The 60,948-nt window shown below is 40.9% G+C and overlaps 4 protein-coding genes across 4 annotated transcripts in view; 3 read left to right on the top strand and 1 right to left on the bottom strand.

Annotated features, from left to right (window-relative positions):
- Positions 1-3,396: 3,396 nt before the first annotated feature.
- Positions 3,397-34,419, top strand: LOC134497198 (vomeronasal type-2 receptor 26-like). The gene is made up of 5 exons (XM_063302873.1): positions 3,397-4,197; positions 4,803-5,030; positions 5,399-5,525; positions 6,358-7,249; positions 34,086-34,419. Exons 1-5 carry the CDS (start codon positions 3,397-3,399, stop codon positions 34,417-34,419), a joined length of 2,382 nt encoding a protein of 793 aa, XP_063158943.1.
- Positions 34,420-38,960: 4,541 nt separating this feature from the next.
- On the top strand, positions 38,961-39,857 carry LOC134497197 (vomeronasal type-2 receptor 26-like). Its single transcript, XM_063302872.1, has one exon. It carries the CDS (start codon positions 38,961-38,963, stop codon positions 39,855-39,857), a length of 897 nt encoding a protein of 298 aa, XP_063158942.1.
- Positions 39,858-48,782: 8,925 nt separating this feature from the next.
- On the top strand, positions 48,783-52,627 carry LOC134497196 (vomeronasal type-2 receptor 26-like). Its single transcript, XM_063302871.1, has 4 exons — positions 48,783-49,583; positions 50,188-50,415; positions 50,772-50,898; positions 51,729-52,627. Exons 1-4 carry the CDS (start codon positions 48,783-48,785, stop codon positions 52,625-52,627), a joined length of 2,055 nt encoding a protein of 684 aa, XP_063158941.1.
- A 7,442-nt stretch (positions 52,628-60,069) lies between these two features.
- LOC134497194 (vomeronasal type-2 receptor 26-like) overlaps positions 60,070-60,948 on the bottom strand; it is a 7,789-nt gene continuing 6,910 nt past the window's right edge. Inside the window, 2 exon segments of the mRNA XM_063302870.1 lie at positions 60,070-60,458; positions 60,461-60,948. The exon segment at positions 60,461-60,948 is cut by the window's right edge and continues 22 nt beyond it. Of these exon segments, the coding sequence (XP_063158940.1) occupies positions 60,070-60,458; positions 60,461-60,948 (877 nt within the window).

Below are 60,948 nucleotides of genomic sequence, written 5' to 3'. Positions count from 1 at the left end.
CAAAGGAAATTCTGGCAGGATTTCAAGATTCTCTTATTAAACCTTGCAACAATAAAATAGAGTTCTAAAAGTCTCCTTCCTGGCTAAGCCTACCCTGAAAGGCTGACATCCATCTGTCTCTCTCTTGCATGTCAGTTCTCTATCTACCATCTATCTATCTATCTATCTATCTATCTATCTATCTATCTATCTATCTATCTATCTATCTATCTATCTATCCATTGACATATTTAGAGACTCTTTTAACCACTTGATACTTAATATTCCCACAAAGCTTGGGAGACTGATAGTTAGGTGGACCAACTTTAATTCTAATTATAAAGTTATAAACAGACTAACGGTCCAGATGGATTTGAAGTAAGATATTGGAATTAATTAAAACAATCCTTTCATGGGAAATGACTGTTGTTTTGAATTCTGGATTAAAAAAAATAGAATGGACAATTTAGACTTCCTGGAATTGGGCAAATCACTATAATTTGTTCACCTACTCAAGCCTCTGAAGGCTTTACAGAAAGATGTGAAAAACAGAAAGCAAGTCTGGAATGAGTCAAAATCTAAACCCAGTTCTGTGGAGATCTGGGATAGTAAGGAGAGACCAACACTGCTATTCAGGTTTGTTTCTTCTGCTGTCTTTTGCTGCTCTTAATCAGAAAACACTTCAGATTTCAGATTTTCTTAGTCAGCATTGAAACATGCCATTGTTTCCCTGTTGAAGTTCAGTTTAGATAGATGCTTTTATCTCAAAAGGTGCATCTGGAATCATCCATTTTTGAAATCCAGTAGGCTGTCTCGACTTTTCCACTTTGTGCTGCAGATATGTTCTTCCTTCTGATGTTTCCCGTGATCAAAGTGAATACGCTGAATTGCTTGGTGGCTAATCCTTTTCCAGTTCTGCATGAATGGCACCAGCCAGCGGATCTCTTAATTGGAGGGATGGTTTCGCAGATTACACATGTTTCCAATGAACTCTGGTTTGATGAATACCCATCACATAGGATATTTGAGATTACAAAGTAAGCAAATATCCAGATTCATCTAATTGGACTTTGCCCCTCCTTGGCTCTTACAAATCACAACCCTTGTTTCTGTGAGTAACCAAATGATCCAAGCAGATGAGAAGCTTCTTAGCCACTCTTTTTCCTCAGTTTCTGCATTAGTTCTAATGCTCTACCAAGTGTGAATGCTGCTCTCCCACTATAAATGATCATTCTACTTTGAAAAGATGTCATGAAACTGAGGAGCAATTTAGAAACCTGTTTTAGCTTTGCTAATAAATACAGTAGCTAGATTATGAAGACATTGTTGAAGATTTCAGATGAACAGATGACAAAGGCTGTAGGCTACAGAAAGGGCATCTGGAATTCCTGTGGGTTCTATACTGATCCCTTTTATCCTCTGATTTTTAATACATTTTCATGAGCAGTCTTAGGCTCATCCTTTCTGTCTTTGTCCCACAAGCATATACTCTCTTCTTGGTTTACCTCCTAGTAGGATGCATCTTGCTAGGTGCTAGGATTTTCTTCCTACCTCATAGATTTCTCTCAATACTGCTTCTTTTCTGCTAAAGTTACAACCCTGCTTCAATTTTCTTTGCAGAATTTTAGCCCACTCATCATGAACACAAGAAATAACTGGAAAAAAATAAGCAAGAATTGCTTCTCTGTCTCCACTAGATAAAATTAAATATGAAACTTCTTTAGAATTCCTAAAGATTAGTTGGATCATGAAGAAAGCACAGACAGGGATGGATGGATAGATGTGAAAATGTTCAACCATGATGTTCTTCTACTATATAAAATAAGAATGATACAGTGAAAATCCATTTAACCAATCCCATTTTTTATGGAAGATTGAGAAGCATCTGCAGGAAACAGCACAAAAATGCAATTTTAAATCATCCTCTATTGAGACACCCAAAATCAAGACTATCCAATTGTGCATTCAGAACAGAATGGGTCAGGACTGAGCAAAGCTGAAAGAAAAATAATCTCCAAGGAAACATTAGGTTCCACTCAGTAGAAACAGGGCAATATCTGGTCCGTTCATTTTTGCCTTAAAACCCAACCATTTATGAAGTTGTATGTTTTATGAGGAAATTTTCAGATCTCATGGAAGGAATAATAGAATGGCTACTTCCCAAAACAGACTTACCATTTAGTGTTGTGTTATGCTATGTAATTCTCAAATATCAGCATGACACAAGAAGTAGACCTTCCATTCACAGGGAGAAAGTATCATTATGTTTTATATGACACCACTTCATTCACTGTAGACTTGCTTTCTCAAAGGCTTTCTTTATTTGCAGCATGATCACAAAATTCTACCAGCATGTCCTCTCCTTAGAATTTGCCCTAAAGGAGATCAATGGGAATCCACAACTCCTGGCCAATGTCACACTTGGTCTCCATGTATCAGACAGCTACTATGATCCAAGAATGACCTATCGAACCACCCTGGACCTGCTTTTCAAATCGAATAGATTTCTCCCCAACTATGAATGTGGCATCGCTAAGAACCTCATGGCCATCATTGGAGGACTTGGATGTGATACCTCTTCCCATATTGCAGGCATTATAGATGTCTACAAGATTCCTCAGGTTGGTCTGTGGGTGGGGAAAGTTAACCCACTCTTCTGTTTATACTTAAAGCCCAAAGAATATAGATGAAGTTCTTTTTTTTATCCCCCATTACTATTGCCAAAGGGAGAGCCAGTTTCGTGTAGTGGTTAAGGCATCAGGCTAGAAAGTGGGAGACCATGAGTTCTAGTTCCATCTTAGGCAGAAGACCAGTTGGGTGGCCTTGGGTCAGTCCCTCTCTCTCAGCCCTGGGAAGAAGAAGGCAATGGCAAACCACTTCTGCAATCTTGCCAGGAAACCTTCACAGACTGGTCCAGGCAGTCTTCAGCAGTAAACACTGACTCAAAAGCACACACATGCGCTCGCACACTATCACCAAAAGAAGACTTAGGGAGTACCTGAAAACCACTCAACCAGCATAAGGATCATGCATTTCAATCCTACCTTGAAGCTGGCTGAACTTGGGCCAGTCCCTCTGTCAGTCCTAGGAAGAAGATTTATTGAGTAACTGTAAATAATGATTGGATAAGCGATGATGGATCTGAATCCTACTTTCCCTGCTTCAAATCAGACGTCTTTCCTGATAGATTCTCTAAATGAGTGAGTACCCCAGTAATTGCATTATCTTCTGATAAACAGAGGAACTGGGAGTACAGGAGCAATCTTCTTTTTTTTCAACTGTACCCTAAAGAGGTACAGAGAGAAGGGCACTTAGCCTAACTTATCACTTTAACATATTTTAATTTTCTCTCAGCTTACATATGGTTCATATCCACCAGAAGAATTTTATACCAGTCACTTCTCATCACTTTACTCCATGGCCCCAAATGAGGCTCCTCTGTATGTTGGGATTCTCCAATTGTTACAGCATTTTGGATGGAAGTGGGTTGGGCTGTTGGCTTCTGAGAGTGAGAGCGGAAAACAATTTTTGCAGAAAATGCAGCTTTTGATTTCAGAGAATGGAATCTGTTCAGCTTTCCTACAACAAGTCCCAGGAATACCCAATATTGATGAGTTGGATAAATTTAGTGGTATACTGTTTACTCTTTATAGACATTACGAAGACAGCAGGACAAACACATTTGTCATCTATGGAGAATCTCTGTTGCTTGTATGGCTCTCATTTGTCATTTATTTGTTGGATCCTGTATTGAGAGCAAATATATCCTTTAAAAAGGTTTGGATCATGACTAGTCAATTTGATTTTATCCTAACAGGATTTCAAAAGTCATGGAACCTCCAGTTGTTCAATGGGGCCATTTCCTTTCAAATTCCATCAAATGAAGTTCTGGGATTCAAGGCGTTTGTTCAGTCCATAAAACCTTCTTTGAGGCCCAGAGATGGATTTATAAAGGAATTTTGGGAGCAAGCATTTGACTGTTTCTTTCCTGATTCAGGATTGCCAACAATGGATCTTGGACAGTGCACTGGGGAGGAGAAGCTGGAGAGTCTTCCTGGGCCTCTCTTTGAAATGCAAATGACTGGTCATAGCTACAGTATCTACAATGGTGTCTTCGCTGTGGCTCATTCTTTGCAGGCCTTACTATCAAAGGGACCAAACCAGGGCAAAAGGGTGGTGGGAAACATGGTTCGAGTCACAGATCTCCAGCCTTGGCAGGTAACCTCTCTACACTTTCCTCTCTGTGAAGGAGTTAGTACAAATTGTTGTTTGTTGTTTGTTTGTTTTTAATCCATTCAATTGTGTCCGATTCTCGGAGACTCCCTGGAGAAGTCCCTGCAATATTCTTGGCAAAGTTTTTGGAAGTTGTTTGCAATTTCGTCCTTCCTATGGCTGAGAGAAAGTGAATGGCTCAAGGTCACCCTGCCGGCTTTGTGCCAAAGGTGGGACTAGAACTCGGTCTCCTGGTTTCTAACTTGATGCACCAAACTGGCTCTCACAACTTAATTAGGATGGCAAAATAGGCTAGGATTAAACACTAGATATGTATGCGCCAGATATCTCCAGGCTTGGCAGGTAACCTCTCTACACTTTACTTTCCATGAAGAATTTAGTACAACTTGATTAGGATGGCAAAATTGGCTAAGATATTTCAGCACTAGGTAGGTATGCTTCAAGGAGCTAGGGTGAAAACTTTGCTCTTACCCAAATTGTACACCCAGCCAAATGAATTCAGAGTAACCGGTACTGAACTCTTTTCTCCAAGTATGACCATGTTATTTTCTTCTCTGTCTCCCCCCACCTCACGTTCTTTTTCCAAGCAGCTCCACCCATTTCTTCAAGGCATTTCTTTTAACAACTCAGCTGGAGAGAGAGTCTTCTTTAATGACAAAAGGGAAGTGACCGGAGGATTTGATGTTATCAACATGATCACTTTTCCTAACAGGTCCTTTCAGAGAGTTAAAGTTGGAAGGCTAGATCCTAATGCTGCAAAAGGCAAAAAAATGGTCATTGATGAAAATAGGCTTCTCTGGCACCCCGGTTTCAACCAGGTATGGTCAAGAAAATCTCAAGAAATCCTCTTTTGGGAGGGACCAACTCAGAGTTGTCTTTTTTAAAAACAAAAACAACACTTTCCAAATGATCATGCCAACATTCATTTCTCTAAAAACTGGGGTCATTCTGTAACACTGTATTAATGTTTTGAAAAACTATGATACATAATTATACTTGAACATATGTCTTTGTTATATGTTCCTTTAAAACTATAATTCGTTTTTTGCCCAAACATTCCTACTTGTCTTATCACTTTTTATGGAATAAATAGTTAAAATGGTTTAAAGGTTTAACCTAGTTCTCATGTACATAAAAACAACAAACTTGGGATCTCCTTCTGAGCTCTGTTTCATGTTGTCAGCAGGTTCTTCCCATTTCTCTCTGTAATGAGTACTGTTACCCAGGAACCTGGAAGAGAAGGATGGAAGGGAAACCATTCTGCTGCTATGACTGTGTTCCATGTCCAGAAGGAAAGATTTCAGATAAGATGGGTCAGTTGTGAAGTTCTCCCTCTGATCATGACATGGGCTTAAAAGAAATATTTCCCACAGAGCTAAGGAAAGTCATTATATGATGAGCATATAACTACAGTATTGTATTAGTAAGGACATGTTTCCTCAGATGAATTTCCAGGGAGCCATGTGAATCTCCCTGACAAATGATCTGAAAAATATATAAAGGCTATGTTAAGTTGCAAAATTTTGGTATTCTCACAGGTATTCCTGATGAGTTGGCATTTGTGCCCAACATTTCAGAAGAAGCCTTCTGGAAGCCTAGTTTAGGATTCAGAGATGGGCCTACTCCATGAGTTTTCCAAAAATGATACGTTTAGGTCTAAGATGAGCAAAACACTGGAAAATGAACATGAGGGGGGAATGTTCTTTGAATAGTAATATATTTTTTTACCAAGAATTTATAAATTTAAGGCTTTATGCTAACTTACTCTTCCACAAGTAGAAAATTCAAAGGGTTTGGATGAAGGATACTAGTTTATCCCCTCACAGTCAATACTATCAACATCTGCTGCTGCTGCTCCTAAAATCCACAGTTCAATCTGCCAATTCCGTTTTTTCCCCCATTTCTGCACATTCAGAGTACTGTTAAAATTTTGAAATCTCAAAAGTCAGCATTGTGAATACTCACTGTCCTTATCAGTTCAAATCCACTTTCCCCCTTTGGTCCTATATGATGATATTGTGTAAATATTATATTTCAGTATCATATTGCAATATGGAGATAGATTTAAGACAGAATGAACACCAAAGATACTACAGTTTGACTTGGTTGGTCAATGACTGAGATTTCTTTTGATTTCTAATGTAGAGATGGAAGATTGTTTCAAATGTCCTGAAGATCAGTATCCCAGCAAGGAGCAAGATCATTGCATCACCAAAAAATCAAGTTTCCTGTCTTTTGAAGAACCTTTAGGGATCTCCTTGGCATCAGCTGCTGTTGCTTTTTGCTTGATAACAGCCTGGATACTTGGAACATTTATTAAGCACAAGGACACCCCCATAGTGAAAGCCAACAACCGGGACCTCACTTACACCCTCCTGGTGTCCCTTTTGCTCTGCTTTCTCTCTCCCTTTTTCTTCCTCAGCCAACCTGGGAAAGTCACCTGCCTCCTCCAGCAACCAACTTTTGGCCTCATCTTCTCAGTGGCTGTTTCTTGTGTCCTGGCCAAAACCATCACTGTGGTTGTGGCTTTCATGGCCACCAAGCCAGGATCTCAGATGAGGAAATGGGTAGGGAAAAGACTGGCCCTTTTGATTCTTCTTTCCTGCTCTCTTTTCCAAGCCATCCTTTGTTCTGTCTGGTTGGCGACCTCTCCTCCATTCCCTGAGTTAGACATGCACTCCTTTATGGAAACCATGCTTTTGCAATGCAATGAAGGCTCCATCCTCATGTTCTATTTTGTCCTGGGCTACCTTGGCTTCTTGGCTCTTGCCAGCTTCATTGTGTCATACTTTGCACGTAATTTGCCTGACAGCTTTAATGAAGCCAAGTTTATTACATTCAGTATGTTGGCTTTTTGCAGCGTGTGGGTGTCCTTTGTGCCAAGCTACCTGAGCACAACAGGGAAAGCCATGGTGGCTGTGGAGATCTTCTCCATCTTGTCTTCCAGTGCTGCCTTACTGGGATGTATCTTTTTCCCCAAATGCTACATCATAGTGCTGAGGCCTGAACTGAACAACAGGGAACAATTAATAAAAAGGTATTAAATCGTGTAAATATCTTTTTCTGTTCAAATTAAGAAGATGAGTAAATAAGTAATTTATTTTTATTTATTTTTATTTCTTTAGCAGATTTTTCCACCGCCCATCTCAAACACGACTCTGGTTGCCTTACAATACATTAAAATAACAATGGTTCATATCAATTTTAAAAAATATAAGATATAAATATACAAGATAGACTCTAAAAATATATAAGTATTATAAAATATATAATGTAGAAAGCTAAAGCCCAAGATGGAAGATATTCAAATTCCCCAGGGCCATATTATGGTGCCAGCCACCCCCTACATGTAATACATGTAGGATTATTTCAATTTAATCCAACTTTAAATATATGCAGTTAAATATGATTCTTCATGTACAGGATTGTTCATTCTTCTGTTTCCAAGAAGTAGACATGATTTTAATGAAATTTATTTACATACATAATCCAAAATGAAACTAGTGTATAATTTTTAATTGAAATCAATCCACATTTAGTTTCTGTCTTAGCTCCACCCGTTATTTGGAATCTATCTTCCAGCATTAAACTAAGTTGCCAAAGCTATAAGACAGAGCACAAAATTAAATGAATCATTTCTATATTCTCCTTCTCCTTTTCCTTCTTCCAATGATACCCACAAGAGTATATTGGAAGGTATTAACAGAGAAGAGATAACTATAGAATCAGCCCATCCTATGGAGTAATCGAAAGTTAAAAACAGATGTTCCAAATGGGTGTCTATATACTGCATGCATTCTAGGTGGTGAGTTAGATTCTTCAGATTGGCTGCCCAGATGTGGCTGCCCATTAGGAATGGGGTGAGCCGTAGCTTCCTCATGCCACGCCTATCAACTTCCGTAATTTACCCAGAATTCTGTAGGTGAAGTACAGGTGAAGAGGTGGCTACAGTTATGTTGTTTTGACAACTTGCTGAACTGGATAACCGTATAGGAACCAAAATGGTACAACTTCTTTATGAATGTACATAGATGAAAGGCTTTTTAGAGTATATGTGTGTGTGTATGTTCACACGTGTACTCTACAAAGCTAGGTACACACATGCACAAACAGATGTTTATACTATAAATACACACACACACACACACAGAAGCATATAGACATACATAGACAGAGATATTTTGGAGGTTAAATTTATAAATGTATATGTGTGTGTGTGTGTGTGTGTTATCTTTAAAACTGTGCATTTCTTCACACTGGCAAGGTTTAATACTTCCACTTAAATCTTTGAACACCTCAGAAAATGGTGTTCAAAGATTTAACCCTTAAATCTTTGAACACCATTTCATTATTATTATTATTATTATTTCATCCCACTTTCTATTATGCAATGCTGGGAGTGCCAGTCCTAGCTACAGATACACATTTTCAGCAGCAGGAAAAAGTCAGTTGTGATTCCAGAGATATAAATCAAATGTTTGTGTGTATTTGTGTTTGTGTGTGTGTTTGTTGATTTCTATGAGCCACTCTAATGTTATTGAAGCAATTCTGTTAACATGGCAGGAAGTGCAGGAGAAGGTTCAGACTTTCACAGCTGTGAAAAGAGGACTTTGTGAGAAGGTCTCTTGGGGAGTCCAACTGTCAAAGCCTGGAAGCGTTCTTGCTTTCAAAGCTGAGGCTGAGGAAACATCTAAAGCCAGATTACAGGGCCATTCTCCTGGGAAAGAGACAACAGCGTCTTAAGATGTCTGTAGCATTGTGCGTCAGTTATACTCCTGTGTTTACCCTTCCAGCCAGCAGACCTGAAGAGTCCTATTTCTAGGCCTATCAACCAAACAACTGGCACACGTCCTAGCAGAATTGCCGCCAGCCAGACCGGCTTTCCGTGTTGAAATTACACACCGTAACCTGACTTAATGATAGAGTTATTAGCATTCCCAGAGGAATGGCTGACGAAGAAAGGCTGGAAGGCCCCCTTGGTAGTTCTCCCAATCTCCCCCTTCCTCACATGTAGCATTTCTGTTGAGGCAATTATCGATCTTTGCTCCTGATTCTGTTCTTTTCTTTTTTTTCTTTTCTTTTTAAAGAATCCTCTCTATGACTACATTGCAAGGATTTGAATTTCACCCCTGTATTTTTGGAGTGCATGTCCCAAGATGAAAAACAGACATGTCAAAACGCAAAGCATGGAGAAAATTCAAACCAATTCACACATGCTAGATGAATTCAAACCGAAACCATGTGGAATGTTTTCTTAAAACAGGTTCCTGGATCATTTAATGCTATTTTGTGAACCTGAGACTGACAAATTGACACAGCTCCCCTCCACTCTATATTAGGCAAAGGTGTTGTATGTTGGAACATTTATTATAAAATAGAAATAGAAATAGAAATAGAAATAGAAATAGAAATAGAAATAGAAATAGAAATAGAAATAGAAATAGAAATAGAAATAGAAATAGAAATAGAAATAGAAATAGAAATAGAAATAGAAATAGTGAAGTGAAGTGAAATCTGGAATGGAATGGAATGAAAAAAGAATAAGATAAGATAAAACGCAAAGCCCCAGCATTTAGCATTAGCTTTATTTCGGAGAATGCCACGTAGGTCCTCTATTTGCTCTAAGGCCAATGTGTGATAAAGCCGTGAATAAAACAATAAAACTGCAGGGACTTCTCCAGGCAGTTACAGGAGTTAATAGTATTTTGAAGGTCCTGATCAATAATTTTTCGTTTTAAAAAAATCAGAAATTAGATTGCAAAGGACATGGCGGAAAAGTGAGTTTCATGTGCAGACTGAAATCACGAGATACCTGAGAAGCAAGTAGGGACGCAAATTAACAACCTTGCAGCGAGATTTGCAGTATCTGCAAATAAAGTACTTTAAAGTACTGAGGGAAGCTCTTCGGAAGCCTCCAGGTCTCGTCAGGGAAAACGGTTTGGCCCCTGCGTCCCTGGATGGCCCTGTCTCCTGCAGCTGCAAGAGTTGCACATGGCACAACTCTGGACTCTCCCACCATCTTGAAGAAGAATCAGAGTTTTCACCCCCAACATTTCACTGACCTCCAAAGGGACCTACAGTGATTGTCTTTATCATGCATTATGCAGGCATCAGGCATAACACTGAAGGCACAAGTCCTGTAACGGTTGCAGGCTGACAGGAAAAAATGCAGGTATGTTTGTTCTACCATCAGAGGCCGGAGAAAGAGGAGGAAATGCAGGCAGAGAAGAAATGTTGCACGAAGTGGAGGGTTTCCTCAGGACTGATTTAGCAAGTCTTCTCGTGTCTCCCACCCACAGGGATGATATTTTGGAACATGCAATGTTTGGATGACGCTAGCAGATGGTCGAAAATGACTGGTGATTCTCACATTTTGCCATACCGTGACCCCTCCATTAATTCATGATAAGTAAGGTGACACCACCCTCCCCAAACAAGAAAAAAAATAGATTTACATAACATGGCTGTGATTGGCAGATGGTTCTGACAGATGACTAGATCCATCTCTCCAAACTCACTGCAGGCTTTGCTCATGGGTTTTTATTAAGCCAGTTTGGACTTGCATATGCAAAGAATTGTGACACCATAAAAGCCCATTTAAAAACAAAACAAAGCAGCTTGCTATAGTGGTTATCATCATGACCACCACCACCATCATCAGATGGTGAGAGGGAAAGACTGGCCCAAAGCCACCCAGCTGGCTTTCATACCTAATGGAGGCCTAGAACTCACCATCTCCTGGTTTCTAGGCCAGCACCTTCTCCACCAGACCAAATTGTCTCTCATGTGTTCTAGTCCCCATCAGTTCTAGTGCTACCTTTGGGACAATCCCTTCCTCTTAGCCCTGAGAAAATGGGAAGGCAAACCACTTCCAAAAATGTTGCCAAGAAAACTGCTTTGACTTGCCCAGGCAATTGCCAGAATTCAGGATCGATGGATAGATGGAGGGGAGGGAGGAGGGAGGGAGCGGGAAGGGGAAGGGAATAAACTTCCCCTTAAAAGCTGCTGAGGGTAATTTGAATGACAAGTGGACAGAAGATGGAGTTTCCCCCTAATCTATGTTTAAGACATCTGTTACAATGAATAAAGTAGTGACACAACCAATGCCTTTCCAGCAAGTTATATCCACGGTGAAGCTCACAGAAATCGCTTCTCCCCAATTCCAAAGAGCCGTCCACCCTATTTCTCATCCCGGACTCCTAAGAATCAGCATCTGAAGTGGAAGGGATGGTTATACAAAGCAGATGATATTCATTACTACATCTTGTCCAATCAGGTCAGCTACTTTATAGCAACATTAGCTGCAGGGCACTCAGTAGTAGGTGATATGCAGTATATCCCCCACAAAGGGCCTTTCTTTGCAGCACTGTCCATGAGCTACACTGCCTTGGGAGGAGATTCTAGAAACAGCCATTAAATTAGCTGTGAGGAAAATCATCTCAGCTGAGACATTTCCAAGCAAATTGTGGCTCATGCAGTGAAAGACCACAGTCAAAGGTGGTCACTGCAGTCAAATACAAAGGTGATCCCATGTTTCCCTGAGAACATTCTGAAATCCAAATGATCATTCTGAGGTGCAAATGTTAAAGATTTTTAGCTAAATGACACAGGAAACCCCATCACAGATGCTTCTGGTTTTCTAAGAATTCAGGGTGGGATGGGAGGAAGGAGGGCAACCCCCATGAAAAAAAGAATGTGAAGCCATATGGAAAAGAGACACCTGCAGGGCTTTGCAACCGCTTCTAATTTGGGCCAGGGCATTGTTTGGGGAAAACCCAGCAAGGTACACCTGAATAGAAAAACACATGTTCTTGATAGCCAGTCATAATAGCATAGTGTATTTTCTTGGCACCTCCGTTCTGCCTTGTGTGTTTCTGGTTTCTGGTTCTTTGGTGCCTTCTTCTCTGCAGCTCTGTTGTGGGGTGAGCTTCTTGAATGTAACCAGCACAGCAGACTCAGCCTATGGCAGGTTTGAAGGGAGTGATGCCACCTTCCTGGAAGCAATTCATTTGCAGATTAAAAAGAAAAGCATGGAACCTCCCCATTGTAGGCATCAGCAGGGGCACTGGTAACTCAATTTCAATTCATTACAATCAACGATCAGCCAGAGGAGGACAGGCAAGGGAGGTTCCTGATATAATATGTGTCATGGCATACAGATGTGAATCTTGCAAATTCAGTATCTGAATCAGATGGAGAACCATAAGGGTGGAATTTGAGTCTTGACATCACCAAAAATGTGTTATCATTTTGATGACATCTTGGTAGGCATCTTCACCAGAACTCAGTATGTAAGAATAAAATAATTCTCTAATACTAAATCTCACTGTAGGATTTATTATTAATTTTAGCTCCTTGTCTGGAACTGTCTCTCTCCCCCGCCTGGTTGCTACATGACTATGACCATCATCTGCCCAGGAGGAGCAGCACTTTGGGAATCCACACCTTTTTAGTATTTTGGATTCTGAATCCAATGAACCCAATACTATCTCTTGTAGAGGGAGGCAGAGACAGTTTTAGCAAAGGAATGCAAGAGCGATGAACAGATATGAGACAAGGAATTAAACCTGATCCTGAAATAAAAGGAAGTATAAGAATGATTCAAACCAACTATGCTTGATAGTCCTTGACAGCATTTCTCCAAGTGTGGTCTGGGGACCCCTGGAGATCCCTGAGACCCTTTCAGGGCATCCATGAAGTCAAACAAATAAATAAATATTCACATTGTCTCCATTTTAATGTCTAATAGAGGAAATATCAATAAATGCAACCAACATAAACCAAAGCTCATTGGGTCCTCCATCATTTTAAGAATGTCAAGGGAACAGAAAGTTTGAGAACCACTGCTCTATCTAGTCTCTATCTATGTATCAAATATTCATTGACCTCTTTAGAGACTCTTTTAACCACTTGGTGCTTTATTCCCACAAAGCATGGGAGACTGATAGTTGGGTGGACCCACTTTCACTCTGGATGAAAAGTAGAATGGAACTTCTGGTGAGGACATGGCAAGATAGACATCCCTGAAGGAGCGAGGACAACATGATGGCAGAGATAGGTGTGTAGACAGCAGGAGCTGAGGTTTTTGCACTTTTTTAATATTTTAAATATGAACCCTAACCTTAACCCTTACCCTAATGCAGCATCTGGAAAGGATAGCACTCCCAAACATACAGCCCAAAGTATGGATCCAGTATGTAGATGACACTTTTGTCATAATACAAAAGAAACAGCTGGAAGAAGCCCACAAAACCATCAGTCACATCTTTAATGGAATACAATTCACAAGGCAGGAAGAAAACAACCACTCACTCCCATTCCTGGACATCCTCATCAGTAGAGGAAATGACGGTAAGTTAGAAACAGAAGTCTACACGAAAGCTACCCACACCAACCAAGCTCTCCATTACCACAGTAACAGTCCAACCTCCCACAAATCAAGCTGTGTAAGAACATTATTCGGACGAGCACTTACACACTGTAGCAACCCAGAACACCAGAAAGAAGAAAAAGATAATTTGTACAGCATCTTCCAACAAAATGGATACCCGCTCAACTTTATCAAAAAGTGCCTCACCACCCAACCCAGGGAAACTACGTAAAGGATAACACTGCCATACATCAGAAACGTATCAGAAACCGCCAACAGACTGTTACAACCACATGGCATCATTGTAACACATAAACCAACTAAACCTCTTCAAAACATATTAAGCAAGCCAAAAGACCAAATAGCCCAAGAAGAAAAAACAGGAGTTCTTAACATCATACAATGCAAAGACTGTAACAGCCACTATGTAGGACAGACAGGCGGCAGAATAGCAGAGCGCATCCAGAAACACCAGCTAGCAGTCAGAAGACATGATGAGAACTCCTTAATCTCACAACACATGGACAGACTCAACCACAGTTTCAACTGGGAAACTATGAGCATCCTAGACCAAGCCAAAACCAAAAATGCCAGAGAATTCCTAGAAGCCTGGCACTCAAACAAAGCAGCCATCAACAGACACATAGAGGTCAACAACATTTACACACCATTCAAAAGAGACAATAGAAAAAACAAAAGACCAGGACACTCCCTTGCCAGCAATCAACACCCAGATATGCAAAAATCAACACTAGGGTTAACACCAGAGGAACCATCAAAGGGCACAATACACCCTAACCAAGGCACCATTAACTCAGGCAATCAACCAAGCAGCAAACAACAGCCCAATCAAAGCACTCGTAAGGAGAGAACAACACCCCCACCAACAGAAGCAGGGCAAGCCACGGTATCTAGACCAAGGGCAAGGTCCACTTCCTCTTTGCACTGAAGATGTTGCCTAGTCTGGCAATGAAATGTCTGCAAGAAAACAAGAAGGCTCAGAGGGCACCAAGGACTCCACAGTTCAACCCTGAGTTGCAAATATTTGCTTAGAGAAGAAAATGTCATAATTTCATTACTCCTTGCCTCTTAGTAATAACTTCCTCTTGCTTAACTCAGGCCTCAGCATGATGATGTAGCATTTGGGGAAAAAAATACAGCACAGTAACCCAGCACCAGAAGACAAGATGGAGAAGACCTCCACAGCCACCATGGCTTTTCCTCTGGTGCTCAGATAGGTTGGAACAAAGGAGACCCAGACACTGCAGAAGGCCAACATGCTGAAGGTGATGAACTTGGCTTCATTGAAAGTGTCTGGTAATTTGCGGGCAAGGAAGGCCACGATGAAGCTGGTGAGGGCCAGGAGACCCATGTAGACCAGGACACAATAGAACATGGAGGACGACCCTTCATTGCATTGGAGGAGGATTTCTTCAGTGACTGAGTGCATGTCTAACTCAGGAAAGGGGGGAGAGGTTGACAACCACACCGTACAAATGCTGGCTTGGAGGAGAGAGCAGGAAAAGACAATGCAAAAGGCCAGTCTTTTCCCCACCCATCTCCGCATCCTGGATCCAGGTTTTGTAGCCATGAATGCGAGAGAAACTAGTATGGTTTTGGCTAACACACACGAAACAGCAAATGAGAAGATGATCCCAAAAGCAGATTGTCTGAGAAAGCAGGTCACTTTTCCAGGTCCCACCAGGAAGAGTAAAGAGGTGAGGAAGCAGAGCAGGATGGAGAGAAGAAGAATGTAGGTGAGATCCCGGTTGTTGGCTTTGATGATGGGACTGTCTCTGTGTTTAATAAAGGACCAAAAGACAAAGGTGGTGATCAATGAGAAGGAAAGGGAAATGGAAGGTAATGCGATGCCCAGAGGTTCGGCACACGATAGGAAAGTTATCGTTTTAGGGATACATCTATCTTGGTCCTTGTTTGCATATTGATCATCAGGGCATTGGAAACAGTCATCCACATCTGAAAAATAGAGATAACCTTTTGATGTCTACTCTCATTTTTCACAAGCCCCTTCAAATGAAGATGTAAGGAGCTAAGAGTTCAAAGTGTGGTCAAGGGTAATACATTTATATTCATGAAAACGTGAATGGGGGAAAGCCTATTAGCACCGAAATACGACCTGGGCTATTCCTGTGTGTTTGTGTCTGTATGTGTGCATGCGTGTGTATGTATACACACATACACACACACACACACACACACACACACATACATACATACATACATGTATGGCATCTTCCTGAAAGTAATCTACGATTGTCCTGAATATTGCAGTGATAGATTTCTTTCGGTAATCCCTTATCCGAGTTCAGGCCACTCACGCTGGATGGCCCTTTAAGGAAAGGATAATCGAACAAATTCTCTTTGTAAATGGAAAACCCACTCACTCCTTCTGCATTTCTACCCATATGACACAGAACAGTGCTCCAATAAGAAAAGTGTAATCAAATGAAATATGTAGCATTAGCATAAATTTCATAATAAACAAATGTACTTATACTGTGTCCAGAAACAAATAGCTTCTGTTTTTGCTTATTTAATTTAATTATTTAATTTAATTTAATTGAAGTGGCTAAATTATTATAGGGGATTTATTGCATTCTTTTGCTGTTGTGTTTTATTGGTTCAGTTGCTTCCGACTCTTCGTGAATTCATGGACCAGCCCACGCCAGAGCTTCCTGTCAGTCGTCAACACCCCCAGCTCCCCCAGGGATGAGTCCGTCACCAATAGAATATCATCCGTCCACCTTGCCCTTGGTCGGCCCCTCTTCCTTTTGCCATCCACTCTCCCTAGCATCAGCATCTTCTCCAGGGTCCCCTGTCTTCTCCTTATGTGGCCAAAGTATTTCAGTTTTGCCTTTAATATCATTCCCTCAAATGAGCAACCTGGCTTTATTTCCTGGAGGATGGACTGGTTTGATCTTCTTGCAGTCCAAGGCACTCTCAGGATTTTCCTCCAACACCACAGTTCCAAAGCATCGATCTTCCTTCTCTCAGCCTTCCTTCTGGTCCAGCTCTCGCAGCCATATGTTCCTACAGGGAACACCATTGCTTTAACTATGCGGACCTTTGTTGTCAGTGTGATGTCTCTGCTCTTAACTATTTCATCAAGATTTGTCACTGCTCTTCTCCCAAGGATTAAGCGTCTTCTGATTTCCTGACTGCAGACAGCATCTGCTGTGATCTTCGCAACTAGAAATCCAATGTCTTTCACTGCCTCTATGTTTTCTCCCTCTATTTGCCAGTTATCAATCAAGCTGGTTGCCATCATCTTGGTTTTTTTGAGGTTTAGCTGCAAGCCAGCTTTTGCACTTTCTTCTTTCACCTTCATCATAAGGCTCCTCAGTTCCTCTTCGCTTTCAGCCATCAAAGTGGTATCATCTGCATATCTGAGATTCTTAATGTTTCTTCCAGCCATTATAAATACAGCCTTGGATTCCTCAAGCCCAGCATGACGCATGATGTGTTTTGCGTACATGTCGAACCGGTCGGGTGAGAGTATATAGCCCTGCCGTACTCCTTTCCCAATCTTAAACCGGTCCGTTTTTCCGTGGTCTGTTCTTACTGTTGCTACCTGGTTGTTATACAGATTCATCAGGAGGCATACAAGGTGACGTGGTATCCCCATACCACTAAAAACGTGCCGCAATTTGTTATGGTCCACATAGTCAAAGGCTCTGGGAATAGTCAAAAAAACAGAAATAGATGCTTTTCTTAAACTCCCTGGCTTTTTCCATTATCAAGCGGTTTTTGCAATTTGGTCCCTAGTTCCTCTGCCTTTTCTAAGCCCAGCTTGGACATCTGGCAATTCTTGCTCCATGAATTGCTGGAGTCTACCTTGCAGGATCTTGAGGTAATCTCCCCTTGCAGGATTACCTTACTGGCATGCGAAATGAGTGCCACTGTTCGATAGTTTGAACATTCTTTAGTGTTTCCCTTTTTCACTATGGGGATATAAGTTGATTGTTTTCCACTCTGATGGCCATTCTTGTGTTTTCCAAATTCGCTGGCATATCGCATGCATTACCTTGACAGCATCATCTTGCAAGGTTTTGAACAGTTCAGCTGGGATGCCGTCGTCTCCTGCTGCCTTGTTATTAGCAATGCTTCTTAAGGCCCATCCAACCTCAGTCTTCAGGATGTCTGGCTCTAGCTCACTGACCACACCGTCAAAGCTATCCCCATAGCTTTGGATATTGGATGGGCCTTAAGAAAGGATATTGTTATCCTTCCTATACAGGTCTTCTGTATATTCCTGCCACCTTTTCTTGATCCCTTCTTTTTCTGTTAGGTCCTTGCCATCATACCCATTTTTGCCTGGAATTTACCTCCAATGTTTCTAATTTTCTGGAAGAGATCTCTTCTCCTTCCTATTCCATTGTCTTCTTCCACTTCCATGCCTTGCTTGTTTAAAAATAATGTCTTATCTCTTCTGGCTGACCTCTGGAATTTTGTTGCATTTAATTGGGCATATCTCCCCCTATCACTGTTGCCTTTTGCTTTCCTTCTTTCTTGGGCTACTTCTAGTGTCTCAGCAGACAGCCATTTTGCCTTCATTGCTTTCTCTTTCTCTGGGATGTATTTTGTTGCCGCCCCCTGAACAATGTTGCGACCTTCTGTCCAGAGTTCTTCCGGGACCCTATCTACTAAGTCCAGTCCCTTAAATCGATTCTTCACCTCCACTGCATATTCCTTAGGAATATTAGTGAGCTCATATCTAGCTGATCTGTGGGTCTTCCCTAATCTCTTTAGTCTGATTATAAATTGTGCAAGAAGAAGTTCGTGATCTGAACTACAGTCAGCTCCAGGTCTTGTTTTTAGCAACTGTATAGATGTCCACCACCTTTGGCTACAAAGGACGTAGTCAATTGGATTTTGATATTGTCCATCTGGTGAAGTCCATGTATAAAGCCATCTCATAAGTTGTTGGAAGAGAATGTTTGTTATGCAGAGTGAGTTGTCTTGGCAAAATTCTATCAGCCTATGTCCTGCTTCATTTTGTTCTCCCAGGCCATGCTTACCTGTAATTCCAGGTGTCATTTGACTGCCCACCTTAGCATTCCAGTCTCCTGTGATGAAAATAACATCTCTTTTAGGTGTGTTGTCCAGTAGGTGCTGCAGATCCTCATAGAACTGCTCTACTTCAGCTTCTTCAGCATCTGTGTTTGGGGCATATATTTAGATCACTGTGATGTTAGATGGCTTGCCCTGAATTCGAATTTAGATCATTCTATCATTTCTTGGATTGTATACAAGCACTGCTTTAGCCACTTGACTATTAATTATGAAGGCTACTCCCTTTCTTCTGTGGTCTTGTCCACAGTAGTAGATCTGGTGGTCATCTGGAGTGAAGTGGCTCATTCCAGTCCATTTCTGTTCACTGTCACCCAAAATGTCTATCTTTAATCTTGGCATCTCACCAATAAGCACATCCAGTTTGCCCTGGCTCATAGATCTTACATCCCAGGTTCCAAAGGTGTGTTGATCCTTAGAACATTGGATTCGACATTCACCACCAGCACCGTCAGCCACTAGCCGTCCTTTCAGCTTTGAGCTAGCTGCGTCATCACGTCTGGGGCTGTTTGAACTCATCCTCTGTTCCTCCCCAGTACATTCTCTCCATCTTCCGACCTGGGGGTCTCATCTTCCGATGGTATACCGACATATCTCTGGTTCTACCTATCCATTTAGTTTTCATGGCAAGAATACCAGGCTGGGTTGCCATTACCTTCCCCAGGGATCGCATTTAGTCTGACCTCTCTGTCATGACCTTCCCATCTTGGGTGGCCCTTTACAGTTTAGCTCATGGCATCATTGAGGTGCAGAAGCTCCAGCACCACGACAAGGTAACGATCCTTTGCTGAAGTGTTGCATTCCAGTTCTTCTTAATTTTAATTTAGGAAAAAGTTTTAATAAACTATACATGATGTAAATAATTGTATATAGCATAGCCTACCCATGGTGTTAGAAATCTTCCCCTCTGGGCCTGGAACACAATCATAGCAGCAGAATTTCTCTCCTTCCTTTTTTTTCTTCTGATTTCTGGGATGACAGTGTGCATTACAAAGAGAAAACGGAAGGACCTAGTCATAAATGTGAAAGGAGTGTCAGCCTTCCCAGGGAGACCAGACAGAACACAGGACCAGATGAGCTGATTCTACTTTACTGTAAGGCTACATCAAATCCGAAAGTGCAAGTCTCCCACCATCTCTTTTTAACACCTGATATATTTGAGAGTTTGCTTTCTGAGTTTCTCTCTCTGCCTCTTATGCAGCTCAGGGTCCCCCAACCCAGCATCTGATCATTCCCCAGGAAGCATCACTTCCTCCCTGCCTGTCTCCCAAGGTCATTCCTGCATGCCATTGCAGGGCTGTCAATAGGATTTTGAAAAGGGAGGGAGGGAGGGAGTCTCACTCCAAACTAAACATTTTGATGTCATGTTCGGTTAACGTTGGGAAATCACCAGTGGCACCGAGGAAGCTGAAAGCGACAGTAGCAGAGCTGGTGGAGGATGCAGACTTGTTTTATGGTGGGCAAGACGAAAAAGAAGCCTCCCAACCGGCGGAAAACTCCAGCCACCTGCTCTAAAAAGCACCAAAGAGCAGGTGGAAGAAGAGGGGCGCGATCATGTCTCGGTGAGTGGAAATTTCCCAACGTTAACCGTGAGACTTAAGCTCGGTTCCCCTACAAAAACTGTGGAACTATGGGCTATGATTGATTCTGGATGCTCACGTTCCTTAATGCATCCTGATGTAGTAGCTGCTTTGGAGTTACCCACCTTCCCGTTGAAACGTCCCATGATTTTCACCCAATTGGATGGATCTATATCGGGGGGAAAACCAGTCACCCAGTCTACAGCGTTAGTGGCTTTGCAACTGGGTAGCCACTGGGAAAAGTTGCCCTTTGTAGTTGCACCGGTGGGTGGTCCCTTGGTCATTCTGGGGATGCCTTGGTTTGTTCAACAGAACCCTAGTATAAACTGGGTACACCGAACTGTTACTTTTACAGATGGGTTCTATAAAGCCCCTCCTGGGGATGATGAGGAGGAGGATACCAATGTGGGGAGGGCAGCACTGTCAACGCTGCATACCCTCGCTGTACCATTGGAAGGGCTACCGGACCAATACCAGGACTTTGCCGATGTGTTTGGGGAGAAGGAGGCAGATCGGCTGCTGCCTCATCGGAAAACTGACTGTGCCATTGAAATTCTTCCCAATGCCAAGTTGCCCAAACCAAGGGTATATGCAATGACCCCAAAGGAATTGGCTACTCTTCGTGAATTCATAGACAAAAACTTACAGCGGGGCTTCATAGAACCAGCCAATTCACCAGTGGGTGCTCCAGTACTCTTTAGATCAAAGAAAGACGGAACTTTAAGACTATGCACGGATTTCCGTGGGTTAAATGCAGTCTCCCTATTAAACAAATCTCCCCTCCCGGTCATCAAGGAAATGTTAGCCCACTTGGCGGGGGGGAAAATCTTCTCTAAATTGGACTTAAGGGAGGCGTATTATCGCATTCGCATTCGGGAGGGGGATGAATGGAAAACAGCTTTTAATTGTGCATTTGGGGCTTTTCAGTATAAAGTGTTACCGTTTGGATTGGCTGGGGCACCTGGGGTTTTTATGCAGTTGATAAATGAGGTCTTGCACGACCACTTGTTCAATGGGGTTTTGGTTTATTTAGATGATGTGTTAATATATTCAAAAACCATGAGGGAACATGTGCAATTGGTTAGGCAAGTGTTAACCAAATTGAGAAAGGCTGACTTGTATGCCAAGCTATCCAAATGTGCATTTCATCAAACACAAATTGATTATTTGGGGTATAGGATTTCAGATAAAGGCATTGAAATGGATCCTGCCAAAATTGAGGCTATTTTAGTATGGGAGCCCCCACGCACACGCAAACAGCTGCAATCGTTTCTCGGATTTGCGAATTTTTATCGTCCATTTTTGGAAAAAATTTGCTGAGATTGCCTTACCCCTAACCGAATTACTCAAAACAAAGGGTGTGGGAGACACCCGCAAATCAAAGAATCCAGGGGCACTCCTAAAATGGACGCCTGCTTGTCAACAGGCGTTTGACCAACTCAAGCGACTGTTTACCTCTGAACCAATCTTGCAACACCCTGATCCTGACAAACCATTTGTGGTGCAAGTCGATGCCTCAGACTTTTCTATTGGTGCCCTCTTATTGCAAGGCAATGAGCAAGGACAATTAAAGCCTTGTGCTTATCTGTCACGTAAATTCTCTGAGACAGAGAGACACTGGCATGTTTGGGAGAAGGAGGCTTTTGCGGTGAAAGCCGCTTTGGAGAATTGGAGGCATCTATTGGAGGGGGCGGCACACCCTTTTGAAGTGTGGACTGATCATAAAAACTTGGAGTCCCTTACTGCCTCTCGTAAGCTCAGCCCTAAGCAAGTGCGATGGGCTCAGTACTTCAGCCGCTTTGATTTTAAACTCAGATTCATTCCGGGAAAGAAAAACTTTTTAGCTGATGCACTGTCGCGCCAACCCCAGGATTCAGGAACAGCCCCAGATGTGGTGGGAACCCTCTGGACAGATTCCCAAATGGCACTAGCAGCAGTCACTCGCAGTCAGACGCGAGCGCAGCAACCTGACACCCCTGCCGGTCCTAGCGCGATACATGTATCCGTTCCTGCAGATTTGCAACAAAGGTTTATGGCAGAGTTGAAATCGGATACTTGGTTGCAAAACAATCAGAGCGCGGTTACTTTGAAGCAAGGTTTGGCATGGAAAGATGATTGCCTCTATGTGCCTGTAACCTTGCGCAAAACCGTGCTATTCAGGTCTCATGATGATAAAACAGCTGGGCATTTTGGCTTTACAAAAACTATTCATCTAGTGCGTCGACAGTTCTGGTGGCCAACCCTCCGGCGAGATGTAAAAGCCTATGTCAAGTCTTGCCCTGTCTGTGCTACTGCAAAACGAAAAGGGGGGAAACCCCAGGGCTTTGTGCAGCCAGTGGCCAATCCCTCCCACCCCTGGGAGGAAAGCTCTATGGATTTTATTGTGGATCTACCTCCTAGCCAGAGAAAGACTGTCATTTGGGTTGTTAAGGATTTTTTCTCGAAGCAAGCTCATTTCGTCCCTTGTGCATCTCTACCATCTGCACAACAGCTGGCACGCCTCTTTCTAGTTCACGTGTACAGATTACATGGTAGCCCCGCCCGCTTGGTGACTGACAGAGGAACACAATTTACTTCACGCTTTTGGCGGGAATTTATGAAACTATTGGGCACTAAACAGGCGCTATCCACGGCTTTTCATCCCCAAACAGATGGGAATACTGAGGCGGTTAATGCCACTTTGGAGCAATATTTACGTGCTTTTGTTAATTATCAACAAGACAACTGGGTAGACCTCCTGCCATTTGCTGAAGTGGCTTACAATAATGCTGTGCATCAAAGTACTGGGGCGGTGCCCTTTCGTACTGTATTTGGCCATGACTTTGTCCCTATTCCTGAATTGCCTCCACCGTCTACTTCGCCCACCTCCCCGACCGATTGGGCCTCACAACTGGCAGATTCCTGGCCAAAACTACAGCAAGCTTTAGCCGATGCTCAAGCCACTTATCAACGACATGCCAACGAAAAAAGGGCACCACAACCTCTTTTTCAAATAGGGGATAGAGTATACCTTTCCACCAAATACATCAAATCCCCTCAACCATCCAAAAAACTGGCGCCCAAGTTCATAGGTCCATTTCCTATTGTTGCTCAGATTAATCCTGTTACCTTTAAGTTGGACTTACCTCACAATCTCAAGCGCTTACACCCTGTTTTTCATTGCAGTTTGCTTAAACCATTTGTGGAGTCTACCCATTGGCATCCTGAGCCGCCTGCACCTCCCCCCATAATGATTGATGGTCAACAACATTTCGAAGTCAAGGAAATACTAGACTCTAGATGTTTCCATTCCACTCTGCAATATCTGATTCGCTGGAAGCATTTCTCTCATCCAGAGTGGGTCCCTGCACAACATGTGCGCTCTCCCCACTTGGTTGCTCAGTTTCATGCTGCTTACCCTGATAAACCTGCGCCTTAACAATTAAGTTTTTTTCTTTGTGGGGGGGCGGTATGTCATGTTCCCGTTCCGATGTTTATGGTTCCTCGTAACGTTTCACATGTCATATCTGCAGTTGCGTGCCTGCCTGGCCACGCTGGTAAATTTCCTTTGTGCTGACTTGTGATCTTCTGGAATGTATGTTTGGGTTATCTCTGCTGTTCAAGGTTACTTTCTCAGGCCGATTCTAACGGTTGCTAGCATCTGGGGTGGGTGGTTGTTATGCTAGCCTGAGGGGAGGGTTCGCAACGGGAGCAAGGCTTTTTAAGTTTGTAATTGGCGCGCTTTTGCTCATTCTCAGCTTTCTTCGTACTTTGCATACTATTCATTCAATAAATTAGTTTTCTCTAGTAATTACTGATGAGACTCCTTTTATTGGAATAGGCAATCATTACATTTGATTTCTTGACCCAGATAAAGAGGACTAGAATCTTGGTGCTTAGCAAAGAAAATTTATTTAGGGGACATAGCAAATTTGGACTATACTTAGCAGCTTCAGAATATAGATAATATTTTTAAGAAGTAATAAATAGAGAGCCAGTTTGGTATAGTGCTTAAGGTGCTGAGTTAGGAACAAGGAGACTGAGAGTTCTAGTCCCGCCATAAGCATGAAAGCCAGCTGGGTGACCTTGGGCCAGTCCCTCTCTCTCAGCCCAGGTCACCTCACAGGGTTGCTGCTGTGGGGAAAATAGGAGGAGGAAGGAGTATTATTACATAAGTTCACCGCCTTGAGTTATTTATAAAAGTAATAAAGGCAGGACACGAAATGAAATGAAATAAATGAAAAGAAATGAAATGAAATGAAATGAAATAATGAAATGAAATGAAATGAAATGAAATGAAATGAAATGAAATGAAATGAAATACCAGTCTAGGGTATTACTTTGGAATGTACCATAGTCCATATTGAACTTTCCCTCTGAGTTGGAAAGAACCCTCTGACACAAGAGTAAGAAATCTGATATAATATCTCCTGATTCTCTCCCTAGTGGGCCCCTTTTGAGTCATGATAGGGAAGTCCTCAGAATCATAATCTTTCCTGCTGGCTCTTTCTCCACAGGGTAAAAAAGACATAGGAATCGGAGACTTCCCAGCCCAGTTCCACATTTCCAAATTCCACGCACAGGTGAGAAGAATTTCCCTCCCATTAGGGGCTTTCCTTTCACTTGGTTTCTGATGGCCTCTTGCCAGAAGGAATTTTGGAGATGGCAACCTGCTTGAAACAGCAGCGTTGCCTGGTAGACCATGCTAGAACTTTCCTCCTCATTTCTAGCTTCCAGGTACAACAAAAAGGATGGTAAAAAAAGGGGCATCTAATAAGATAAGCCCAAACTCCTACCTGATTGAAATCCTGATGCCAGACAATCTGACCTTCATTAAAGATTATAATTTTTCCCCCTGGAGCATCTGGATCCAGCATTCCCACTTTCACTCTCTGGAAGGAGCTGTTGGGAAAAGTGACTATGTTCATGAGGTCAAATCCACCTTTCATCTCTCCTTTATCATTAAAGGACACAAGTTCTCCAGCCGAGTTGTTAAATGAAATGCCTTGAACAAATGGGTGAAGCTGATGAAAAGAAAATACAGAACGAGGTAATTAAGGAAGAGTTGAAGGATTGGAAAAGAACTTACATTAAAAGTATTTCTTCCTGCTGATCATGACAGAACAAAGAGCTTTTTGGACCTAGGAGTAGGAGTGGTCACAATGAAATATAAAAAGCTTTTCCAGCTTCAGGTAGGTGCTGTGCTGTGACCTCCCCAAATCTCACTACAAAAGGAGTTGCATTTTGACACCTGATCACGAAGAGAAGACTGAAAGGATTTCTGGTTGTGTACTCATCAGTTCGTTGTGAATAAGTTACCTGCCAGGATTGGAGATCTGGAAGTTCAGACCTACGATCACCCACCGTAGTTCGGTGCCTGGATCTGTATAAGGAGAGGTCATGCCAAGAATGAGCCACGGCATAAACCCCATTATAGATACTGTAGCTGTGGCCCGTCATGCTCATTTCAAACTGAGATCCAGGAAGGCTGAACACATTCCTTTCTCAGAAAGTAAAGGCTCGATAGTCTGCAAGAAATGATCTCCACTGTTATTATCAACAGCAAAAATCCCAATCCATGACCATCTAAAGTACTGAAGCAGTTGGATAATCCCCACAAATTGATTGTCTTCATTGGGAACCAAGGAGTAAAAGGAAAACAGCCGAGGGTTATGGTTCTTCTCTGAGACAGATGAGCCATAGGAGAACTAAAAGTCATGCACAGTGTACAAGATGAGTGAGGATCAAGAGAAATAGGAAATTAAATGAAGGAACATTTCATTTCGTTTATTCCAATATGTTATTCATAACTTTTATGAAATACGTGAATATGATATAATTTTATGCATGTTTATTTTGATCAATCACATCTGGGCTTTCCCCACCTTTCTGACTGCAAATGTATTTGTAGACTGAGAAGAATGGAGCGGATCCCCAGTCTCCACCCTCTGAAGTGTCTTACCTGTGGAATCTTATAGACACCTGCAATATCGGCGATAGAAGAGGATGTCTCAGAGCCAAGTCCTCCAATGATGGCTATGAGATGTTTATTCCTATCACATTTATAGCTGGGCACAAATCTCTGTGATTTGAAGAGCAGGTCCAAAAGTGTCCGATGGGTCATCCTTGCATCATTATAGCTGTCATAGATGTGGAAGCCAAGGGTTGTATTGGACAAGAGCTGGGGATCTTTGTTGCCCTCCTCTATAGCAAATGCCAAGACAAGGAGGTGCTGGTAGAACTTTGTCAACACACTAGAAATAGAATCAATTGTCTCTTTAAGAAGTTAACGTCAAACTGCACAATATCTTTCTTTCAAGATTCTGTTCTAACTTAAAGTTGACAAGGATGTGTCTGTGCAGACACTTTCCTTTCCACAATAAATACAACTTAGGGTATGGGTAAATGACGCCATTTGGGCTCTCCAATTGTTTGGATAACCATGCAGCTTTCTCTTGGCAAGAGGAAGGAAAGGGTCTGCTATAAGGACATTGTGCCTCTATTGGAAAAGGAGGTTGATTCTCTTTCTCCACACCATTTTCAGATCGCCTTAGAATCCATTAATATTTCGGCTGACTTGAAAAAGGGATTTGTCAGATTTCAAACAAAGGAATAAGAATCAATGGATGTTCTTCCTATTGTTCTATTCTATGTGAGATATCATTGCAAATTCTTCTCAAATTATCTGAACATCCCCCCTACCCCACCCTGTCAATCCATTTAAGGCAGATCTTTTCCGTACGTCTGCTGACACATACACATTGCTCATCTTTTGCTGAAATAGAGTTTGCCCATTTTCTTTATCATTATATGAGAACAAACTCCATAACTGTCCTAGAGGCAAACACTAGTCAATATTTTGAACTTCGTAATTTAACATGCATCACTTATACTTTTTATCTTTGAAAAATGAGAGACCATATGGAGTGAGTAGAAATAAAGTCTTACTGTGGAACCTCAAAGAGATTCTGGGAAGGATGCTCCTGGAATGAAATTTCATTGTAAAAGTATAAGGTATACGAAACCATCCCACCAATGATGAGATCGCCAGGCTGAAACCACTCATGTGGAACAGGGAAGGCATTACCCTCTTGGCACGGCAGATTAGCTTCTTTGCCCCAAATAGGAAGCAACGGGTGCAATGAAATCAGAAGAAATAACATTTGATGAATAACAGGTTTACTTTTTCTTTCTATGTATAGATTTTGAGAGCCAGTTTGGGTTCTAACCCTGACTTGGCACAAAGCCAGCTGGGTAACCTGGGGCAGTCACTTTCTCTCAGCCTTACGAAGAATGCAATGACAAACCACTTCTAAAAACCCTTGCCACAAAAACTTCAGGGACTTGTCCAAGCAATTTCTGAGAATCGGACACAATTGAACGGATTTTAAAAAATGTGTAGATTAAAAGTTGTCTGACTCACAGAGTATCCAATGGCTTAGTCCGATGTTTGTCAAGAGGATGGGAAAGACGAATGCTTGTATCATCAGGGTTATTAAACTAGGACTTGACATCTAGCAGAGATTGCCAGCAGCCTGTCTTTCAATCTGCATCATGAGATTGAAAGGAGAGAGAAATGGCCTTCTCTCTTTCTTTCCCCATCTCCATTGTGCAGTTGATATTTATAAAGGCTCCAGACTGGTGCCCTGAATGTTTACCACTTTATTCTGTCTTTTGTAAATCCATTGGGACTTGGGCTACTTGAATTTACATGGATTTGACCAATTCCAGGGGCAGTTGGTTAATTCTTAAGGCTTAACATTCTTTGCTGGTAAATATTTTGAGGTTTGGGAACAAAGTCCCATCTGCTTCTTGTGTCTGAGCAAGTAGAAAAATATGGGTTAGTCTAGTCACATTTTTTATGCTCGGGGTACAGATAATGTGGGAGTTCTAGATCAACAGATTCTTCACCAACCTCACAGCTTCAAATTTTTCAAACAAATGTTAAGAGTTTTAGTTCAAATAAATGAAAGAGAAAGAGGTGGGGGAGGCTGAAGAGATGGGATTAGGTCTATGGAAAGCCTGAATCAGGCTAGTTGTATACAATACAGCATTGCTTTGAGGCATGGCTTGAACCAAAACTGGCTTTAGATAAAAAATGGAGCTCTTGCTTTGAGTAGCCATGGCAAAAAGTGTCTCTCTCAATGTGAGGAAAAAGTGCAGAAATGGGAAATTAAGTGGTGGGCTTAAAGTACTCACTTCCCCCTCCATCCTCCTGTTGGAATTGTCAATCTTTGTGGCAAGGTATTAGCATGATAAAGCCCAGGAATTGACTGAGAAATTGAGTATCATCTTTGGATATGCAGTACGTATATGAGTAAGTGGTGTCCTTCAGTGAGGGATGATTTTGGAGCCTTCGGCCCTCTGATCACAAGTCCCTTCTCCTTGTACGTAAGTAACACAAAGTGTCCATCTTGCTGCCTTCTTGCTGCCGAGGTAGGCTGAAGCCAGCTCAAGGTAGGGATTTCCAAGGGAAAAGGGAGTCACCCTTCCTATGCAAATGTTCTGGTTTGATTGGTGACCTGCTGAGCAACATTTAGCCATTGCAGAACCATCCCTTCCCTCTGGTCATCAGATTCTGTTCCCCCATGGTCATTTCTCATTTGCTGCTTGAGATAACATATCGCTGCTTCAGTTCTTGTTAGTGCTGCAGTTTCCCTTCTCCTCCTCCTTCTACTTCTTCTCCTGCTCCTGCTCCTGCTCCTTGTGTCAGGAAAGCTAAAGTGTAAAACTGGAGTTGTAGCATACATGGCCACCAAGCCAGGATCTAGGATGAGAACATGGGTGGGGAAGAAACTGGCATTTTCTTTTGTCTTTTTTGGCTGTCTTCTTCTTTTTGCCTGGAATTTTTAGTCCCACCTAGAGTCTAATTTAAATCATAAGATCTCTAATCATTGTTATGACTTACAGTAGACAAAATAATTTTGTTTCCCACAGAATGCTGTTTATTTTTGTATAGTTACTTCTAAGGACTTTTAGGAAAAGTTTCAATATTCCACATTTGTCTGGACCCTTATTTGGTGTTTTACTTTCTTCATTCAATATCTTATTTCATTTTTTGCTGTTGCTTTCAAATTCTTAACTTCTTAAGTTCATAGGTAATTTTTCTTTTGTTCAGAATTGAAGATAGACTCACCAGGTGGTTTTTCAAACTTGTCATTCGAAAGATCTCCAAAGAGAGCTTTAAGATGCTTAGATAAGCAATTTCTGAAAGTGATTAGAAGCAAGGTTAGCCAACTTCATGTCCTTTAAAAAGCTCCATGTTTGTGACCTTGATGATCCCTTTGTCTGCCAATACTCAAACCCATCAGGGGACCACTGTCCTGTGGTCTCTTCATGAGGAGCAGCCATCTGTAGCACATGTGGGTGACCTCCTGGCCTCTCCTTGTCCAGAGAGGTTCCAAACAACTGGTCTACTCACCAGTTTGTTAGTCTTTGCCATGGTTGTTGTCTCCACTCTCCCAGAGACTCCACTGGAAGTCTTTTGGTTGTCTTTTTCAAATAAGCACTTGTATGGTGTGACTGGCAAACTCTCCTCCTTTTCCCAAGTTAGACTGGAGTTCAGCTCTTCAAGAAATTATTCTACCATGCAATGAGTGTCAAGTTTCACATTTTATTCTGTCCTAGTCTGTTTATACTCCTGGCCTTCACAAGCATCATTGTGGCTTTATTTGAACACAATTTACCTGACAGCTTCAATGAAGCTAAGCTCATCACCTTCAGCATGTTGGCCTTTTGCAGTGTGTAGGGCTCCTTTGTGCCAACCTATCTGAGTGTAAAACGAAAAGCCATGGTGGCTGTGGAGATCTTCTACATCTTTGCTTCCACTGCAGCTCTACTTGGATGTATCATTTTCCTTAAATCTGTCATTGTTGTGCTGAAACCTGAGATAAACAATAGGGATCAACTAATAAAAAGAAGTATCTATGTACAGTATGTATGTATGTACGTATGTATGTATTTCAAACATTTAAATAGCCGCCCATCTCACTATACTTGACTTTGGGCAGCTTACAACCAATACATAAAGCAATATCACAACTATTAAAACACTTTTAAACTAAATAAGAATAAGATAAATAAGATAATAAAAACAAGATTGTGGGAGAATACCTATCTCCACACAACCCCAAGGTTGCTGGATGTGATAAATAAATAAATAATGCCTTTTCCATGTCATACTGGTAAGTTCATATAGGAAATATATATCAGTCAAGAGGAATTTTGCCTTAGTTCAGATCACTACAGCTTGGATTAAATATATGTCACAAAAATTCTGAAGATGGGTCAGAAGCAATGGCATATTTTGATATATCATTCTATTCCGCTATCAAGTACTGACTGTACATAAGTCAGTTGTAGCTAGAAAAGTGTGGTGTTGGAGGAAAATTCTGAGAGTGCCTTGGACTGCAGGAAGTTCAAACCAGTCCATACTCCAGGAAATAAAGCCAGACTGCTCACTTGAGGGAATGATATTAAAGGCAAAACTGAAATACTTTGGCCACATCATGAGAAGCCAAGAAACCCTGGAGAAGATGCTGATGCTAGGGAGAGTGGAAGGCAGAAGGAAGAGGGGCCGACCAAGGGCAAGGTGGATGGATGATAGAGGTGACGGACTCATCCCTGTGGGAGCTGTTGGTGTTGACGACTGACAGGAAGCTCTGGCATGGGCTGGTTCATGAAGTCACGAAGAGTCGGAAGTGACTGAACAAATAAACAACAATATATCCATTATCCAGCAGATATTGGCAATTTGGTCCCTAGTTCCTCTGCCTTTTCTAAACCCAGCTTGTACATCTGGCAATTCTCGCTCCATGAATTGCTGAAGTCTAACTTGCAGGACCTTGAGCATTACCTTACTGGCATGTGAAATGGCAAAATGAAATAATTGTTTTTCAAAAAAAAAATATTGAAGAAACACTCATCCGAGTGCATGATTTGATAGTTGGAGCACTAAACTCTTTCTGCTCTTAAGTACTGAATCTTTGAATGGAACTGAAATGTACATTCAGAATCAGTTTCCTGGTTTTGTTAAGAACGACAGTCGGACACAATAATTCGAGGCAGTGTCAGCAGCTGACATGTTCATCTGAAGGAAGGACTCATTCTTGGAGTTGTCCAAAGCAATGCTGGTGCAGCTTTGAAGAGAAGCAAATACCATTTTCTCCCATCATAGGGCTCAATTCTGGCCACCCATTCAAGCCCTTTCCCTGATGGACCCAGTGCCACGAATAGCTACTACTAGTGATGGAGACACCGGTAACTTTTCAGAGTAGGTTTAAACTTTCTCCAGGTCCCCCTATTTCTGGCCCAGATGACACAAATTGAACATCAGAGAAGGACCCTCAAAGAGCAGGGGGGAAATAAGATTCATACAGTAGATAATGCAACAAGAGAGTAATGGTCACATACTTTAAAACTGCATACTCACCTTTTGGCAGGACTATCAAAGAAAAGAAAAAGAGCGAGAAATTCATCCTACCCTTGTTAATTTCCACCACACATATTGGGGACAAGGATTGGAAAAAACCATGACAGACTTCCCTTTAAAGGGGAACGTTTCATGGGGGAATTTGCATAAGCCTGGCGACCAATAAAGAAACCCTCAGAAACAGGGTTCGAAAGAGAGATTGGATGCTTTAGGAGAAATCCGAACAGCCCAGACACTTCTGTAGTCATTATTTTTAATTTGCCCATTGTAGAGCAACATAGAAAAGATGACTTTGTGTTCATAAACCTATGGCATAAGACTTGCAGGCCCTCATGGAGAAGTCTACTTTCCATGTTGGACTTCCCCTCAAGATCCTATCAGTGACTTTGGACTTTACCTAACTATTACATTCTGAAAGTGTAACTTGCTAAATAGGAGCACAGATTGGATTAAAAGAGAGAAAGAAGGGGACCTGTCAGATGTTCTGAGGGCTTTGCTGGGCTAAAGATGTTGGGGAAGAAATTCTAGGAGTTGTAAGCAGTGGAACATTTGACATTTGTTGGCTGTAGATCCAATCTGTTCTCTTAGATCTCAGGGAAACATGTCTAAACTAGTTACTTACGTTTTACCTTCTAATAGCAACTCATTTAGATAGACTGGACTGAGAGAGAAAGTGTGATTTCTTAAATCGCATTTCTTCAAACAACAATAGTTGGGCAGGCATTAAAATTTAGGGAAAAAAATCTATGTCTTTTTCTATGTTTGGGTTTATATATGTATGTGTGTGCTAGTTTGTATGTGTTAGGAGAAGTACCTCTTACAAATTCAGTGAGACGTTTGTTTGGCTTTCAAGAATTAGGATGACCTTTTGACCCCAGTCACGATAATGGTTTCACATGAGGTTAGAATTTTGGAATTATTTCTTGGGAATCATGGGACCATGGGTTTCTTCACCATAGCTGGTAGTTTGCAATGTAGTCAGAAGCCAAAAAAACAGCAATATATATATATATATATATACATACATACATACATACATACATACATACACACACACATACACACACACACACACACACACACATACATACATACATACATACATACATATTTTTTACGAAAAGTAACTCGGGGTGATTGAAACTCAGAAAAAGTAATTATTTCCCCAAGCAATTATCCACATCACTAATAAATATATTTGTCTGTATGTATATCCACAAGTCACGCAGGATGATTCAGTCTCAGAAGTGAGGTCGTTATCGCCACGCAATTGCCCAAATTCGTATCATTGTCTCATGTGGCTAATCATTTTTCTGAAACCATGAAGAGCCAAACCTGCAAGTGGTTATGTCTAATTGCAGGCATTATTGAGAGATGAAAGAAAGATCATGTTCCCAAAGGACTCTGCCTAACAGAATTCACCATTTTCCAGTTTTCTCCAGGCCTGAAATAGGAATCCTCATAATTATAACCAGCCTTCTAGGCAGATGGTTGCACCTCTGTTGTGGCTAAAAGAAAGGAAAATGTGTAAGAACAGAGAGATCTGCTGTAGTGTTTCAGCTTCCTGAGGTCAGGCAGATGCTATGGATGGTCACAATCTACCTGAAGAGAGGAGAGTTCATTGCCAGGATGTGGGTGTTTTGTGCGTTGCTGCTTCTCTCCTCTCTTGGGTGCTATAAAGGAAATGACCATCAATGCCATGTGCTTCAGCCCTTCCCTGTTCCACATCAGTGGTACCAGCCTGGTGACTTCCTCATTGGTGGGATTGCTTCTCAGTTCCTTTATAATTCTGAAGAACTTTCTTTTAAGGAGCATCCCTCCCAGAAATTGTTTCAGATGTCAATGTAAGGTTTCCCCTCTGTGCAACATAGAAATTCTTAGTCTCATGGTAAGAGTGTTGAAAATAAAAATGCAGAATTAGGCAATTGTTAGGCAGTCACATATTTTAAAAAAATAACTGGGTAATAAAATATTGAGGGCAGTAATAACACTATGGTATGTATTCATCCTATCGATCTGTGTTCATTTTGGAGTACTCCCCGTGAGGTGGGGACTATTGAGGCAAACTTACGTGACCATTGAACAAAGTGATTGTACAGAATCACACGTTATTAGGCAACTCATTGCTTGGATTGTATGGCATATCTTTTGCAAATATGTATCCTTTTTAACAATCGATGCTATGCTCTGGGTTTGCAGGCATTCCAAAGGATTCCCATGAAAACTATAAATCATCAAAACTAAATGCATTTGGGTTTTGATGCTTAGGCTTATTCTGAGACTAATAATTTACTGATGCACACAAGTGATTTTAAACTTGCCGGTGGACCACAGGATGGAAATGATGCCAACAGACAGAAGCAAAATGTTTTTAAAAGTCTGTTGCTTAAGTCGTAATTTATCTCAGTCTCTTTGTCAGCAGAGCAGTCACCAAATTCTACCAGCATGTTCTTGCCTTGGCATATGCTGTGAAGGAGATCAATGAGAATCCCAGATTCTTGCCCAACGTCACCCTTGGGTTCCACATTTATGACAGCTACTATGATAGAATGATGACCTATCGGACCACTTTGGACCTGCTCTTCAGTTCGGATAGATTTGTCCCCAACTATAAATGTGACACCAAGAAAACCCTCCTGGGTGTCATTGGGGGACTTGGAACTGATACCTCCTACCATATTGCAGACATTCTGAGTCTTTATAAGATTCCACAAGTAAGAAGCCAAGATTTCTCAGACGTAACTTTCACCCCTTGACATTCTTATTGTAAAGGTACGCATCAGGAGAAAGGAAGGCAACCAATAAAAATAGCTTGGTTTAAAAAGAGCCTCCTCTTTTCAATCCAGAAGCAGAAAGTTCTGATGGAATAGCCACTCAATCTCCTGAATCTACGCTTCTCTTCTAACAATATCTTTTACTGTATTGGGCCCAACAGGAGAAACAAAGCTCATAATACAGATTTTGTTCCCTCTGATGGGTCAAAGATTTCCCCTGTTGAGGTGATAGATGATAGGATTGCAGAGATGCTTATTTCAATCTGTCAGACTCGTATCCCCCACAATATTTTTGACCCAGTGGAAAGAAAGGCTCCCTGAACTCACACTCAGTTCTTGGTGGAATGGGCACATCAATGTAGCGGTGGGTCATTGCTGTGCTCTGAGATTTCTTTGTGAGCTCCTGTCTATGGAAAGTACTATCTATACATGGCCCTGGATTGCTTTTTCAAGATCAGGGGTCATTCTTCTGGGTTTTTTAGACTGACACTTCACATGACAGTTGTTGAAGTCTCTCTTTGATTGTAGAAGTGGCTATGAAAGGCTCCAGTGGTTAAAGAGAACTGGAATATTATTCCTCTCTGTGCAGAAAAGGTGTCATCAGTTGCATGCTAAGCTAAGTAAAGGCATCAAGATTGACTATTGCCATGCATTATCATATTTATTTCAATAGAGGAGAATAGCCGTAGCTTAGGGTCCAGCTATTTCTCTCAAGCCATGATCCTTCCAAGAAGGAAAGCTACTTGTTATTATTCCCATCTTTCTTTTAGCTCACTTATGGCTCTGTGGCCCCAGAGGAGATTTCCTCAGCTGAGGTCCCTTTGTTTTATCGCATGGTCACCAGTGAAGCCCATCAACACAAAGGAATTGTCCATTTGCTTCTACACTTTGGATGGACCTGGGTTGGGATTTTTGTGATGGATGGTGATAGTGGAGAGCATTTCCTACAAACCATGGAGTCTCTGCTATCTGAGAATGGAATTTGTTCATCCTTCACACAAAAGATCCCACAACAACCAAATATGAGTAACTTCCAAGGAATGCTGATTATAGCCGTAAATATTTGTGAAGCTTTTACAGATGATAAAACCAACACCATTGTCATCTATGGGGAATGTTTGAGCATTGCTTGGCTGAGAATTGTTATGTTTGTGATGGGTCCTAGAAATCAGAACTATTCATCATTTAGAAAAGTTTGGATCTTGACAGCCCAGATTGATTTAATATTAACAGGTGTTCAAAAGGGGTGGGATCTTGAACAGTTCCATGGTTCTATTTCTTTTTCCATTCACTCAAAAGATAATTTAGATTTCAGGGAATATCTGCAAACCATCAGTCCTTCCTCTGCTGAAGGAGATGGCTTTATCCAGGACATCTGGGAACAAGCTTTTGACTGCATTTTGCCCAATTCCAGACAGCAAAGAAAAAAACATGAAAGGTGCACTGGAGAAGAGAGGCTGGAAAATCTCCCTACACCTCAATTTGAATTGGACATGACTGGTCATAGTTACAGTATCTATAATGCTGTCTATATATTAGCTCATTCTTTGCACGTCATGAACTCCCAGAGATTGAACATTAACCGAAAGATGAAACAGAAATATACTGAATACCAGCAGTTCCATCCTTGGCAGGTAATGTGTCCACAACCAGATGGAAATTATTTTGATGTACATATTGTAATATTAATGGATTTCCTATCCAATGGTTTTGTTTATTTTACATGGATAACAGATTGGATGGGATTTCACCTTGTGGTCCTCAAAAATTGCTGGGATATTCCCATTGATCCCTGGATCTCAGATGGTGAGAATTGGGTAGATGCTTTTTGGGTAGCCCTCACTCCATCCAATCCCTATATATGACTTGGTGGGGATGGGTGGGAAAAGGCCCCATCCCTAATATAAATATTTTTAAAGTATTTAAGACCTTTTAATGATTAACATACAGATCAATTTTCAACATCAACATTACTGGAATTTACTAGGGATGTAAAGAACTATTGTCCTTGGAAAATAAGGTTCTGACAGAATTCTAGAATGTTCCTTTTCCCCTCTGGACAAAACAATATCAACTATTTCATGGATTATGGGTTTTGGAATGGTGATCCTCCAGACTAGAAGGTGATCTGGACATGGGCTGAGCCAACAACAGGCTTTCTTAGTTCAGAACACCACATCTGAATAATCTTAACATGATCTACAGCAGAAATGAAAACATACAGATGACACATTGCTCGAAATTCCAAAGGAAAATCAAGTGTTGAAAGAGTCATATGAAATTTCTCATATGTTATCTTAAACACACATAGAGTACTTTGCTTTTACTCCCCCTCACTTTTCCCTGTTTCCTTTTTGTCTAGTTCCATCTGATTCTTCAAGGTATTTTGTTTAACAACTCGGCTGGAGAAAGTGTGTCTTTCAGTAAGGAAAGGGAAATAGAGACTGGATTCGACATCCTTAACATGGTCACATTCCCAAATACATCCTTCCAGAGAGTGAAAGTGGGAAAGCTGGACCCAGATGTTCCAGAAGGAAAAGAGCTCCTGATTAATGAAAACTTGATTATGTGGCACAGGGGATTTAATGAGGTATGGAAATGGATACAGAGTTTAAGATCAGAACAAGCAATAGAAATAATACTAGACAGTAAACAGTGATCAATAGATATCAAGAGAGATGAAATTAGGCATTGAACTGACAACAGGAAATTGATCCCTATCCATGGGTCCTGGCTATGTCTTCCTCAAAGTTCTCAAGTTCAAAAATATAAAACTCTTGATCTCACCAAAAAATGTCCAACTTCTCATTAGCATTGACTTCTCTTGCCAAGGACTGAACTTAATGTGACCTCTGTTTTTAAAAAGAAGTTGATAGAGGAATTGTAAACTAGTTAGCTTGATAGGGTAAAGCCATGCTGTGTTCTCGAAATAAGGGCAAATAATGTACTCGGAAAGCACTGGAGGAATAAACTTCCTTTGAATGTAAAAGAGAACTATCTCTTTATGTCTGTGTCTTTCTGGAAAGTCCCTTTTTCCCATCCTCCTCAGACAGCTTTCTGGGGAAAATGGTATGAACTGTTATGAAACGTAGGGCATATTGAATGGCAAATAAGGTGACAGTGGACAGCTTGATGAAATGTTAGTGCATTGTACAGCAACTGTAAAAAAATTAATTAAAAGAAAATTAGAAAAGAAAAGAACATTTGCCAAACTGGGCAGGTTCAGGGATGAGAATTCTGCAGCACCTCCACTTGGGAGGGAAAAAAAGTCTTACGATCGAGGACCCTCTGCTTGGGATAAAGTTGGGCAAATATCATGCATTGCCCAGCTAGCACAGGAAGAGAGAGGTTAGCTTTCTCCCTCATTCATTAGGTTAGAATTTGAGATGATCCACTGAAAGAATGTTCAGAATTATTAAGGGAGCAGCAGAAGAAAATACATCATTAAGAAGAGGATAGAACAGGTTGACGTGGGCATTAACGCTGATGTCAGCTTACTAGCTGACTCTTGCAGCCGTTATGGAGGATTTCAAAAGGGACTGGAGGGATTCATGTAAGACATGGTCATCACGAGCCACTAACATTATATGGCTGTTGGCTACCTCCTGAATCCCAGGAATCAGACCTTCATTAGTGGTTATTAGGAAGTAGGAGTGGAAAGTGATTCCTGCTGGTTGCCCAGGTTGGAGAGCTTCTTCAAATGGATCCAGCCGGCCACTGGATAACAAAGAAGGCTGGGCACGATGCACAGTGCCCCACCTCTCCATGGATGCCGATGTCCTGCAGGACTGTTTTTATCATGTTCTATGTGGCTTATTTCTTTTCAGGAAAAATGCTGATGGTTTCATAATTACATAAATGATGGTTTCATAACTTCATAAATTGATTTCATAAATTATGGTTTCATAATTTCTAAAATTAATGAAAAATAAGTATGATTGATTAGTTACTTAAATACATTGGCATTTCTTTTCAGAAGCCAGCTGTTGATTATTTCTCTATAAATGATTGTAGGTTCAATTTCTCCATATGAAAGATGTATTTATTAATTTAATCCTCCATACTAAATGCTTTTCTTGTTTCTGCATAGGTTCTGCCCCTTTCAGTGTGCAATGAACATTGCTATCAGGGAAATCAGAAAAAAGGGAGAGAAGGCGAAAAATTTTGTTGCTATGATTGTGTTCCCTGCCCGGAAGGCAAGATATCAAACCAGAAGGGTAGGGACGTCCATTTTTCTATCATATTAAGATAAATTTCAGTGTTCACAGAAGACGAAGAAGGAAAAGATTGGATGGTTTTCCATTTCAGGATGACACCTATCTCAAAGGTTATTGAAAGGTTTCCTACATTTCCTACATCACCATATCTGATCTGTAGGATGAGAAAAGAAAAAAAGAAAAAAAGAAAAGGTTGCCATTATGGAAGTGCCAAAGAATGGGCACTTTTTGTAAAACAGGTATAATGATAAGAATCTGAATTCCCTTCTTTCTTTCTTTCTTTCTTTTTTATCATTGTTACCAGATATGAACAACTGTTTTCAATGCTCAGAAGAAAAATACCCAAGCAAGGAGCAAGATCGATGTCTTCCCAAAAGAAGAAACTTTCTGTCATATGGAGAAGGCTTAGGCGTCACTTTCACTTCACTTGCAGTTGTCTTGTCCCTCATCAATGCTGCAGTGTTAGGAATTTTCATAAAGCAGAGAGAGACCCCCCTTGTCAAAGCCAACAACCGAGACCTCACCTACACTCTCCTCATCTCTCTACTCTTCTGCTTCCTCTGCCCTCTGCTGTTCCTTGGCCAACCAAGGGAAGGCACCTGCCTTCTCCAACAACCAGCTTTTGGGATGGTCTTCTCTCTGGCTATTTCCTGTGTGTTAGCTAAAACCATCCTTGTCTCTCTCGCCTTCATGGCCACAAAACCCGGGTCAACCGCAAAGAAATGGATAGGGAAAAAATTGGCCCTTTCCATTGTCTTTTCTGGCTCTGTCATTCAAATAGGCATTTGTCTGTTTTGGTTGGCAAGTTCTCCCCCATTCCCTGATTTAGATATGGACTCAGTTATTGAGGAAGCCATTCTGCAGTGTAATGAAGGGTCTCCCGCCATGTTTTATCTTGTCTTGGGCTACATGGGCCTCTTGGCTACTGCCAGCTTCATTGTTGCCTTCCATGCCCGAAAATTACCTGACAGTTTCAATGAAGCCAAGTTCATCACCTTCAGCATGTTAGTGTTTTGCAGCGTCTGGATATCCTTTCTTCCCACCTACTTGAGCTCCAAGGGGAAAGACATGGTGGCCATGGAGGTCTTCTCCATTTTGACCTCCAGTGCTGGGTTACTGGCTTTCATCTTTTTCCCTAAATGCTACATCATTGTGCTGAAACCTCATTTGAATGACAGAGAATTATTAATTAGGAGAAAATAATCTAGTCTCTGTTTTCTCTTTTAATTGTATTGTTGCATGACAGGGAAAGGCGCCATTAAAATAAACATTACAATTTGTCATCGTATTGATGTTTCAGTGAATTGAGTATTCAGTCACAGATTCTGAGCTTATCTTGGGTTTTGGTGTAAAGTACGCATTTACGAAATACATAAGTATGAGTTTATTCATTAAAAAAAATCTATTTATTTATTATACCAATAATAAATTATCCCTATTTATAAAATTGAAGCAAAAAAGGCAGGAAACCTCACACCCACTCTCACTAATGATGTTCTCTAGTTGAATAATGAAACATTTGCAGTTAAACAATCAAGCTCAGAGAGCACCAAGAACTCCACAAACATCAATAATTCAGGGTAATATGCTGCTATGGGTGCTGTAACTATTAAGGGGTATATATCAAATGGGAAAAATCCCTCCTCAAACACACTGCACTTTAGACTTTTTTTTTTTTTTTTTTTGAACTGTTCCTGGTAGGCTGTAGTTTAGCAGAACTAAAAGCCAGAACATTTTGGATGTTCTGAGTCCAGAAGTGTCTTACTACTTACTACCCCCTGGGGTGAGTAGGCAAGGCTAGTATCCTTTGTTCTTTTCTCACCTGCCTGCAATATGGGCTGGTCTTCCAGGTCCTGTCCTTTCCTCGCTGATATCTTTGGTGGACGGAGTCCCTGGGATGGAGCAGTTGAGGTGCTCCATGCTTTTGGTGGATCCTGGTAGGTCCAGCAGGTCTGGGGATATACTTTGTGAATTCTGGGGGCCTTGGCAGACTGGATGGCGACACGACGGCCCTGGTGGTGTGGAGGAGCAGCCTAACGGTTCCCTGACCCCTGGTGGCTCGGCAGAACTCAGAAAACTCCAGCATAGCCAAGTCAGCTCAGCAACACGGCACCCTTGCGGTGAGGAGCAGCAGACTTGACGTCTTCTCTGGGCTGTGGGCCCCAGCAGTGGAGTGGCTGATGACAGGGGGCAATGAGTGTTTTGGACTTTAGGCCCTGGTGCCAGAACCCCCCTGGATGAAGATCTTGGAGGTGGGGGGGTGGTGAGCCTTTATGGTTTCTGGCCCCTTACTGCAGCCCCTAAGGCAGGGGAAGGGGGATTAAGAGGGGCTGGGTCAGCAGTTTCCAGCTGCAGAAGGGACACAATAACTGTGATGGGCATTGGTGTGTAGGCCCCAGCAGTGGATATCTGTCCTGATTTTCTTAGCGCCTACTTCCCCTTAGATGTTAGTATTGCACACTCTCCACTGTCCTACTTTGGCCCCCAGCTCTCCCCCCAAAACTCTTCTGCTGGGACGTGTGTGTTCTGATTTGGGCCAGGAACATGCTTTTGGATTTCACCCATACAAGGACTGCTCCAAGCCAGCTGTTCTATGTATAAAATACAGTAGCTCTGCAAGGAACATTTGGCACATGCTAATATACATACTGAATGCAGAGATGGGACGATTCAGTGCGTGGGCTTCTCCAAGTTCTTATCAGTACTGATATGAGCCATTCAGCATCACCAGTAAAACAATACCTAACAGATTTCAAAGACAAAATGGAGAAATTAACAGAGAAGAAGCAACAGCCTACTAGATATCAAGTGAAACCTAAATCAAATTGCAGAATGAGTGGAAACGTGATGCATCCAAGCCCATGAGATGGAACTGACTTGTAACAAAGCATAGAAAATTATCTCTCTATATATCTCTATGTATCTATCATCTATCTATCTAATTGTTTTTAATCAATTGTTGTAAACCGCCCAGAGTCCCCTGACGGTAGGAGGTGGGCAGTGACAAATTAGATAAATAAATAAGTAAATAAATGAAATCTATCTATCTATCTATCTATCTATCTATCTATCTATCTATCTATCTATCTATCTATCGTCAGGTTGAATCTCAAAGGGACTCCTTCATTTGTCCCAGAAAATCTCTGTTAAGAGGGATGTTCTTAGGTTTTAAGTGGAAAACCGAAGTTCTCTTGGCTTTCTGTAACTAACAATAATAATAATTAATATGTATTGGACCACACAGGTAATTTAGTCAAAGCCCCTGTTCAGACAGGATTTGCGAGAGAAAGTCTGTATATAAGCTCAAAATATCTCATCATCAATATCACAGTATTTCTTTGTGATTTGGGGGAAGCAGTTTCTTTTAAAAAAATATATATATTTGTATTATAATTTTACAATACAATAAAAGCATAAAAAATGAAAAAAGAAAAGAAAAGAAAGAAGAAAGAAGTGAAAGAAAGAAAGAAAAGATAGCATTATGACTTCCACCCTTCTTGCTATTGAGTAATTACCATCTTACTCTTTCCCCTCCCTCTTTAACCCTTTTTAATCCCTAAATCTATAAATTGTCAGTTCAGTCAGTTCAGAAAAGGACACACTATTTTCAGCAAGGTAAGGCTTTATTAATTTGAGCTGCATTCCACCTTTCTGACCAAAAGACTTCTGATAGGTCTTCTTCATGAGCCACACCATGGGAGCCCAAATGTGGAAATTGTCTGAGCTATTTTTTTTTTCTCTTTAAGATAGGAGAAATAAAAGAAATCCTTACGCTGCATGTGTCTGTTTGTTTGTTTGTTTGGTGGGGGGTAGGCAGGTATACAAAAGTTATCAACAACAACGCAAGAAAAATAATTGTATCATCTCCTTGAAGGCCAACATACTTTAGATTTCAGAAACAATATTCATTTGGATTGTGACTGGTCTATAAAGGCCTTCTTCCTCCTTGTTTAATTTCTTCCATTCATCACATTCAGGGAAAGATTTCGAACAATGCCTAACTGGATAAATCCTTGCATTTCTGTCTTTCAAGAGAATATTATTATATCTATCTATCTATCTATCAATCCACAGTATCTATCTATCTATACCGATCTATTGTCTATCTTCTTTCTTTCTTTCTTTCTTTCTTTCTTTCTTTCTTTCTTTCTTTCTTTCTTTCTTTCTTTTTCTTTCTTTCTCTTTCTTTCTTTTCTTTCTTTCTTTCTTTCTTTCTTTCTTTCTTTCTTTCTTTCTTTCTTTCTTTTCTTTTTTTGAAACCCTAGTCAATATCTGGATTTCTCCATAAACCTGTACTTTTCTCTTAGGCATTTTTCATCCAATTAGTTATTTTATACATTGTCTCCACTTGAATGCTTCGGTATGATGCCTATGCCTGAATACTTCTGTAGTATATTCCTATGCTTCTAAACTTACCTTGTGAATATCCCTATACGATTTGTTTTTTCCTCTAATGATCATTCTCTGTTCCTTTCAGTCATGTTAGATTTTCTTCTCACAAAATTCATTAAAAAGTGCACAATACTTCTATGGTTCCATCTCTCTCTTTCTCTCTCTCATCCACCATGCGATATATTCTTCTAAAATGATTTCTATGTCTCTGTCTTTACTCTGATCTTTCTATGTTGAGAACCTGATCACGTCAATGTAATTTTTCCTGGATTGAAGTGTGGAAATTTTACTCATTTACTAATGCAATTTAATAACTGTTTCTCTGTGTGTATGAATTTAAAATTGTTCCTGGAATTAAAAAAAAACTGCATGAAAAATAAGTTATTCTTGCTAATATGTTGCAATAAATGCAATTTGTGTGCATATTTTCCAAAAGAGATGTTTGCAAACAACTTCACCTAACGTAAGTGTGCCTACTTTCACCTAGATATGTTTTGGGGAATGTTTTTTCTTTAATTTATGCTTTTTTGCATGCAATTGACCTAATAAATATCCTTTATGCATTTTTAAAGCAGAAAACTGTTCCAAAGTTAGAAAAAGGCATTTTTGTATGTACATATATTGAGAAGATGCAAATTTGGCCTTTATTTCTATAGAAATAATTTGTTCTAAAATTGTAAACCATAGAAGAGTTATTTTTTTCATCAATTACATTGCTGAAAACATTGTGAGACCCTGACTATCAAGAATATTTTCCATAGTATGAAACTCTGCACAAGTATATAAAAAAAGATACAAAGAAAAAAAAAATCAGATGGTCTTTCCAGAAGAAAGTACCACATGGTATGATAGTTTCATCTATTCCAGCATTTTCTGCAAAATAATTAATTAACTCCATTGGTAGAATGGTGACAAAATACTAGCAGCATGTTCTTGCCTCAGTATATGCTGTGAAGGAGGTCAGTGAGAATCCACACACATTGCCCAATGTCATACTTGGCTTCCACATCTGTGACAATTAGCACAATCCAAGGATGACCTATCGAACCACTTTGGACCTTCTCTTCAATTCTCAAAAATTTGTCCCCAGATATAAATGTGACACCAGGAAAACCCTCCTGGGTGTCATTGGGGGACTTGGGACTGACACCTCCTTCCATACTGCAGACATCGTAAGTCTATACAAACTTCCCCAGGTAGGATATGGGTTATGATGTTGACAAATCCAATAGTCATTCTGAGTGTCAATTTTTGTCTCTGGAAAAGGGAGGGAGGTGGCCAATAAATAAATAAATCCTCCAGTGCTGCCTTACTGGGATGCATCTTCTTCCCAAAAAGCTTCTTCATTGTGCTGAGGCCAGAACTTAACAGCAGGCACCAACTAATAAAACAAAATAATTAAATCATGCACACACATAGACACACACAGAGAGAGAGAAACTGGATGTCCAGGAGGAGCACTTTGGGATAATTTTACTTTGTTTGTCTTTTAAGATTAATCCCAGTATTTTATTTTTTATTTTGAAACACAGGTTCAGTGCAATGCTCATGCGTTCTGGGTCTCAATTCGACTTCCAAACATCACATCAGATTCCAACCCGTAAAAACCTCCTGACCTACTAAAGTCTTTTTTTTTAAATTAATTTATAAAAAATCATGCCTCATTCCTAGATTGTGGTTTAAACTCTCTTCCCAGTTGTACTCCCACCTTATCATTCCTGCTTTTCAAAATACGCTCAAAGATTATTTAACTCATTAAATAATTTTCACATTAAGTTTATGTCATGTAGGATTTATGATACATATTTAGGTAGGTAGGTAGGTAGGTAGGTAGGTAGGTAGGAGCTGGCAAGCTGAAAACCTTAGCATTGGCCTTTATCTTCACAGATTTTTCCTGAAAACAGAATGTGGTCATGGCCCAAGGCATGTTTAGAAATAGAGCATCTCGTCTTATCAACCAAAAGGAAAAGTGCTTAAGAATATTCAGTACTACCTTGGTCTCTATAGTGGTTGATGGGGAGAAGATGATCAACAATTTATTGTTAGCAACGGAATGCAAGAGCAATTATGAGACAACTAACAAAACCTCATTCTGACAAAGAAGGAGGTATAAGAAAGACTCAAAACCAGCATGATTGATCCTCTATGGCAGCAGTTCTCAACATGTGGTCTGAGGACACCTGTGGATCCCTGAGACCCTTTCAGCGGATCCATGAAGTCAAATAAATAAATATTTATAATGTTTCCAATTCAATTTCTAATACAGGAGGTATTGATAGATACAACCCACATAAAGGAAAGCTCTTTGGGGTCCTCAGTCATTTATAAAAATGGCAAGGACCAAAATGTTTGGGAGCCACTGCCCTATGGTATAAGAGAGGACAAAGGAAATTCTGGCAGGATTTCAAGATTCTCTTATTAAACCTTGCAACAATAAAATAGAGTTCTAAAAGTCTCCTTCCTGGCTAAGCCTACCCTGAAAGGCTGACATCCATCTGTCTCTCTATTGCATGTCAGTTCTCTATCTATCATCTATCTATCTATCTATCTATCTATCCATTGACATATTTAGAGACTCTTTTAACCACTTGATACTTAATATTCCCACAAAGCTTGGGAGACTGATAGTTAGGTGGACCAACTTTAATTCTAATTATAAAGTTATAAACAGACTAACGGTCCAGATGGATTTGAAGTAAGATATTGGAATTAATTAAAACAATCCTTTCATGGGAAATGACTGTTGTTTTGAATTCTGGATTAAAAAAAATAGAATGGACAATTTAGACTTCCTGGAATTGGGCAAATCACTATAATTTGTTCACCTACTCAAGCCTCTGAAGGCTTTACAGAAAGATGTGAAAAACAGAAAGCAAGTCTGGAATGAGTCAAAATCTAAACCCAGTTCTGTGGAGATCTGGGATAGTAAGGAGAGACCAACACTGCTATTCAGGTTTGTTTCTTCTGCTGTCTTTTGCTGCTCTTAATCAGAAAACACTTCAGATTTCAGATTTTCTTAGTCAGCATTGAAACATGCCATTGTTTCCCTGTTGAAGTTCAGTTTAGATAGATGCTTTTATCTCAAAAGGTGCATCTGGAATCATCCATTTTTGAAATCCAGTAGGCTGTCTCGACTTTTCCACTTTGTGCTGCAGATATGTTCTTCCTTCTGATGTTTCCCGTGATCAAAGTGAATACGCTGAATTGCTTGGTGGCTAATCCTTTTCCAGTTCTGCATGAATGGCACCAGCCAGCGGATCTCTTAATTGGAGGGATGGTTTCGCAGATTACACATGTTTCCAATGAACTCTGGTTTGATGAATACCCATCACATAGGATATTTGAGATTACAAAGTAAGCAAATATCCAGATTCATCTAATTGGACTTTGCCCCTCCTTGGCTCTTACAAATCACAACCCTTGTTTCTGTGAGTAACCAAATGATCCAAGCAGATGAGAAGCTTCTTAGCCACTCTTTTTCCTCAGTTTCTGCATTAGTTCTAATGCTCTACCAAGTGTGAATGCTGCTCTCCCAGTATAAATGATCATTCTACTTTGAAAAGATCTCATGAAACTGTGAGGAGCAATTTAGAAACCTGTTTTAGCTTTGCTAATAAATACAGTAGCTAGATTATGAAGACATTGTTGAAGATTTCAGATGAACAGATGACAAAGGCTGTAGGCTACAGAAAGGGCATCTGGAATTCCTGTGGGTTCTATACTGATCCCTTTTATCCTCTGATTTTTAATACATTTTCATGAGCAGTCTTAGGCTCATCCTTTCTGTCTTTGTCCCACAAGCATATACTCTCTTCTTGGTTTACCTCCTAGTAGGATGCATCTTGCTAGGTGCTAGGATTTTCTTCCTACCTCATAGATTTCTCTCAATACTGCTTCTTTTCTGCTAAAGTTACAACCCTGCTTCAATTTTCTTTGCAGAATTTTAGCCCACTCATCATGAACACAAGAAATAACTGGAAAAAAATAAGCAAGAATTGCTTCTCTGTCTCCACTAGATAAAATTAAATATGAAACTTCTTTAGAATTCCTAAAGATTAGTTGGATCATGAAGAAAGCACAGACAGGGATGGATGGATAGATGTGAAAATGTTCAACCATGATGTTCTTCTACTATATAAAATAAGAATGATACAGTGAAAATCCATTTAACCAATCCCATTTTTTATGGAAGATTGAGAAGCATCTGCAGGAAACAGCACAAAAATGCAATTTTAAATCATCCTCTATTGAGACACCCAAAATCAAGACTATCCAATTGTGCATTCAGAACAGAATGGGTCAGGACTGAGCAAAGCTGAAAGAAAAATAATCTCCAAGGAAACATTAGGTTCCACTCAGTAGAAACAGGGCAATATCTGGTCCGTTCATTTTTGCCTTAAAACCCAACCATTTATGAAGTTGTATGTTTTATGAGGAAATTTTCAGATCTCATGGAAGGAATAATAGAATGGCTACTTCCCAAAACAGACTTACCATTTAGTGTTGTGTTATGCTATGTAATTCTCAAATATCAGCATGACACAAGAAGTAGACCTTCCATTCACAGGGAGAAAGTATCATTATGTTTTATATGACACCACTTCATTCACTGTAGACTTGCTTTCTCAAAGGCTTTCTTTATTTGCAGCATGATCACAAAATTCTACCAGCATGTCCTCTCCTTAGAATTTGCCCTAAAGGAGATCAATGGGAATCCACAACTCCTGGCCAATGTCACACTTGGTCTCCATGTATCAGACAGCTACTATGATCCAAGAATGACCTATCGAACCACCCTGGACCTGCTTTTCAAATCAAATAGATTTCTCCCCAACTATGAATGTGGCATCGCTAAGAACCTCATGGCCATCATTGGAGGACTTGGATGTGATACCTCTTCCCATATTGCAGGCATTATAGATGTCTACAAGATTCCTCAGGTTGGTCTGTGGGTGGGGAAAGTTAACCCACTCTTCTGTTTATACTTAAAGCCCAAAGAATATAGATGAAGTTCTTTTTTTTATCCCCCATTACTATTGCCAAAGGGAGAGCCAGTTTCGTGTAGTGGTTAAGGCATCAGGCTAGAAAGTGGGAGACCATGAGTTCTAGTTCCATCTTAGGCAGAAGACCAGTTGGGTGGCCTTGGGTCAGTCCCTCTCTCTCAGCCCTGGGAAGAAGAAGGCAATGGCAAACCACTTCTGCAATCTTGCCAGGAAACCTTCACAGACTGGTCCAGGCAGTCTTCAGGAGTAAACACTGACTCAAAAGCCCACACATGCGCTCGCACACTATCACCAAAAGAAGACTTAGGGAGTACCTGAAAACCACTCAACCAGCATAAGGATCATGCATTTCAATCCTACCTTGAAGCTGCCTGAACTTGGGCCAGTCCCTCTGTCAGTCCTAGGAAGAAGATTTATTGAGTAACTGTAAATCATGATTGGATAAGCGATGATGGATCTTAATCCTACTTTCCCTGCTTCAAATCAGACGTCTTTCCTGATAGATTCTCTAAATGAGTGAGTACCCCAGTAATTGCATTATCTTCTGATAAACAGAGGAACTGGGAGTACAGGAGCAATCTTCTTTTTTTTCAACTGTACCCTAAAGAGGTACAGAGAGAAGGGCACGTAGCCTAACTTATGACTTTAACATATTTTAATTTTCTCTCAGCTTACATATGGTTCATATCCACCAGAAGAATTTTATACCAGTCGGTTCTCATCACTTTACTCCATGGCCCCAAATGAGGCTCCGCTGTATGTTGGGATTCTCCAATTGTTACAGCATTTTGGATGGAAGTGGGTTGGGCTGTTGGCTTCTGAGAGTGAGAGCGGAAAACAATTTTTGCAGAAAATGCAGCTTTTGCTTTCAGAGAATGGAATCTGTTCAGCTTTCCTACAACAAGTCCCAGGAATACCCAATATTGATGACTTGGATAAATTTAGTGGTATACTGTTTACCCTTTATAGACATTACGAAGACAGCAGGACAAACACATTTGTCATCTATGGAGAATCTCTGTTGCTTGTATGGCTCTCAGGTGTCATATTTACGCTGGACACTACATTTAAAGAAAATATATCTTTTAGAAAGGTTTGGATCATGACTAGTCAATTTGATTTTATCCTAACAGGATTTCAAAAGTCTTGGAACCTCCAGTTGTTCAATGGGGCCATTTCCTTTCAAATTCCTTCAAATGAGGTTCTGGGATTCAAGGCATTTGTTCAGTCCATAAAACCTTATTTGAGGCCCAGGGATGGATTTATAAAGGAATTTTGGGAGCAAGCATTTGACTGTTTCTTCCCTAATTCAGGATTGCCAACAATGGACATTGGACAGTGCACTGGGGAGGAGAACCTGGAGAAACTTCCTGGACCTCTCTTTGAAATGGAAATGACTGGTCATAGTTATAGTATCTACAATGGTGTCTTCGCTGTGGCTCATTCTTTGCAGGCCTTACTATCAAAGGGACCAAACCAGGGCAAAAGGGTGGTGGGAAACATGGTTCGAGTCACAGATCTCCAGCCTTGGCAGGTAACCTCTCTACACTTTCCTCTCTGTGAAGAAGTTAGTACAAATTGTTTCTTGTTTTTTGTTTTTTTAAATCCATTCAATTGTGTCGGATTCTCGGAGACTCCCTGGAGAAGTCCCTGCAATACTCTTGGCAAAGATTTTGGAAGTTGTTTGCAATTTCGTCCTTCCTATGGCTGAGAGAAAGTGAGTGGCTCAAGGTCACCCTGCCGGCTTTGTGCCAAAGGTGGGACTAGAACTCGGTCTCCTGGTTTCTAACTTGTTGCACCAAACTGGCTCTCACAACTTGATTCGAATGGCAAAATAGGCTAGGATTAAACACTAGATATGTATGCTTCAGATATCTCCAGCCTTGGCAGGTAACCTCTTTACACTTTCCTTTCCATGAAGAATTTAGTACAACTTGATTAGGATGGCAAAATTGGCTAAGATATTTCAGCACTAGGTAGGTATGCTTCAAGGAGCTAGGGTGAAAACATTGTTCTTACCCAAATTGTACACCCAGCCAAATGAATCCAGAGTAACCAGTACTGAACTCTTTCCTCCAAGTATGACCATGTTATTTTCTTCTCTGTCTCCCCCCACCTCACTTTCTTTTTCCAAACAGCTCCACCCATTTCTCCAAGGCATTTCTTTCAACAACTCAGCTGGAGAAGGAGTCTTCTTTAATGACAAAAGGGAAGTAACAGGAGGATTTGATGTTATCAACATGATCACTTTTCCTAACAGGTCATTTCAGAGAGTTAAAGTTGGAAGGCTAGATCCTAATGCTGCAAAAGGAAAAAAAATGGTCATTGATGAAAATAGGCTTCTCTGGCACCCCGGTTTCAACCAGGTATGGTCAAGAAAATCTCAATAAATCCTCTTTTGGGAGGGACCAACTCAGAATTGTCTTTTTATAGAAAAAACAAAACTTTCCACATGATCATGCCAACATTCATTTGTCTCAAACATGGGGTCATTCTGTAACACTGTATTAATCTTTTGAAAAACTATGATACATAATTATACTTGAACATATGTCTTTGTTATATTTTCCTTTAAAAACTATAATTCATTTTTTGCCCAAACATTCCTACTTGCCTTATCACTTTTTATGGAATAAATAGTTAAAATGGTTTAAAGTTCTCATGTACATAAGAACAACAAACTTGGGATCTCTTTCTGAGCTCTGCTTCATGTTGTCAGCAGGTTCTTCCCATTTCTCTCTGTAATGAGTACTGTTACCCAGGAACCTGGAAGAGAAGGATGGAAGGGAGACCATCCTGCTGCTATGACTGTGTTCCATGTCCAGAGGGAAAGATTTCAGATAAGATGGGTCAGTTGTGCAGTTTTCCATTTGATCATGACATGGGCTTAAAAGAAATGTTTCCCTCAGAGCTAAGGAAAGTAACTATATGATGGGCATATAACTAAAGTATTGTATTAGTAAGGACATATTTCCTCAGATGAAATCCAGGGAGTCATGTGAATCTCCCTGACAAATGATCTGAAAAAAAATAAAGACTATGTTAAGTTGCAAAATTCTGGTATTCTCACAGGTATTCCTGATGAGTTGGCATTTGTGCCCAACATTTCAGAAGAAGCCTTCTGGAAGCCTAGTTTAGGATTCAGAGATGGGCATACTCCATGAGTTTGCCAGAAATGATACATTTTCGTCTAAGATGAGCAAAACACTAGAAAATGAACATGAGGGGGAAATGTTCTTTGAATAGTAATATCTTATTTTTACTAAGAATTTATAAATTTAAGGCTTTATGCTAACTTACTCTTCCACAAGTAGAAAATTCAAAGGGTTTTGATGAAGGATACTAGTTTATCCCCTCACAGTCAATACTATCAACATCTGCTGCTGCTGCTCCTAAATTCCACAGTTCAATCTGCCAATTCCTTTTTTTCCCCAGTTCTGGACATTCAGAGTACTGTTAAAATTTTGAAATCTCAAAAGTCTGCATTGTGAATACTCACTGTCCTTAACAGTTCAAATCCACTTTCCTCCTTTGGTCCTATATGATGATATTGTGTAAATATTATATTTCAGTATAATATTGCAATATAGAGATAGATTGTAGACAGAATGAACACCAAAGATACTACAGTTTGACTTGGTTGGTCAATGACTGAGATTTCTTTTGATTTCTAATGTAGAGATGGAAGATTGTTTCAAATGTCCTGAAGATCAGTATCCCAGCAAGGAGCAAGATTGTTGCATCACCAAAAAATCAAGTTTCCTGTCTTATGAAGAACCTTTAGGGATCTCCTTGGCATCAGCTGCTGTTGCTTTTTGCTTGATAACAGCCTGGATACTTGGAACGTTTATTAAGCACAAGGACACCCCCATAGTGAAAGCCAACAACCGGGACCTCACTTACACCCTCCTGGTGTCCCTTTTGCTCTGCTTTCTCTCTCCCTTTCTCTTCCTCAGCCAACCTGGGAAAGTGACCTGCCTCCTCCAGCAACCATCTTTTGGCCTCATCTTCTCAGTGGCTGTTTCTTGTGTCCTGGCCAAAACCATCACTGTGGTTGTGGCTTTCATGGCCACCAAGCCAGGATCTCAGATGAGGAAATGGGTAGGGAAAAGACTGGCCCTTTTGATTCTTTTTTCCTGCTCTCTTTTCCAAGCCATCCTTTGTTCTGTGTGGTTGGCAACCTCTCCTCCATTCCCTGAGTTAGACATGCACTCCTTTATGGAAACCATGCTTTTGCAATGCAATGAAGGCTCCATCCTCATGTTCTATTTTGTCCTGGGCTACCTTGGCTTCTTGGCTCTTGCCAGCTTCATTGTGTCATACTTTGCACGTAATTTGCCTGACAGCTTTAATGAAGCCAAGTTCATCACCTTCAGCATGTTGGCTTTTTGCAGCGTGTGGGTGTCCTTTGTGCCAAGCTACCTGAGCACGACAGGGAAAGCCATGGTGGCTGTGGAGATCTTCTCCATCTTGTCCTCCAGTGCTGCCTTACTGGGATGTATCTTTTTCCCCAAATGCTACATCATTGTGCTGAGGCCCAAAATGAACAACAGGGAGCAATTAATAAAAAGGTATTAAATCGTGTAAAGATCTTTTTCTGTTCAAATTAAGAAGATGAGTTTCTAAGTAATTTATTTTTATTTATTTAGCAGATTTTTCCATCACCCATCTCAAACACGACTCTGGGTGCCTTACAATACATTAAAATAACAATGGTTCATATCAATTTTAAAAAAATTTAAAATATAAATATGCAATATAGACTCTAAAAATATATCATTATTATAAAATATATAATGTAGAAAGCTAAAACCCAAGATGGAAGATATTCAAATTCCCCAGGGCCATATTAAGGTGCCAGCCACCCCCTTCATGTCATACATGTAGGATTGTTTCAATTTAAACCAACTTTAAATATATGCAGTTAAATATGATTCTTCATGTACAGGATTGTTCATTCTTCTGCTTCCAAGAAGTAGACGTGATTTTAATGAAATTTATTTACATACATAATCCAAAATGAAACTAGTGTATAACTTTAATTGAAATCAATCCACATTTAGTTTCTGTCTTAGCTCCACCCGTTATTTGGAATCCAGCTTCCAGCATTACACTAAGTTGCCAAAGCTATAAGAGAGGACAAAATTAAATGAATTATTTCTATATTCTCCTTCTCCTTTTCCTTCTTCAAATGATACCCACGAGAGTATATTGGAAAATATTAACAGAGAAGAGATAACTATAGGATCAGCCCATCCTATGGAGTAATAGAAAGTTAAAAATAGGTATTCTAAATGGGTGTCTATATACTGCATGCATTCTAGGGGGTGAGTTAGATTCTTCAGATTGGCTGCCCAGATGTGGCTGCACATTAGGAATGGGGCAAGCCGTAGCTTCCTCATGCCACATCGATCAACTTCTGTAATTTACCCAGAATTCTGCAGGTGAAGTACAGGTGAAGAGGTGGCTACAGTTATGTTGTTTTGACAACTTGCTGAACTGGATAACCGTATAGGAACCAAAATGGTACCACTTCTTTATGAATGTATGTAGATGAAAGGACCTGGCTTTTTAGAGCATATGTGTGTGTGTACGTTCACACATGTACTCTACAAAGCTAGGTACACACATGCACAAACAGATGTTTATACTATAAATACACACACAACACACACAGGGAGAGAGAAGCATATAGACATACATAGACAGAGATATTTTGAAGGTTAAATTTATAAATGTATATGTATCTGTCTGTGTGTGCGTGTTATCTTTAACACTGCATTTCTTCACACTGGCAAGGTTTTGATTTAATACTTCCACTTAAATCTTTGAACACCTCAGAAAACGGTGTTCAAAGATTTAACCATTAAATCTTTCAACACCATTTTTATTATTATTATTATTATTATTATTATTATTATTATTATTATTTCATCCCACTTTCTATTATGCAATGCTGGGAGTGCCAGTCCTAGCTACAGATGTACATTTTCAGCAGCAGGAAAAGTCAGTTGTGATTCCAGAGATATAAATCAAATGTTTGTGTGTATTTGTGTTTGTGTGTGTATGTTTGTTGATTTCTATGAGCCACTCTAATGTTATTGAAGCAATTCTGTTAACATGTCAGGAAGTACAGGAGGAGGTTCAGAGTTTCTCAGCTGTGAAAAGAGGACTTTGTGAGAAGGTCTCTTGGGGAGTCCAACTGTCAAAGCCTGGAAGCGTTCTTGCTTTCAAAGCTGAGGCTGAGGAAACATCTAAAGCCAGATTACAGGGCCATTCTCCTGGGAAAGAGACAACAGCGTCATAAGATGTCTGTAGCACTGTGCCTCAGTTATACTCCTGTGTTTACCCTTCCGGCCAGCAGACCTGAAGATTCCTATTTCTAGGCCTATCAACCAAACAATTGGCACACGTCCTAGCAGAATTGCCGCCAGCCAGACCGGCTTTCCGCGTTGAAATTACACACCGTAACGTGACTGAATGATAGAGTTATTAGCATTCCCAGAGGAATGGCTGACGAAGAAAGGCTGGAAGGCCCCCTTGGTAGTTCTCCCAATCTCCCCCTTCCTCACATCTACCATTTCTGATGAGGCAATTATCGATCTTTGGTCCTGTTTCTGTTCTTTTTTTTCTTTTTTTTTTTAAAGAATCCTCTCTATGATTACATTGCAAGGATTTGAATTTCATCCCCGTATTTTTGGAGTGCATGTCCCAAGTTGAAAAACAGACATGTCAAAACGCAAAGCATGGAGAAAATTCAAACCAATTCACACATGCTAGATGAATTCAAACCGAAACCATGTGGAATGTTTTCTTAACACAGATTCCTGGATCATTTAATGCTATTATGTGAACCTGAGACTGACAAATTGACACAGCTCCCCTCCACTCTATATTAGGCAAAGGTGTTCTATGTTGGAACATTTATTATAAAATAGAAATAGAAATAGAAATAATATAAATATAAATATAAATATAAATATAAATATAAATATAAATATAAATATAAATATAAATAGAAATAGAAATAGAAATAGAAATAGAAATAGAAATAGAAATAGAAATAAATAGAAATAGTGAAGTGATGTGAAGTGAAATCTGGAATGGAATGGAATGGAATGAAAAAGGAATAAGATAAGATAAAACACAAAGCCCCAGCATTTAGCATTAGCTTTATTTCTGAGAATGCCACGTAGGTCCTCTATTTGCTCTAAGGCCAATGTGTGATAAAGCCGTGAATAAAACAATAAAACTGCAGGGACCTGTCCAGGCAGTTACAGGAGTTCATAGTATTTTGAAGGTCCTGATCAATAATTTTTCGTTTTAACAAAATAAGAAATTAGATTGCAAAGGACATGGCGGAAAAGTGAGTTTCATGTGCAGACTGAAATCACGAGATACCTGAGAAGCAAGTAGGGACGCAAATAACAACCTTGCAGCGAGATTTGCAGTATCTGCAAATAAAGAACTTTAAAGTACTGAGGGAAGCTCTTCGGAAGCCTCCAGGTCTCGTCAGGGGAAACGGTTTGGCCCCTGCGTCCCTGGATGGCCCTGTCTCCTGCAGCTGCAAGAGCTGCACCTGGCACAACTCTGGACTCTCCCACCATCTTGAAGAAGAATCAGAGTTTTCACCCCCAACATTTCACTGACCTCCAAAGGGACCTACAGTGAATGTCTTTATCACGCATTATGCAGGCATCAGGCATAACACTGAAGGCACAAGACTCATTTAGCAAGTCTTCTCGTGTCTCCCACCCACAGGGATGATATATTGGAACAGGCAATGTTCGGATGACGCTAGCAGATGGTCGAAAATGACTGGTGATTCTCACATTTTGCCATACCGCGACCCCTCCATTAATTCATGGTAATTTATGTGACACCTCCGTCCCCAAACAAGAAAAAAAATAGATTTACATAACATGGCTGTGACTGGCAGATGGTTCCGACAGATGACTAGATCCATCTCTCCAAACTCACTGCAGGCTTTGCTCATGGGTTTTTATTAAGCCTGTTTGGAATTGCATATGCAAAGCATTGTGACAGCATAAAAGCCCATTTAAAAACAAAACAAAACAGCTTGCTATAGTGGTTATCATCATCACCACCACCACCATCATCAGATTGTTATCACACTTTTTTTTTTAATTTGCTCAACTCCTGTCTCCTATTTTCCCTACCAAAATGCTGTGAGGTGGGTTGGGCTGAGAGGGAAAGACTGGCCCAAAGCCACCCAGCTGGCTTTCATGCCTACTGGAGGCCTAGAACTCACCATCTCCTGGTTTCTAGGCCAGCACCTTCTCCACCAGACCAAACTCTCTCTCATGAGTTCTAGTCCCCATCAGTTCTAGTGCTACCTTTGGGCCAATCCCTTCCTCTCAGCCCTGAGAAAATGGGAAGGCAAACCACTTCCAAAAACGTTGCCAAGAAAACTGCTTTGACTTGCCCAGGCAATTGCCAGAATTCAGGATCGATGGATAGATGGAGGGGAGGAAGGAGGGAGGGAGCGGGAAGGGGAAGGGAATAAACTTCCCCTTAAAAGCTGCTGAGGGTAATTTGAATGACAGGTGGACAGAAGATGGAGTTTCCCCCTAATCTATGTTTAAGACATCTGTTACACTTCATAAAGTAGTGACACAACCAATGCCTTTCCAGCAAGCTATATCCACGGTGAAGCTCACAGAAATCGCTTCTCCCCAATTCCAAAGAGCCGTCCACCCTATTTCTCATCCCGGACTCCTAAGAATCAGCATCTGAAGTGGAAGGGATGGTTATACAAAGCAGATGATATTCATTACTACATCTTGTCCAATCAGGTCAGCTCCTTTATAGCAACATTAGCTGCAGGGCAGTAGTAGATGCTAGGGAAGAACGGTGATATGCAGTATATCCCCCACAAAGGGCCTTTCTTTGCAGCACTGTCCATGAGCTACACTGCCTTGGGAGGAGATTCTAGAAACAGCCATTAAATTAGCTGTGAGGAAAATCATCTCAGCTGAGACATTTCCAAGCAAATTGTGGCTCATAAAGTGAAAGACAACAGTCAAAGGTGGTCACTGCAGTCAAATACAAAGGCGATCCCGTGTTTCCCTGAGAACATTCTGAAATCCAAATGATCATTCTGAGGTGCAAATGTTAAAGATTTTTAGCTAAATGACACAGGAAACCCCATCACAGATGCTTCTGGTTTTCTAAGAATTCAGGGTGGGATGGGAGGAAGGAGGGCAACCCCCTTGAAACAAAGAATGTGAAGCCATATGGAAAAGAGACACCTGCAGGGCTTTGCAACTGCTTCTAATTTGGGCCAGGGCATTGTTTGGGGAAAACCCAGCAAGGTACACCTGAATTGAAAAACACATGTTCTTGATAGCCAGTCATAATAGCATAGTGTATTTTCTTGGCACCTCCGTTCTGCCTTGTGTGTTTCTGGTTTCTGGTTCTTTGGTGCCTTCTTCTCTGCAGCTCTGTTGTGGGGTGAGCTTCTTGAATGTAACCAGCACAGCAGACTCAGCCTATTGCAATTTGAAGGGAGTGATGCCACCTTCCTGGAAGCAATTCATTTGTAGATTAAAAAGAAAAGCATGGAACCTCCCCATTGTAGGCATCAGCAGGGGCACAGGAAACTCAATTTCAATTCATTACAATCAACGATCAGCCAGAGGAGGACAGGCAAGGGAGCTTCCTGTTATCATGAATATGTGTCATGGCATACAGATGTGAATCTTGCAAATTCAGTATATGCATCAGTTGGAACACCATAAGGGTGCAATTTGAGTCTTGACATCAGCAAAAATGAGAAATCACCAAAATCATTTTGATGACATCTTGGCAGGCATCTTCACCAGAACACAATTCATAAGAATAAAATAATCATCTAATAATAAATCTCACTGTAGGATTTATTATTAATTTTAGCTCCTTCTCTGGAACTGTCTCTCTGAGTGCAGCCCCCCGCCTGGTTGCTAGACGACTATGACCATCATCTGAGCAGGAGGAGCAGCACTTTGGGAATCCACACCTTTTTAGTATTTTGGATTCTGAATCCAATGAACCCAATACTATCTCTTGTAGAGGGAGGCAGAGATAGCTTTAGCAAAGGAATGCAAGAGCGATGAACAGATATGAGACAAGGAATTAAACCTGATCCTGAAATAAAAGGAAGTATAAGAATGATTCAAACCAACTATGCTTGATAGTCCTTGACAGCATTTCTCCAAGTGTGGTCTGGGGACCCCTGGAGATCCCTGAGACCCTTTCAGGGCATCCATGAAGTCAAACAAATAAATAAATATTTGCATTGTCTCCATTTTAATGTCTAATAGAGGAAATATCAATAAATGCAACCAACATAAACCAAAGCTCGTTGGGTCCTCCATCATTTTAAGAATGTCAAGGGAACAAAAAGTTTGAGAACCACTGCTCTATCTAGTCTCTATCTATGTATCAAATATTCATTGACCACTTTAGAGACTATTTTAACCACTTGGTGCCTTTATTACCACAAAGCATGGGAGACTGATAGTTGGGTGGACCCACTTTCACTCTGGATAAAAAGTAGAATGGAACTTCTGGTGAGGACATGGCAAGCTAGACATCCCTGAAGGAGCGAGGCCAACATTATGGCAGAGATAGGTGTGTAGACGGCAGGAGCTGAGGTTTTTGCAGTTTTTTTAATATTTTAAATATGAACCCTAACCTTAACCCTTACCCTAATGCAGCATCTGGAAAGGATAGCACTCCCAAACATACAACTCAAAGTATGGATCCAGTATGTAGATGACACTTTTGTCATAATACAAAAGAAACAGCTGGAAGAAACTCACAAAACCATCAGTAACATCTTTAATGAAATAGAATTCACAAGGGAGGAAGAAAACAACAACTCACTCCCATTCCTGGACATCCTCATCAGTAGAGGAAATGACGGTAAGTTAGAAACACAAGTCTACACGAAAGCTACCCACACCAACCAAGTGCTCCATTACCACAGTAACAGTCCAACCTCCCACAAGAGAAGCTCTGTAAGAACCTTATTCAGATGACCACTTACACACTGTAGCAACCCAGAACTCCAGAAAAAAGAAAAAGATAATCTGTACAGCGTCTTCCAACAAAATGGATACCCGCTCAACTTTATCAGAAAGTGCCTCACCACCCAACCCACGGAAAATATGAAAAGGATAACACTGCCATACATCAGAAATGTATCAGAAACAACCAACAGACCCTGACAACCACATGGCATCATTGTAGCACATAAACCAACTAAACCTCTTCAAAACATATTAAGCAAGACAAAAGACCAAATAGCCCAAGAAGAAAAAACAGGAGTTCTTAACAACATACAATGCAAAGACTGTAACAGCCACTATGTAGGACAGACAGGTAGCAGACTAGCAGAGCGCATCCACAAAAACCAGCTAGCAGACAGAAGACATGATGAGAACTCCTTAATCTCACAACACATGGACAGACTCAACCATAGTTTCAACTGGAAAACTGTGAGCATCCTAGACCAAGCCAAATCCAAAAATGCCAGAGAATTCCTGGAAGCCTGGCACTCAGACAAAGCAGCCATCAACAGACACATAGAGGTCAACAACATTTACACACCATTCAAAAGAGACAATAGAAAAGCCAAAACACCAGGACACTCCCTTGCCAGCAATCAACACCCAGATATGCAAAAATCAACACTAGGGTTAACACCAGAGGAACCATCAAAGGGCACAATACACCCTAATCAAGGCACTACTAACTCAGGCAATCAACCAAGCAGCAAACAACAGCCCAATCAAAGCACTCCCAAGGAGAGAACAACACCCCCACCAATACAAGCAGGGCAAGCCACGGTATCTAGACCGAAGGCAAGGTCCACTCCCTCTTTGCACTGAAGACGTTGCCTAGTCTGGCAATGAAATGTCTGCAAGAAAACAACAAGGCTCAGAGAGCACCAAGGACTCCACAGTTCAAACCTGAGCTGCAAATATTTGCTAAGAGAAGAAAATGTCATAATTTCATTACTCCTTGCCTCTTATTAATAACTTCCTCTTGCTTAACTCAGGCCTCAGCATGATGATGTAGCATTTGGGGGGAAAAATACAGCACAGTAACCCAGCACCAGAAGACAAGATGGAGAAGACCTCCACAGCCACCATGGCTTTTCCTCTGCTGCTCAGATAGGTTGGAACAAAGGAGACCCAGACACTGCAGAAGGCCAACATGCTGAAGGTGATGAACTTGGCTTCATTGAAAGAGTCTGGTAATTTGCGGGCAAGGAAGGCCACGATGAAGCTGGTGAGGGCCAGGAGGCCCATGTAGCCCAGGACACAATAGAACATGGAGGACGACCCTTCATTGCATTGGAGGAGGATTTCTTCAGTGACTGAGTGCATGTCTAACTCAGGAAAGGAGGAGAGGTTGACAACCACACCGTACAAATGCTGGCTTGGAGGAGAGAGCAGGAAAAGACAATGGAAAAGGCCAGTCTTTTCCCCACCCATCTCCGCATCCTGGATCCAGGTTCTGTAGCCATGAATGCTAGAGAAACAAGAATGGTTTTGGCTAACACACAAGAAACAGCAAATGAGAGGATGATCCCAAAAGCAGATTGTCTGAGAAAGCAGGTCACTTTTCCAGGTCGCACCAGGAAGAGTAAAGAGGTGAGGAAGCAGAGCAGGATGGAGAGAAGAAGAATGTAGGTGAGATCCCGGTTGTTGGCTTTGACGATGGGACTGTCTCTGTGTTTAATAAAAGACCAAAAGACAAAGGTTGTGGTCAATGAGAAGGAAAGGGAAATGGAAGCTAATGCGATGCCCAGAGGTTCGGCACACGATAGGAAAGTTATCGTTTTAGGGATACATCCATCTTGGTCCTTGTTTGCATATTGATCATCAGGG

Source organism: Candoia aspera, chromosome 4, assembly GCF_035149785.1.
Source record: "Candoia aspera isolate rCanAsp1 chromosome 4, rCanAsp1.hap2, whole genome shotgun sequence".
In the NCBI taxonomy this organism is placed as follows: domain Eukaryota; kingdom Metazoa; phylum Chordata; class Lepidosauria; order Squamata; family Boidae; genus Candoia; species Candoia aspera.
This window is presented reverse-complemented; position numbering and strand designations above follow the sequence as displayed.

What these genes read in the sequence shown, in the direction of transcription:
- LOC134497198 (XM_063302873.1), top strand. Translation starts at nt 3,397, where the DNA reads ATGGCCCCAAATGAGGCTCCTCTGTATGTTGGGATTCTCCAATTGTTA. An exon ending in CAGATCTCCAGCCTTGGCAG is followed by an intron (nt 4,198 to 4,802) that starts GTAACCTCTCTA and finishes TTTTCCAAGCAG; the next exon opens with CTCCACCCATTTCTTCAAGG. An exon ending in AGGGAACAATTAATAAAAAG is followed by an intron (nt 7,250 to 34,085) that starts GTATTAAATCGT and finishes CTTTGTCAGCAG; the next exon opens with AGCAGTCACCAAATTCTACC.
- LOC134497197 (XM_063302872.1), top strand. Translation starts at nt 38,961, where the DNA reads ATGAACAACTGTTTTCAATGCTCAGAAGAAAAATACCCAAGCAAGGAG.
- LOC134497196 (XM_063302871.1), top strand. Translation starts at nt 48,783, where the DNA reads ATGGCCCCAAATGAGGCTCCGCTGTATGTTGGGATTCTCCAATTGTTA. An exon ending in CAGATCTCCAGCCTTGGCAG is followed by an intron (nt 49,584 to 50,187) that starts GTAACCTCTCTA and finishes TTTTCCAAACAG; the next exon opens with CTCCACCCATTTCTCCAAGG. An exon ending in GGCACCCCGGTTTCAACCAG is followed by an intron (nt 50,416 to 50,771) that starts GTATGGTCAAGA and finishes TGTTGTCAGCAG; the next exon opens with GTTCTTCCCATTTCTCTCTG.